Source organism: Perna viridis, chromosome 5, assembly GCF_037379345.1.
Source record: "Perna viridis isolate PV_CMFRI_1.1 ecotype Kerala chromosome 5, ASM3737934v1, whole genome shotgun sequence".
In the NCBI taxonomy this organism is placed as follows: domain Eukaryota; kingdom Metazoa; phylum Mollusca; class Bivalvia; order Mytilida; family Mytilidae; genus Perna; species Perna viridis.
This window is the reverse complement of record NC_142449.1, coordinates 5,713,336-5,767,828: the sequence shown is the minus strand read 5'-3', so window position 1 is coordinate 5,767,828 and position 54,493 is coordinate 5,713,336. Positions and strand designations below refer to the sequence as shown.

Below are 54,493 nucleotides of genomic sequence, written 5' to 3'. Positions count from 1 at the left end.
TAAATATACTTATCTCCGTGGTGTGTTTTGTACCAATATAACAGTAAGCACCGCTAAGTTACCTATTGCAATTTCAATCATGCAAATGCAATGCTTGCTCCTTCTCAGTCAAATGAACGGAAGAAAGGCACTGGTCATCCTGAGGTAGAAAATAATGTGTCCTAATTAAGTAGCAATCTCCCTGTGGATTGTAGCTGCTTCCAACTAGCTTAAGTGGCAAATTAGTATGAAGCAGTCCGTGACCTGCCATAAATGTTTGAAAATTAAACGCAAGACGAGTAAGCCTCTTTACCAACCAACTACATCTCAAAGGTTTAGAAGAAGACGCGTGTAGTTTTCCCAACCTCGACTGACGTATTGCTCTAGGGAAAAACACTTCTAAAATTACCCATTCAAATAGGAAACGATAGTATATTTAAGACTTAGATCTATTTATTTATCTGACCTAATGCAGTTGATCTACACGAGGATTGCACAATTAAGGATAGATACAGACAAATAGATCACGTTAATTGGTTAACGACCATTGTGGTCCGTGAGCAAATGTTTGTTAGTGGTATAGCTCCCATAATAATCACAGACAATAGACAATAATCACTAGCTTTACGTGATTATTGCTATAAACCATACATGGAAATTGCCATGTGGTGGGTAGATGTTTTATTCATTGAAAATAGCCTATGTTTATGTAGTTAAACATGCTACTGGTGAGTAAGGCCAATGACCATAATAACTTTACGTATCCTTTAGAAAATATTTTTTAAAAAAGTACATTTACATACAATATTAAGCCTCTTCATTTCAGGTAAAATAGAATGCAACTCTTTATCAAGAATTTTTTTGATAGAATCCAGGCGTTTCTTAAATGATCTTTCGTTATAGGAGAGTTTTTGGAAAGTTCATTTGATTAAATAACACTATAACAATAAAGTTGAAAATGATAGCACTTTGCGTATATCCGTTACATCCTTCATTTCGTGCGTTATAAAGCTAGGATATCGTAGCTTCGAGCAGATAATGGGAAAATAGTAGTATTTATTTCCCTGCATTATGTTGACCAATCGTATACCCTATTCAGATGAAAGGAAAAAGAACTTTGAAAGGACAGATTGGTGTACTGACAAAGTTTGTAATGATGATTATTCTTTCTCAGATTTTTAGAGGATTAAAGTTTTAAAAAATTGAGTTTATTTTTTTATCCTTCAAAATGCATAGTTCATAAAATTTTAAAAATACTGCATATTACAAATAAGCGCATAACCAAAAAAAATGCAAAACTTCCGTAACCTTCAAACTTTTGATGGTGGTTGAAAAAAAGATGGTCAACCTCTATTCCCACGGTGATTTTTCGATCTCTGAATGATAGTACTACAACAAAAAATGGTTTATGAGTCCTAGTTTTAATTATAAATTACTGGAAAACTTGAAAAGGTTAATACTGTCGGCTATGGGAAAATAAATACTACCGTTTTCCTTACTTTGACAGTCTTTTTTAAATATAAACCACTAAAATCCCCCAAAATCTTTCGTAACACAGTGTTAGCCAATCAATTGTACGATATGAGTGACGCTGACAATCAGCTGACTGTTCCTATACTTGGTTTAATTGTCGTTTTCGTTTGCACTTGTATGTGGCATTTGAAATGCATGACGGACTGTCATTGGCTATCATTTAGGGTCCCTCACGAACGGTGTAAAGCATCAAAGCGTTTACACAGTCCCCCGGCATAATAATACTCGTGAATATGGGTCATAGTGTATTCGGGGAAATTAGTTGTCGTGTGGTCACGTTCATTCAAAATTCATTAAAAGCATCACGCGTGATTTAATGTCGATCCGTGACCTAGTAATCCAATTCGTGTTCTGCACTCTGTACAGCCTACAGCATTTGCTGAATCTTTGACCCAGCGAAATACTATTTGGGATAAAATCAACTTTCCATTGCAAAAAATAACGTTAATTTGTTTCCGAACGCCATTCTAAAATTTTATAGAGTCGGAAGGAAGGGATTTATTTTCCTTTTTATTTAAATTTTGAAACGAAATAAGTCATACTGACACCAAATCAGAATACAATGAAAACCAAATCTGCAATGACTAAACATGTAATAGACTTAGTCCACGGCCTAATCAATCCCCTTTGGGATTTGACGTTGGATATTTTTTTTGTTTTGACGGTGTTGGTCAAACCAAAACAAAAAAAATATCTCAAGCGCCGAATCCAAAACAGGGATTATCCACGGCCAAGAGCACACTCCTGGCATGTGTGTTTACAATCAATTATAAATATAAACAACCAGTATTTCGAACTCTTTGTTTCCATCTAGGATAGAAAAAAACCTTTGACTTTATTTTCGTCTTCAAATTGCATTTTGTTAAGTTGAATATGGTCCATATTTCTTCATATTTTGCTGAGGAAAAAACTTGGATCCGAGGTTAGATAGGATTCTCCTTTCACATATCTTTTATGAGTTCACGTTCCATACATGTACGTGTATATCATGCATATGAACGTTCTGTTGCTAAACACATGGCATTGAGGAATCTGTTAAGTTGGGTAGTTCCATTAGCTGCCCATTACCGTAACGTGTAGTTTCGGGGACTCTACATTATACGTATAGAGGTTATGTACACGTAAAAGTACAGTGTACATGTATGTAGGTTACAGACCACCAATTCAACCAATGAGCATTTGGAACGTACGCAAAAATAGTCCTACGCAGAAATTACCCCTGTTCCTCATAGTGCTGTGAAAAAAGTTCTCATCTTATTTTAAAAATTGAAACAGTTTCTGAAAGGAAAAACATTTCTGTACATTTTATAGGTGCATTTTGCTTCTTGTGATGTGAAGCCTAATCTCCATAATGATTTTTAAATATACCCCTATCTTGTGAAAACACTGGGATTTCCCATGCTATTTATAGACCCTTCACTTCCGGTGACCAGTACTGCACTGCAAGTCTGCTAACCCCACATGCCACTCTGAGGATTGTGAGCTGACATATGTAGAATCATGCTGATATATAGTCATCTGCAGGTTAAAGTTAAGGTAAAGTCCAGAGAAGCCATTGAATATTGTGAAATTAGCATAGAAGCCTATGGGAAGTGGAATTAGTGGTTTTTAGCCTTAAGATGAAGCCATGGCAAAATGAAAAGTTTCTTGAAATAGCTTTAAACTACTTGAAGATCTTGTTAACTTTGCCATGAGAGGAATACACTACAACAATCCTTCAAAATATGCATTTTTTTAAGTTATAGGTCCAAATTATGGAAAATTGGTCTTTTTGGCTGATTTTTATGTCCTATCTTGTAAAAAGTGTAGAAAATTTAGTAAAAATATCAAATATTAAACTTTGAGGGCTATATTTACCTAAATATGGTAGTAATAAGCACTTGAAATCAAGTTTTGTGTAGATTTGAGCAAAAATTAGGTTGGAAATGAGGAAAAACTCACTTTCATTACTGCGGTTAAGGCCATATAAGCATTCCCCTATGGCAACATGGAAAATCCATTATTGAGCACTTTTTTTGCTTTAGGTGCCCTTTACTGGTCATGTTTTAATGTGAAAACACTGTATTTACAAATTTAAAGCCAACTATATCACCTTTTGTGAAAATTTAAAGATTTAGGATTTTTGACATGTGATCAAGAAAAAGGGGGAGGCATGTCAGAAATAAATTTTTAAAAATAGACCAATTTCTCAGAAAATGATTACTTTTAAAACTATTTCTTCATTAATATTGTTAAAAAACAAGTTGTGATTGATATTTTTTATTTGAAAAGTCAGAAAAAGTTCTTTGCAAATATTTAATGCATTTCAGTATGGTAGAATATTTTCACTTTTTTGCTCGCACAACTTGGTTACCCTATATTTAAAAATCAAATATTTAAAAAAGTGCTTGTCACATTTCACTGAAACTTTGCAAATGCATTCAGTATGTGTGTAGGAAGATACCTGTATAGTTATTTATTTTTTCTAAGACAAAAAGTGACCCTTTAGGTTACAGACCACCAATTCAACCAATGAGCATTTGGAACGTACGCAAAAATAGTCCTACGCAGAAATTACCCCTGTTCCTCATAGTGCTGTGAAAAAAGTTCTCATCTTATTTTAAAAATTGAAACAGTTTCTGAAAGGAAAAACATTTCTGTACATTTTATAGGTGCATTTTGCTTCTTGTGATGTGAAGCCTAATCTCCATAATGATTTTTAAATATACCCCTATCTTGTGAAAACACTGGGATTTCCCATGCTATTTATAGACCCTTCACTTCCGGTGACCAGTACTGCACTGCAAGTCTGCTAACCCCACATGCCACTCTGAGGATTGTGAGCTGACATATGTAGAATCATGCTGATATATAGTCATCTGCAGGTTAAAGTTAAGGTAAAGTCCAGAGAAGCCATTGAATATTGTGAAATTAGCATAGAAGCCTATGGGAAGTGGAATTAGTGGTTTTTAGCCTATGTACATTCCCGAGGAGCTCCAACGATTTTTAGTTTTGCTATATATGTACATGTCAGACTGCATGTACTGGCAACTCTTTACATGATTTTTATTTTCATTTTCTGTTTATGACTTCGTGCCAATAAAGTAAAGTTTGTACATGTACATAAAAATATAATTTAGTCTCCTTCATACTTAAATATTGTACACGTAAAAATAACTGAGTCTTGTTAAATTGTTAAGAAGATTTACAGGATTTAATGAAATGGAGATTCTAAAGAAAAGTTAATGACAGTGTTAAGTGCTGAATGAACATACGGGTTATGTTGGTTCTGAACCGAGATCAAGTACGTTGGATATTCGATGTTCGATATTCGACATTCAAACTTTTCAATATCAAACTGAATATCAAACGGTGAAATTTTACCGTTTGATATTCGTTTGATATTCATTCCTGGCTACTTTTAAGAATGTAAACTCTAAATGAATATCAAATGAATATCAAACAGGATTCTTTTTCTGTTCGATATTCGTTTGATATTCTTTTCCGGTTTATATATTGAATATAGAATGGATTTGAATATCAAAATGAATATCAAACAGGATTTTTTTTCTGTTCGATATTAATTTTACTTTCGTTTCCGGTTTATATATCAAATATAGAATGGATTAGATATCAAAATGGATATCAAACAGAATTTTTTTCTGTTAGATATTCGTTTTACATTCGTTTACGGTTTATATATTGAATATGGAACAGATTTGAATATCAAAATGAATATCAAACAGGATTTTTTTTCTGTCAATATTCGTTTGACCTTCGATTCCGGTTTATATATTGTCAGATTTCTGCCTAAACCTTGTTCATAAAGTATGTTTTTTTGTTGATTTGATGTTCCTAGTGTACAATAAACTCGAAGCTATACACTGGTCTATATTTCATACCTAGCACCCTAGCAAAATACCATAGAAACCATATTTTTTATTTAAATTTCAGAAAATGGAGAATAAAGGGCCAAAATCTTCATATTCCATGTAGATTTACTGAATTCTTGAAAATAAACATCAAATTACCCCCAGCAAACACTAGCAAATAAAATTTCTGATACCCAGACAACCCCCTTATCAGGCACGAGACCACAATTAATTTTCAAGTGCATTTCAATATGCACATTTGAACAGATTAAAAAAATTCCACTGGCGCAAACTGAATAAAACTTCTCTGGCCTAAAGATATGTACAAACAGGATTTTATACATAAATTGTTGAAAATTTTACCATCATTTTCTGAAATTAATACATATAACCCGGAGATGGGGTAAACATGACAAATGAACCGAGTTATAAGTCCTAAATCTTAACCTTCTTCCACTGAACCAAATCACAACTTTCAGAAAGAATTGATTAATGAAAGAGTAATCAAGGGAACCAAGGTTATAGCGGTAATCAAAAGAATGTAATCCAGGGACAAAGACCAGACATGGAAAACAGACATACACAACAAAGAACATAAAGTAACTAAAATCATACATACAAAGTAACAAAAGTAAATGAGCAACTCGGACTCCACTAAAAACTGGGAGCATGGACCAGGTGCACCGGTAGGGTAAGCGTCCTCTGCTTTTCTAGAAACACCCGCCGAGTTGCTCATAAAAAGTCAAGTCCGGGGTAGACAAACGAGGAAAAAAAAACTATGACCCGTTGAATAAATCAGTTTTCATGGTGCTGATGGATACATCATAACGATCCACGAGTTCATGATGACGACCATAAAACTTCTGTAGTGATGACTTCAATCTTGTAGCAACATAACCCTGTTCCAGAAGCCTATTAATTTGTAGAAGCTGAAAAAGAATGATTCAACCCAAACTTACTTCCAAAGTGCTCTAGACACATTAAATGTACTTTAAAAACAACCAGAGGTAGTCTTTTAGAGTAAACTATCAGGTAATTAAAATTAAGCCAGGACCAGGGCTGTAAAACTGGGTTTTGCTAAATATGCCATTTACACTAATATTTCACCACTACAGCCACAAAATAGTGAAAAAAATATTTTTAAAATGCATGTTTTGATGCTTATGTGGTACATATGAACTCAACTGGATGTTTCTTTATCATATCAGGTCAGGGGTTTTTTGCTTTGAGGCTAATTAGTGTATGACCGGCTCAAAAATAACTGTTTTTCATCTACTCTGCGGGGCTTTAAGTGGCATATTTATTCAAAATATATGTAAAAGAATGGGAAATCATGTTTTTTTTTTTACATTTTATTGACCTTTCTCTCTCATTGTTCAGAATTTCATACCAATGCAGTGAAAGGTAGTATTCCAAGAGATTGAGATAATTGTCTTACACCGTAATTTTGCCAAAATGACCTTTGTCGCAGGTTAAAAACAGATGAATGGTGTTTATTTGCCGTTATTATGACACTGTGTGTGCAAAAATCTCAAAACGAGACAGTAATTAGCTCATTTGCCCAATTTTACCGTGATGCTATAAGCAAAATTTTATGAGTTTTACATTGAAAATCCCATAGAAACCCATTTTTGCACTAAAATGAAAAAAAATGAGAAAAGAAATAAGTTTTTTTGCCACAGTTTATGTTTATTTTATGAACTCTGAGAAATAAACCCCCAAAACATATAAAAATAGCATGTTTTACAAAAATGTGATTTCCCTTATAGGTACAAGAACACAATTAATTTTGTAGTGCATTCCAGCAGACCCATTTTGACATAAAAAAAAATTTCAACCCCTTCAAACTCAATAAAACTTCACCAATATGGAAACATTTATAAAGCAGATATCTATAAGAGTGCCAGAAAAAATCATTTTTTTTTTATTTTTAGCACCTATGCTTTGGAGACCTTGTGGACATAAAATGTGACCACTGCCAAATGTCCTTAATTTTGACCTTCTTCCATAGAACCAAGTCACAACTTTCACATAAAATTACAGAATGAAAATTTCTACATTTCTGCAGCAAATACAAAGCAATAAAGTTTAGGACAGAAAAGAAAAAAATCAGGAAGAAACACACTAAAATTAAAGGAACTATATTCGTATACAACAAAAAGTCAAGGGGAATTAATTGTTATCTCATACCATCAGATGCCGGATTTTCAAAATACTTTATTTCGCATGAAATTTTGGAACTAGAATGAATCGAAAAGGGTCTTATTATTTTTACCTTTTTTCTACCTATTCTGTACGTGCTTTCATGCTGTGGTAGTGTCTAAGTGCCTGATATTTTATAAAACATAGTATATGGCTGTTAGTATTTGAAAGGCACCCTTGATTTATACTAAAACTCAGTAGTATTTTTTTCAATATGTTACCATGGCTACTGGATTTTATAACAATAATCACTAAAGTACTTATAAATGACTTGAACCTCCACACACCAAGGATTTTAAAAATATGCACTTTTTATGACAAAATACTAGAAATTTGTTTGCGGACTGCCTTACAACAGCTTTATTTCAACAAAATTAAACCAAATTTCAGAAAAAATGACCTAACTGTATTGCAGTACCTTATGGCAAGTTTTCAGGAACCATATGAAATAGGATTTTCACCATAGAAACCACAATTACAATTTTTTGTGTAGGTTAAGGTGCACAGAGTAAGAAAATGTAGTTTGTGTTAAGAAATTTAATAGTTTAGTGCAAATTAATCCTTAGCAACAATTTTCTGAAGTTTCATCAATTCAAATGTGACGTCATAGAAAATATTCTTGTATCTTCTTGCCATATGTGCTATTCTAACCTATTTTAAGTAAAAAAAAATGTTACTTCTTTAGCTTATAATAAGTAAAATGGATAACCAAACCAAACTTTTTCTGTGCAATTAAGTATTGCAATGCAGACACGAAAGTCAAAACAAGCCTTTTTAGTACTTAGTCCTAAATTTTGGTACAACTCTATGATTTTCTATACTTTCATCCTCATATGTTATTTTTGGGTATAAAAACCAATGATGAGATAAAAACACCAAATAAATACTGTGTGTGAAAACAATCTGTATCTAAATGTGTTTTCTAATTTTTGCCATGTTTACAGCCTTTTTCATCATATGAATGCAGAACACAAGGCAGAATTATCCCCAATCTGGGGGAGCAGACCAAGTATTAGATTTGCGATAGAATCAATATCCTATGTTCAATTTTAATGAATCTGGTATTTTTTAATTCCATACAAATAGAGCTTTCCAGAAATCACAAAACATACACTACTTAAAAAATCCCCTTCTCCTTAAGGCTAGTTTTCAGAAACCCTACACCTGAAAAAATAGAATTTTCACCATAGAAACCACAATTTCTTGTGTAGGTTAAGGTGCACAGAGTAAGAAAATGAAGTTTGTGATAAGAAATTTAATTGTTTTCTGCAAATAAGTCCTAAGCAAACAAATTTTCTGAACTTTCATCATTTCAAATGCGACGTCAAAGAAGATATTGCTGTATTAACGAATGTCAATCGAATATCGAACAGCAAAAAAATCCTGTTTGATATTCATTTTGATATTCAAATCCATTCTGTATTCAATATATAAACCGGAAACGAATGTCAAACGAATATCGAACAGAAAAACCTTCTGTTTGATATTCATTTCGATATTCAAATCCGTTCTATATCCAATATATAAACCGGAAACGAATGTCAAACGAATATCGAACAGAAAAACCTTCTGTTTGATATTCATTTCGATATTCAAATCCGTTCTATATCCAATATATAAACCGGAAACGAATGTCAAACGAATATCGAACAGAAAAAAATTCTGTTTGATATTCAATATATATTAACTGGAAACGAATGTCAAACAAACGAATATTGAACAGAAAAAACTCCTGTTTGATATTCATTTTGATATTCAAATCTATTATATATTCAATATATAAACCGGAAACGAATGTCAAACGAATATCGAACAGAATAAAATTCTGTTTGATATTCAATATATATTAACTGGAAACGAATGTCAAACGAATATCGATCAGAAAAAAATCCTGTTTGATATTCACTTTGATATTCAAATCCATTCTGTTTTCAAAATATAAACCGGAAACGAATATCGAACAGAAAAAGATAACCGTTTGATATTCATTTGATATTCATTTAGAGTTTACATTCTTAAAAGTAGCCAGAAATGAATATCAAACGATAAAATTTTACCGTTTGATATTCAGTTTGATATTGAAAGTTTGAATGTCGAATATCGAACATCGAATATCCAACGTACTTGATCTCGGTTTGTTCTGAAACCAAATAATACTGGCAGTGCTAGCTCTGAATATATTGTACACAGCTGCAAAACAACTGAAATATACAGTTTTTGTCCAAGGAAACATTTTTCAGGCTACAAATGTATGTAACTATTTAGAAGTTGATGAAATTGTTTTATACAAGATTTTTTTAAATATTGATTTTGAAGTGTTAGCTGTGAGCTAGTATGGATGGATTTAGCCTTAAAGTCATTCGTATACCGGTATTGTAATTTTGTTTCATAAGAATTTCGAATGTTTTCTGTTGAGTACATGATTATAACTGAGAAATTTTTCCATTATGCAGTTTTATTCTCTTTTGCTATAGAACTGTTTAACTAGGACGAATGTAAAAACAAAGACCTTATAGATGTAAATTCTTAGCAAACCACACGCTACTAGTTTGGTGCTAAGGAAGAGTAATTGACAGGCTTTTTAGGGAATTGGAAATGGAGCATGTCCAGACACGAAATCTGCCGATATATATGTATATATTTAATATAATAGTGTCACCGCAAAATATTGCGATCGTTCATGCATATTGGTTTGGTGCTGACAGCGATGTCCGTGTCGTCGTCGTCGTCCATATTCACTTGGTTTTCTTGCGATGACTTTAGTTATGGTTGATCAATTGTTATGAAATTTATATTATGACTACTAAAGGAAGGCTCATATTTAATTTGGAGTCATGGCCCCAACCATTTTGAAAATAGGGCCATCCACGTAACTGAGAGATACCGCACTGTTTGTTTCTGTTAATCTAAAAAATGAGAGTCCAGTATTAGAGCAACAAATTTTACCAAGCTAACATACATAAAGTGAAATGGGCAAGTTCAACACATGCAAGAAAAAAACATTGTAATATGTATATGACGTGTGTTATGGTTATGGTAAGCCATGATGGAGTTTATTCCCCATTTATTGATATCAGTAGATATTTATAGTAACATATGTTAATGGATATTTATCAACATGTGTATACTTCAATTACTGATAACAAAAAATGGAGGAGTTTTCTAGACAATGCAAACACGTCCAAGACAAAACGTATGTATGTTCAAATCTGCTCTTTGGGCAATACCAGTCTGTGTCCATACTTGTCCCTCGGGCAATACTAGTCTGTATCCACACTTGTATGTGTACACAGTTTTATCCCGGATGTAGAAATCTCTTATCAATCTTATGTTTCCAAATCAATATTTCTTTCCCATAAAAAGGTGGTAGGCTTATTTGCATAGATTTTAAAGCATTTTTTTACATACAGCCGAATTTTTATTCAATAAGTTAACCAAGTCCAACCGACAACTTAATTTATTTGAGATACCAATAAATCTGAACGTGGGAAAACTGAGTTTTATTAACATATTCAGACATTTGGAAAAGAAAGTTCCAGATACGTTATCTATAAGTCCATCTGTCCAAATTTAAGACAAAATTTACAAAAATTTCCAACAAACGAGAGGGTTCACATCCGAACACCCTACCAAAGTATCAGCGCCTGTTGTATGCTGGGGGTTGAAACCTAATGCATGATTTTTGCGCGGACGCCCTCTTAATAAAAAGCATATACTTTAGATAATTTTTTTTCAACAGAATAGAAAAGAATAGAATAGAAAATTTCATTTTCCAAATTACAAAGCCCATAAAGAGGATATAAATCAAATACAACGATTGAAGTAATTAAGTAAACAATAACACATTACACAGTAGTATTCATGTATCATTATATCATCATAAGCCTCAGTCAGAATCAGAGCCATAACATACAACATAGATATCAAATAATAACAGTATCAAGGCCTATTCTTCTTAGGTCAAAGGAGCTACTAATACATTCCCCAATTTTCTCCACAATAGACAATTTCTCTTGTGTTAATAGACATAAAAAATGAATATTCATCTACATGTAGGTTATCAAAGTTCTGACAAGTGGTAGAAATATACTGAAAGAGTTCATCCCTCAAATTATTATGGAAGGAAGCATTCAATTATAAAATGACGCTCATCTTCAATTTTATTTGTGCAGTTTAAACAGTAACGATCAGATCTATCAATAAGAGTTTTTGTATATCTGACAGCTTCTTAATGAGTGAGCACTGATCCTTAATTTATATAATGACTGTCCTTTTTTAAATCAATGATACCAAAATATTTTTTTCTTTTTCAAAACAATTTTTAAATGAAAAATATGTGTCAAGTTTGCTTCGTCACTATTCATTGCTTGATACTTGAGATGACTCCAGTATTTAAGAAAAATGTAACATAATTTATTTTTTTTATGAACTTTGATCAGATAAATTGTTTATTGCAAAATCATATGAACATAATAATGTCATTAAACAGCAATAATATAACGATGAGACACAGCAAACACTATCACATCAAATGATAAGTAAGTAGTTTGTATATAACACATTACATGCTCAAATCTCTCATAGTATAAAGTTCCTTAGTTTCCAAATTCTTTCAGAAAATAAACCATATTGAAAACTACTGATTTCTTTGTACATTTTAACAGTAAGACAAATTTATTCATATTTGGCCATGAACAATAGTACTTAGGTAGATATTTTAATATAAGTTGTCTATAGGCTGAACAAATCATTGTAAAATGGTATTCATCTTCTATACCTTGCATACTACAACAATAACATATTCTTTCTTCTCTTGGTTGGTTTATCTAACAACATTGAGTTTTAAAACAAAAAACCTAATATACATGACTTTATTTTAACGTTAATGTTTTTCATTAAATATTCTTCCAGTACATAATCTGCTTTAATAAACTCATACATAGTTAACTTATCTGAATTCACCAAAGAAGTAGGCCAGCTGTTAAAACTGATCAAGGAGACGTTCGTTCAAAAAGAATTCGAAATTAATATTAGCTTGAGCAATCCAAATATATTATTGATTCAAAGTTCAAAAAGTAAATTACGAACATATGTGGCCCAAATTACCTTGCCATTTTAACAGTCAGTATGAAGAATCTTCAAAATATCATACACCATATTTGTAACATACATACTTACATAAAGAGTTTTAATATATATTTAACTCCTTGCTTACATAAACGTACATAGTTGCATAAAGTACCAAGTTTTTGATTAGTAAATTAGGTTTATTATCTTTATTTCTAATCAAAAGATTGGATTTCCTCTGGATCTTGCAACCCTCAAACTGAATTATTTTTTCTAAAAAAAAGGTGAAGATTGTAAGATCGTGAGAAATTCGGACTAAAATAATTAAGACCAAGTTAAATTCTTTTTTTTAATTTTTCTTCTAATGGGATAAGGGAGATAAGACATTGAAGGGCGAGGAATTTTGCATTGGTGTATGAGACATAAGCATGATCGTGAACATAAGCGACATGCGTTGATAGCAACAGAAATGGCAGTGACGATTGATTTGACACAAGGAGAATACACAGAATTTAGTGGATCCACCGAAGAAGACATAAGCTTTGCAAAGACATTTTGGCAGTCGGTTCATCTTCAACCGCCAGTAGAATCTAGACTCGTGTCGAGCGACATTAAGCAAAGATTAAGAATTGCCCCGTCGGGTTCACAGAGTAAGATATTATGATTTTAAAACAATGTCTTCGGGCAAAAACCAAGATAAAAAGTATTGGCAGGAAGTAGGACAAAATGTAATAGAGTTAATTAATATTTAACAATTAATAAGAGAATCAATGTTAGAACCAATAAAACATAATTCAAAGATTTAACAATGGTATGGTGAAGATAACTTACCCTAACAGGTAGTTTATTCAAATTTTTTTTTCCAGACTAAAAGGATTTTGTTTAAACTTTCGAGCTTTTTTATTACATTACCATAAAAACTAGGATGTGAAATCACATTTTCGATTGAGTTTGGACAAGTACAGCAAAATTTCAGCATCAAATCTTTATATTTATGGAAGAACTTAGTAAAGCTCTTAACTACATTTAATTTATGGTAACGAAAACTTTGATTGAACCAGTAATACAGAGATTATAAAACATCGCTACAAAGACAGGCACATCGAACAAGTTGAGAAATATATACACCTTTTGAAGGCAAAAGAAACATCCCTGTCAAACATGGCATATTAACAATTGGAAACAAAAATCATTTGTTTTGAGTTTACCTTGTGAAATGAAAACATCCAAATCCAGTAATGGGCAATTAAAACTGTCCTCCTTAGCTTAATTTAAAGTCAATTCATTGGGGTAAATTTCAGCAGTGTATTGGAAAAAGTCGGGATTATTCACTGCAAAAATATCAAGGTAACGACACATATTGTGGTCTTTTAATCAGATTTGGAAGGTTGGCCATTGTGATTCATAACAGTACATGAATAAATCTGCAATTAAAGGAGCACACGTTCACTTGCATATCCGTGCAAATTGCACAATAAAATTCTATTTTTTTTTCAGAATCAACAGCAGTTCATATGTGGAAAGATGAATCTAAAGGTAAAGTAGTAAAAAGAAATTCAGCAATTTTTTGTTTTGTTTTTAAAGCTTAAAAATGAGGTCTGATCAGTCATTTTTACTACATTTTGTATTGCCTGAGTTTTTTCTTATCCCGTTGTAAGCTAAATCCACAAAATTTGTCTTTTTAGCCGATCTAGGGTAAACACTATTTGGACCCTGTCAGAACTTTTGTAAAGTTTCTTTCCATCTGTTATGGTTATCAAGTTAAAAGCTAATGAAATGCTTCACAGAGCACAGCTGGTAACGACTGTAGAGGTCCAATCCTAAATAGATGGGATAAGTACGAACACACCATTCAAGCTTATTACAGATAAGATATTAATTGATTAAATATTTAATACCGGATAAGAATTTGTCCAAAATCAAAGGGAGTTGTCTTATCAAGGTCAATGAGTTTTAGTTGGAAAAGTTCGGTTTTTTTTTTTAAAAACATTGTTAGAGAAAGAAATTGGACATAATAACTAAATAGATCAGTACATAAACCATGCTGCTGATTGAAATAAAACTCAATGCTTTCTCACAAAAGATGAAAAAGATGCAAGTTTAGAGTATGTTTCAAGGAAAAGTATGACATTTTTCCTTTCTTATGAAAACTGAAAACTAATACAAAAATAATCCATAATGATGTGTCTCACATAAGATGAAATACATACCAGTAATTTTGAGGCCTGTATCAATGAACTTTTTCAGAGGAGAGAGCAACAAGAGAATTCCTAATGAGAGCTAAAACAATGGAAAAACTAGATGAGTATGGTAGAATGCAGAAATTTGCCCAAGCTATGGAACAAGATAAAGAATTAGTTAAAAAATTGAGGGATGAAAGAATTAAGGTAGGTATTACGTTAACATAACAATTTGTTTTCTTTCATGAAGCCTATAAAATGATTACACATTGGTAAGATTTCAAATTTGTATACCAGGGATAAATTCTATAATATCTTTATGGTCTGGAAAGGTTTATTGGACTAAGAAAACTATTATCAGTTGTGAGACTCTGGTATCACAAAGAACATATATGGTTTATGTTGTTTTACTTTTTTTTTTGTACATTAGAATTTAGAAGTTTTAAGGCTAAATCCATTCATTAATTCAATGTGAAGTATAACACATTTTCCCGTTCTTTTCAACCAAGAATTATTATTTTACACCAGCAAAATTTATCAAGAATACTGTCAGTTGAGTTAATAATTTCAAGAAATTGTTATTATTTAAAATATTTCTGGTACCTTTTCAGCTTACCTGGCCAAAGGCCAAGTGAGCTTATGCCATCACTTGGCGTCTGTCGTCATCATTGTTGTCATGGACAAATTTTAAAAAATCTTATCCTCTGAAACTACTAGACCAACAGTATGTAAACTTGGCATGATTGTTTCTTAGGGTGTTCTGCACAAAATGACTCTTGGGATTTTTTATCCTTGAAAAAATGTGGCCACCATTACTAAAAATATAATATGGAGGCAAAAGACAGTTTTTTGCAAATAACTCAAAACCCTTTGCAAATTTCTGGCGGAGGTAATATTGTTCAGCATTATGAGATGAATTTAGGCCAAAATTTTATAAACAATTCATTGACTGATGTAGGAGTTGCGGCCTCTGAAACAGTTTTTTTAGCATTTTCGCATTTGCAACTTTGAAAATCTTCTGCTCTAAAACCATTTAAGATCATTTAATGAAAAAAAGCATAATAATTCTTTAGTGTATTGTGCTCAAAATTACTGTTGTGATTTTTAATCCATGAATAGATATGGCTGCCTATACTAAAAACGGAACATAGGGGTCACAAGAGGTTTTTTTTTCAATAATTCAAAAAATGTTGCCTTTGGCAAAATTCTGGTTCAGGTCATAAAATTGCTATTAAAAGCATTTCCTGCATTTGACAATGCAGTTGATTTTAAGTTAGCTTATCTCATTCCTCCAGTTTTTCAAATAAGCAAATGGTTAACCAGTTGAGCGATTCAGGCTCTCTTGATCCTCTAGTTTTTATAGTAATAACATCAGCTTTCTTTTTAGTTACATCAGTTTAAGTTTAGTAAAGGCATATTGTAAAACTAGAGCTCCTCTTGATTTTTTGGTAATTGTGGCCTTGATCTAGACCTACTGACCTCAAAATCAACTTGCATTCTGAGAGTATTGCAGGGCAATACAAATTCCCCTACTGAAAGAGAACAGAATTCAAACTTCATGCAAAATTTGTTAATAAAAAAAATGTGGAAAGTCTGCATTAGTTGTCCAAGTCCAAGGACCATAACAGCAAAAAATCAACAGACTGAACAATTTTCAAAACTTGATATATATAACTTGCCATGGTAAAGCAATGCACCAAATATCTGCTAGCATGACGGAAAACTTAAGTTTATTGCATGATTTTTTTAAGTCCAAGGGCCATAACTCAGCAAAAAATTGACAGACTTGAACAATATTGAACTGGGTATGTAACTTGCCATAGTAAAGCAATGTACCAGATATCAATTTTTGCAAATTTTTGATAAAAAATCTGTTTGTAAAAGCTTATTTAAAACAATCAAGGCTAACTAAAGTTGTGTTGAAAACCACACTTTGTAAACCCATTACTGCAGAAGGTGGCAACAAAATTACACTATTATTTTGCTAAATGTAAGTTACCCACTATTATATATTACTTATCACCATTATAAATACTTCTATTCACAGAAAGAAGAGATTTCACGAGGTAAAGGTGTAGGAAAGAGACCAATAAAAGAAGCTTTTGTAGAGAATGATATAGACAACCCACAGGAAGAGACATCTGAAGATGCTCTAAGACAGTTAGATCAATTTGATAAAGATAAATATGGTGATGAATCAGATTCAGACTAGAATTTGCTAATTTTTTTTATGTTTATGTACCAGTCATCCAAGCCATTCATTAGTTTTTTTGAAAGATCCAGGAGTTGTTTCTGTGGAATATTTTACATGATTGACAAGCCCTGTATGTGCTGATAAACATACTAATATTAACTACTTGGATAGTAGCCATAAACAATATAATGCACAAAGGGGGTATGGTCTGGAAATATGTTTGATGAATAATTACATGCAATAAGTCAGAAATGTATGTTTGTTTTCAGTGTTGCAATGCTGACCTTTATATGATGCTTCCTTAACCATTACTCTATATGTTCCACTATATTTCATTTCTAATACAAAGGTTATTAAGTAATAAGCTTGGATACACACTTTGTTTTGGCCCACATGAATACATGACATGATATACCATAACCACAGGATCAGGACAAAAGCCCCCCATGAAAATTATTTTATCAATTATGAATAATATTTCTATTAATACTGAAAGTGTAAAATTTGAAATTTAATTTCTTTGCAACTCAAACTACGAGGACTGATATCATCAAAGACTGAAATCTTCAGTCGCCAATCGTCAAATATTCACTGTCACTGATTTTGGCATACTTTAAACATCCGAAATGGTACAAATGTGATATGCTCTAAATTGGGGGACTTCTGCAAAAATCTTGGTTCCCTTGATATAATTGAGTACTCTTTCATAACCGCTATGATCCCAATGGCAACATATAGATATGGGTGTACTGATAATATATATGACCTTTATATAATCAATTGTAACAAACGCCTGTGTTTAAATCGGAAACTGGGTAATATTACATAAATTCAATGCTAACCGATCATTTTGTCTTTTCATGTAAACTTCCTGTCCTAAAACAAGCAAAAACACTCATAGACATGTGTATGTTTTTAAAAAGGTACGTTGTAGTGATCTTTGGGTCGCTCATGATATTGACAGGGAACCAGTATATGAACCAGATTAAGCAGCTGGCAATGAATATTCATAAATATCAGGGTGTGCTAATGCATATGACCTATAAAGTCTTGCAACTAGCCTCAGTGCCTGAATCGGAAACTGGGTAATGTACAAGGCTAACTGGTCATTTCATGTAAACTTCCCATCTCATTCAAGTAAGAAATACACATAGAACACACATGTATGATATTTAACAGGTACATTTTTATCTTGTATAAATCAGGAACTATAATGCTGTGACAGTGAAAACAGCAAAGATCTGCTGGATCATGTGGCATATAACTACACATTAATGCAAATCATATGCGATTATTAAATACAGAAATTACGAGTGCAAGAAGTCGCTAACACTATTAGCGACTTAAAAATGTATAAATACTGGAATTACCATCTGGGAACATTTATTATCCATTGTAATATACTTGGCCCAAACCTGTCCAAACCTTCAGAAAAGCACCGATATATTACTATGTAGTTACATATGAATCTGTGTAAACCCAATCCTTAACTGAAAAGATCTTTGATCAAGGCAGGTTTCACTTCATCATAGATAGAATGTGAACATGTAATACAGTTTCCTTGTTTTATTGAGTATTGAATTTTGAGGATTCAGTTGGTTAAAATGGCCACTGCAAACTGATACCCCTTCAACACTACCTTATTAGTGCTCTTATGTGTTTCATTTGGTTGGACTGCCCATATGGCCAATGATATATATACAAGTTTATCATTCATTTGGTTCAGTTGTCTACAATATACCTCAAGTTTTTAATGTTATTAATATATGAGGGAATAAAATACCAAAAAAAACATGCATTTCTGAAATAAATTGTTTTATTAAATTGTGTTTGATAACATAACCTTCTATTTGTTACTCTTGTGTAGATAAATACATCACATTCTTTTCAACATTTAAAGCTGACAAAAGTTAAGTGAATAAAATGTTCTGAAGAAATGCAATGTCACAGAACGTGACAGTAAGTCAGACATTGCATAGATTAAAGTTTACTCTAGAAGAAAATAGACATTTGGCATATATAAAGTTATTGCAAGTCACTAAAAAGTAAAGCACAATTTCGCATTACAATTAAAGTAAGTTTTCTATTCTACACTCCTATTAAACATGAGAACTTTAAATAGAATGATGCTTATTTATCATTACCAGATGGCTAGACTGTAAGTATGTTATTACAACATATTGACCATAACTTCACAAAAAGTAAACATTTTTGAATGATCATTAACAAGAGGCTCTTGAAGAGCCTGAATCACTCACCTGACAATCCATGCCCTATTAACTAATAAAGTAAAGGTATCATGCTTTGGTACCATGTTTGACAAAAAATTGCTGAAAAAGAGCATATATTGATGAATGCTGCGAGTTCAAAAGAGTACCTAAGGCACTGTAAAATGTTGGAAATGCCTTCGAAGTGTTTTTAGAACCTCTGAAAAAAATTTGGCAGGGTCCCCCAATGCCCTATTATTCCACCAGATCTGAGGGGGCATTAGCCCGGTATACATTTGCTGAAAAAGAACATAAAATGAAACCATAAACCATGGCTATCCAACATTTTCATCATCACCATTCTTATTAGGAGAGAAATCAAAGCAAGTATAAAAATACGAGGGAAAATCGACTCCCAGAACAATCTTTCGTCATCACCATTCAACTTATAACACCTAGTTTCCAAAAAAAAAAAAAAAAAAATCATAGTAATCAGAGAATCTGGGGAAAATGGTCACAAAATGGCAGCCATTTTGAAAATTGCCGCCTCAAATATAATTTCAATACTGCCAGTCAACTTAGAATTTCATGTTTATGTTATGAGTAGCTTTCATTTTCATTATTCTTTTGTACATATAGTTGTGGAAAAAATAATCAAAAAAGCCTTTTGACCCCTATGTTCTATTTTTAGTAACGACTGCCATGTTTTTTTACCAACGAAAAATTTTAAATGATCAGTTTGTGCAGGAAATCTAAAAAAAGTATGCCATATTTTATTTAATTCTGTTGCAATTGGTTTCAGAGAGTTGTACACATGAAAAATGACCAAAAAAATCAGTTTCAGGAGCCATAACTCCTACAACAGGAAACAAATCATTTTTTAAATTTTGGTGAAAATTTCTGCAATAATCCTTGCCATCAGAATTTTGCTGAACTCAATGGTTTTTGAGTTATTTGCAAAAAAACTGTACTTTGACCCCTATATTCTATTTTTAGTAACAGCAGCCATGTTTTTCACCATTCAGAAATCCAAACAGTTATTTTGTGCAGGATACCCTATAATACAGCAACACCAACTTTCATTAAATTCTGTACAGTAGGTTCTGAGGAGGAGAACATTTTTGAAAGTAATAACATCAAAAACAGCAAAACACATCCAAAAAAGGGCAATAACACAACATGGGTCAACAGAATTTCACTAAAATTTGACCTTAGATAGATCTCATCATGCTGAACACTTTTATTCATGTCAAAATTTGGTTATAAAACCTAAAGGGTTTGGAGATATATGCCGAAAAATGCTGTCTGACCTCTAAGTTCTATGTTCAGTATCTTCTGCCATGTTTTTAACCAATTAAAAATCAAAAAAATCATTTTGTGCGGGGATACTCTAAGGAACAATCATATTAAGTTTCATCCATATCCATTCAGTAGTTGTAGAGAAGATGTTTGAAGAATTGTTAATGACCACAATGACAACAACAAACAGCAAGTAATGGCAATAGCTCAAGGAAAGCTAAATATAGAATGAGATTGGTATAGACTATTAGTGGCAGATCAAACTACCAAACCAACATTTGGAAATTTTTTTTCTTCAAAATTTGCAGGGAAAATTGAGCAAACAATAGCCTGGAATACCCTTTTCAAAATCTATGGATTCGTGCCTGGACTTTCTCAGAATATATTGTACCTGCAAGTACAACAAAGAAACAATGGAAGGCAAACTTTATAAGACTGCTATAATATTGTAAGCAAAGCTGTTACTAAAATCTAGCCAACTTCATAGTCAGTTTTAACTAGAGCATTTGGGAAGGTTTTCTAGCACCATACAAATACAAAAAGCTTTGAAATAAAGGTACTACAAAACTATTAATCTGAGATTATGTATAATGGGCTATTCCAGGATGCCATCAATTATTGAAATTATTTGATTTTTTTTTTTTTGAGGGGGGGAGGGTGGATGTCTGATATGATAATCATTAATCATATGGTGCTCGATTCATATGATAATCATATGATATTGAACATATGATAGTCATATGATTATCATATGATTATCATATGGTAAGTTTGGCTTAATAACATATGACAATCATATGTTTGTGAAAGACATGATTATCATATGATAATCATATGTATACTAAAACATATGATTATCATATGGTGCTTGATTTATATGATAATCATATGTTGCAAACCATATGATTCTCATGTGTGGCACATTTGCCTGTGTATTTAAAATAGGAAATCGTTGGTTGGGGGTTAAATTTTAATTGAAATCTATTGGTGGTTCTAAAGTTCATAGGCATTCTGCCCCCTGGGACATTTATTCATGAAATCTCCAAAGTATATATTGATGTATTGTAGTATGAACATAAAAAAGGTTTCTTGAAAAGAAAAGAATAAATGATACTGAAAATACACACCAACTTTTTCTATTGAAAATTCCCACTAAATAAACAATGATATGTAAACATATAATTAATAACCAAATGATAACAAATGACTAATATATTTAAAAGTACATTCATTCAGCTTTAAACTACATTTGATAATCATACACATGAGTTATGCATTTACAATACCAAAGCAGGTTCAAGGTCTTTTAAGGTGCTACAAAGATGACCAACTGGTGGTGAAGTGAGACCAAATAAAAAAATATACAATAAATCTCCACAATAAAATCTACATACATTTTTTCCACACAAAACCCTACATAAAAACTGGCAAACATGCTTAGATCTCAGTGGTATAACAGATAGGTCTGTAAATGGAAATGATTTAGAGGTAGGATTTTCATCGGTGAGGTTATTTCAAATATTTTGACCAGAGAACTAATAGTTTGGAACATGGTTGCCCCGCAGATCTTCAAATGATTTGAGACCTTACTTTGTTTATAACCATCATCTTTTACAATACTGTATAGTCCTATCAAATTCCATACAAAAAATCTGATGTGGTAATAAAATCCACAAATACAAAAAAGATTGAAATAACAAATTTTGGAGAGAAAAAAACTAATACAAGAAATCCCCATAATATCAAGTCAACAGTTTCTTGGAACTTGTCAAATAATAGCATTATCACTGATTTGACTCCAATGTATTAAGTGTACCCTTTTTATTACAGTAAACTGACCACTGTGCCTATAGTCCCAATATTTTAGCTAAAACACTTTCAGTAATTTTCATATCTCACAGTCTATGAAGTTCTCTATAAAATCACCTGAATGCAATTAAAGATAAAATAATCAACTCATACAATAACATTAAACTGATGAAACTTTAAGCAATTTTCCATAGTATTAATAACTTATTTTTAAACATTCAATTAAAAATATGACTTCCACTAAAAGTCCTCAAACATCAAAATTGTAACACTTTAGATTTTATTTAATTGCTGTTTTGTTTCCTCAACCATTTAATGCATTACTTGTCAAACATTCCTATCTAACAACCCATAATCCCAATTTAACAATCATCAAAAAGAAATGCCAGCATTTGATCTTACAAAACCATACAAAAAATGCTGGAATGTGTTGCTATGTAACAGTTGTTCTTTACATTCAAGGTACATATAGATAATCATCATTATACATGTAGGTGGAGATCTAATTATCCTATCTGTGAGGGAACAAGAGGCCATGCTGGGGGGATCTTGCTTATAACTGTCTTCATTTGATTCTTGATCCTTATAAAATGTCTCTTGAACTCTATGCCATCACCCTGCAAATAACAACAGAACATTTAATTAACTGATTTAAATATTAAATTTTGTATAATTTTATTATTTTTTGAAAGACATAAAAATGTTATGTAAATATTGTAAGTGATCAAATGTTAAACTGTTAAATTTTTCATTTTTACCTTTGACCATACAGACTAAAAATATCCTTTCTAAAAGCAGTAAAAGGAGAATGGGAAATTATCCCTAAAAGTAAGTAAACTGCTATTGTAGCTAAAAACAATGTGACATCAAATGATTACATACAAATTTAGCATATTTACTGGTATATAAACATCGCATTAATTTGCATATAAGTAATCCTTAAAATGATATATACGCAGCGTCACATAAATAACATATTGTTAAAATTTGAATAAAAATATTTTCTAGGACTTTATTGACACCTACTGTCGTTTAAATTGTCTTAAATGACTTGCTCATTCGTTTAGTGCATACACACTCTCAGTCACTGAGTGAAATTTTCAGAATTTTATCTTAACAGACCTACTACGAAATTAGGCTTAATGCTACTGTTACTTTTATTTGAATGCTTGAACAAATACTTGAATATCTGATGTACAAATAAACTAAAGTTCATGTAGTCCAACCTTTGTTACTTCAAGTAATTAGAATATACATAGATGTCAATACACAATTAGATGTTTGACATATTTAAATGTACAAGTCAGCAGGTGTCACTTAGTTATGTACCTCAAAATTCAAATAGCTGTTCTATTACTTACACATATAATATAAACGTAAAATTAAAATAAGATTGAGCCTACATAGAAATGTTTTTGTGTGCTTAGATAAAATTCTAAAAATATTTGCCTGAGTTAGTATATATTATAGATATGATCTGCAGTAGAAAAATACAAATATTATAAAAAATGAATTTTCAAGATTTTGTTTTTAAGATTTAAAAAACTCAAGACTGTTATTAATTCTATTCAAAGATGCTTCTGAATGCAACTATAGTAGATTAGTGTTAACTGTCACAGAAAGGCAAATTTTGATTTTATCTAACACAACAGATTTACTCTTTTTTCAAACTGTCTTGTGGAAGTGATAAAAAACATAATAAATATAAAATACCTTTGACAGTCTAAAATCCAACAATAGATTTTCTCCCATCTCCAATATACATGCCTTAAACACTAATGATACATTCCTTTTGTCCATTGTAGAAACTGTTACCTGAAAAAAAAATACAACCATTGATTAAGAAATAGAAATATTATCAGATTGGTAACAGAACAACAGGCACCCAGGAGCCTGAATTGCTCACCCAGTGAATTTTGTTTACTTTCAAGGGCAATAACTTTAACAAGTTTGACTCAAAGAAAACTTTGGCAAGACTTATCATAAGGATCATTTCAGCAATTGAAAGTGTCTTTTCTGTCTATTATAGTTTTCAAGATATTTGCTGAAAACTGCTAAAAACACCACTTTTTGCCTTTCAAGGGCAATTACTCTAACAAGGAGTTGTCCAACATCTTTTGATCTAATGCAGAATTTTATACGCCTTATAATAAAGAACATTTCAGTAACTGAAGAATTTTGCTAATCCTTACAGTTTTGGAGATGAATATGGAAAAAACTTCTGTCTGGCCCTTATTTTCTATTTTAAGTAATGGTAGCCATGTTGTTTGATGGACCAAAAATCACAGCAATAGTTCTATGCAGAATACATTCATACCAAGTTTGGTTCAAATTGGTCCAGTAATTTCAGAGAATATTTTTAAAAGTAATAACGCTAAAAATAGACAAAAAACATTGAAAAAGGGCAATAACTCCAACATGGCTTAGGTCTCACTAACCACTTCCAGGTCAAATGGCCACCCCCCTATGTAGTACCAAAAACACACTGAACCTAGACATATGCATTGTAAGTGCATTATTTGTGTGTATTATGATTAAAAGTAGTCAAAATAAAGCTGAGAATGTGTACTTTAAAATCATATATGTAATTAACTACAAAAGTGTATGAATATTGTTTACATGTGTGTGAGTAATTTGCCTCCATGCTGTCAGTTAGCAGACAGGTAAAAATGTGGATTTTCAGTATTATTTATTCAAGTAAATTTTGTGAAGAAGTTCTACTATGATCGTACCATTAGCATAATGATTTTGGAAGCCTTATTTTCCAAGCTTCGAAACGGTATGCAGCTTTAAGATGTCATTTGTCCTGGGAATTCACAGTGAGACTTTGAAAATTACTTTTTTAACATGTAAAGTAATGGAAACGTTAGAAGTGGTTAGTGAGACCTTAACAAATTTACACCAAATTCTGACCACAGACAGACCTCATCATTCTGAACACTTTTATCTTGTTAGAATTCTGATAATAAGGATCATTTCAGCAATTGAAAGAGTTTGGCTAAACTTTAACTGTTTTAAGATAAATGGGAAAAACTTCTGTCTGACCACTATGTTCTATTTTTAGTAATGGCTGCCATGTTTTCGACGGATCAAAATCCCCACAACAATTCTATGCAGGATTCCCTAAGGTACATTCATGCCAAGTTTGGTTCTAATTGGTGAAGTACATGTAGTTTCAGAAGAGAAGAGCTTTGAATGACAATGGATGACGATGACAGACGCCAAGTGATGGCAATAGCTTACAAGGCCTTAGGCCAGGTGAGCTAATAAAGGATAGATAAGGGGCCAAAAAATAAGAAGAAGCGTACATACATATTACTAGGTCTTGGAAAATGTAACTGATACACTAGATTTAAAACCTCTAAAAATACACAACAAAAGTGCCTAAATAGTAAAATCGTAAACAAGAAAACAGAATTTTGCTTTATACATGCCTCATGTACTGGCCAGTTCATACTTGAATGATAAACAGAACCACTAATATGCCTTAGATCTTTAACTGGTGCATAAACTAGAAATACTGTGAACGAGATCACAAGGAGAATATCCCCAAAATTTATAACCCACAAGTTCAATTATCTCCTTTTTAGAGTCATCCAACAGTAATTATGTTCCATTTGATGCCCATCCTTTTAATAATATTTCATCTAAATTGTGGTTAACTGTTTACATAAGATTTAACCATATACAGTATTTAAATCAGATTATTCTTCATGACCATCTACATATGTATCCCAACCTTCATATAAAGTATCATATAAAGTCCCTTGAGTGGTTATAAGGTTTCAACATATAAAACCCTTAAGTTGGATAATTAGCCTTTGTAATCCTCCAACAGTACATATATTCCTTCATGAACATCTACAAGTGAGGCCCAACTTTCCTTTAAAATTTCAACAAAATCCCTCAATCAGTTAAGGTGGAGTTGTCTTAACTAGATTTGAACAATTGAAACCCTTTAGTTTGATTATCTACCTTTGGAATCCTACATATATTTTCAGTGGATATTAAATACATCAAGTTCCAGTGTCACAGCTAGTACTTTACCAGTGACCCTACTATTCCTGGTGACCCTACCATTCCTGGTGTAATTTACTAGTGACCCAACCATTCCTGGTGTATTTTACTAGTGACCCTACCATTCCTGGTGTATTTTTTTTCCAGTTATATCCAAGCTTCAGTATAACTTTATTTAACTCTTTGTAGGTTTCATCTCTGTCAGTCTTCACAAAAAATCGGGTCATTCTTCTTACCAGTTTCTGCATTGGAGTCTAAAATTAAGAACAATTTATGTTACTGTAACAAAATAATCCATAATTTATTACTCTTATTCACAAAATGTGTCATTTTCATGTACTAAACATGTAAACTTTACTAAAGCATTAAATACTGTGTGGTCTATGAAAATTGTTGATAGGATATAATTCCAAACCTACAAAAACAACTTAAAATCAAGGTAAGGGACCTACAAAATATAGGCCCAGGACCTAAGACCTAACTAATTTGAACCTCTGAACATATAATATATTGATTAATACAAAAACTTATGAAGAGAGCTATCTTTATTAGGCAAAAAAATGTGTGTTTCCCATTACATCTTTGAAAAAAATTGGGTAGTTATAATATTAAATCCATGGAATAGTTTACAATAATATGGTCCTGTATATATGTGCATAGTTTACAACATAAAGAATAAAATGTAACTAAAAGTAACACAATAAAATAATAAATGACATAATATTAGCAGTAACATTTCTACAATAATTTTCTTCATATGATTTTTTGAAACTCTCAGTTGTACAATTTCTAATATTTGTTTGTATTTTATTCTATAAGCTACTTGATATAATGAATGATTGTTTGAAATATACCGTTTAAGGCTCAAATAACATATTTATTTCACTATGTCCAGTATTTCTAGAACTTATTTGATGAACAAATTTAAAAACATGTAAGTACTCAGGTGTCCATTACTTCTATGACTTAAATAGTATAGCTTCTCTAGGTATAAAATAATCAGACATTGCCATCCACCTCGATTTGTCAAACAATATATGTGATGGTGTCATACATGTAACATTATGCACATTTAATATGATACATGCAGCCGTTTTTGAATTGAACCATACAGTACAACAATAATTAAAGTATGGAGAAATAACAGAGTTATTTGCTTTTAAGTAAAGCTTCAGTAGACAAACTTCTAACACACTTTAATAAACAAATTTTCTTTGAAATTTTAATAGTCAAAATATCAATATGGTAAGATAATGATATTAAAAATCAATATTAACACCTAGAAGAATCATCAATCATCCATGTAAATAGATATTTTTCTACATATTCTTCTTAGTGCCAAAAAGCATGCACTGAGGTAGGGATTTTCTTTTTACCTTTTTTTACATTGCGTCTATGGGAGAAACATTCTGACTTTAACAGTGCTTATTGAAAAGTGAAAAAAAAAAATTAAGGTATACTATATTTAGCTGATAAAAATAGGGTGGGTAAAATAATAGGAAACACACATGTTTTTTATGTGGCCTAAGAAACTACACAGATTTTGAGTGTAGCCTAACTACCTATTGCAGATATTTTATTCATTTTTGGATAAGAACTGACAGATCAAACAAACTTTGCTTTCTATTTGACCAATACATTCAGCCAGATTTTTTTATAAGCAATCAGAAGAAACAGTCCACATGAAAGCATGTCACTCCACTAAAACAAACTTTCTCCAATGCCCCATGTGCTTAGTACTAGCAGAGAAATTGACTACCAATTTTCAGGTCTTTGGTTTGACCTGGACAATGATCAACCCACAACATCCTCTACAACTAAAACACCAAGGTAGTGCTTGTTTCAATGTTTCATGGAATATAAAGCAATCTAGTGAAATAGTAAGAACTGTATTGATAGAAGAATATAATCAGGATGTAGTTTAGGCTAAAAAAATATGCTGGGTTCTCAGGCCCCGCTACATCCCTAAAAACCCACCTGCATCTGCGATATTTATTACAGTAAAATTGGGAAATTTTCATATCAGTTTCAGAAATTTTCATAACCAAAAAAAAAGAAAAAAAAGCCTCCCTCCCTCATAATTTTTTCAAAAAGTGTCCTGAGAACCTAGGCATTTTTTTGTGTATGGCCTTAAAATAGTTTTATAAATTTTTAACTAAATTTCACATTTCTAGTCCATTTTGAGAAATCTATTTTTTTGTCTCAAGAGAGATTCAAGTTCTCAGGTGCTGATTGGGCAAAAATAGAACATCGAATGTTATGTGTTGCATCACATAACTTGTCTATAAAATCTCATTGGTCAAAAGTGACCTCGTGACATTCAAGTCATTGTTTCCTTATTATAACTATTGACGTTATAGACAGACATACCTAGAATTTTCACATGACATAGATACCAAATGATGCCTAAGTTTTCATTGTGAAAAATTAAAAGAAACAGAAACTACAACTTTAGCTCAATGATTAAGTAATTTCTCAAATCTTGAGAAATAACTTTCAGTTTTATTATCATGGTAAGCCTCAATATCAAAACTATTAAACTTGATTTCTCTCGATGTGAGAAAATCCATAATCAACTCGCTATTGCTGTAGATGCTACATGTAATTACCTGTGATGATCCAGGAGTTCCCTGAAACTGTGATGATAGGAGCATATGATCAGGGTGTACAGGTTGGGAGAAACTGAATATGTGTTCAGATTCTTCTGGTGTTGCATGATTTGTCTCCCCATTGTATCCATGCTGATTGTATTCTGGCTGTGAGCAGGAAATGCGAGACATATCACTGAAAAAAAACAAAGAAAAATGTACATGTACATAGATTTAGTTACAGATATTTGAAAATAGCACATTCTGACATGTGCAAGTCAAAACAATTGGGGAAGTTCTAGGAAAACATGCATGGGACTTAGGGAAGGCAAAGTAATAAAATATACATTTTATTGTGGATTGGTGGTAAATGCATTTGTGGTACACTGCTAGGCTTTAAACATTGTAATTTGCTTCTGTGGGTCAATATTCTTTAACAGAAGGTCATTTTTTAAAGGAGGATTTTCTTTAAAATTTTGGAATATGTTAAAATTCCATTTTTCAAATAATTTGATTTATTTCTATGACTGTCGATGCCTCAATGGTTGGGTAGAGGTGTACCAAAGTGGTTACCATCCAACATTACTGCAAACTTTATACTTACATACTGCCTTTCTCAATAAGTTATTTGTATTTTTTTCTATTTCAATTTATAGCAAATTTCTTGTACCATTATTTTTAGTTTATTAAATACATTTTGTTTCTAGTGTTTAAAAAAAAACAGAAATAAAATGATTTTTGTTTTGAAAGCATCAACATTATCAAACCAAAATTAACCATGCATAATCACCAAATATCCAAACTACTGAATATTTTATTTAAACAAAGATGCTTACCTTTCATTTGCCTTTGGTGATAGTTCATTCTTTGAGCAAATTTTCTTAAAGGGTCCAGTACCACATGGGGATCCCGAAGGAGAGCTAGATGGCATTCTACCAAAAGGACCTATAAAAGTAGAAAAATACATTCTTCTGTGAATAAAGTTAGTCAGGTAACACAATTTTTCAATCATTCACTTACATTCAATATAACGAGAATAGGTATGGTGAATATGTCAAAGAAACAACAACCCTACCTGGAAGAAAATGTCAGCCAAGATACCTTACAAAAGTATGCTCCTTCTATATGAAGCCACACACTAATTTGAAATCAATTCATCCATTGGGAGCATAGATAGTTGTGAAAAAATTCTGACCGATAGACAGTGATTCCAATATACCACCTACTTGTAAAGTGGGATATAATTTTACAGCATTTGGTTGAGAAATCATTGCTTGTTGGTTTTTGTAAAACAAACTTCTTTTATATTATGTCAGTCACTTTGTTTATTCCTCTATGACACCATACTGACATTTATATTATGTCAGTCACATTGTTTATTCCTCTGACAAGTGCACAATACTGACATTTATATTAGGTCAGTCACTTTGTTTATTCCTCTATGACACCATACTGACATTTATATTATGTCAGTCACTTTGGTTATTCCACAAGTGCACTATACTGACATTTATATTATGTCAGTCACTTTGTTTATTCCTCTATGACACCATACTGACATTTATATTATGTCAGTCACGTTGTTTATTCCACAAGTGCACAATACTGACATTTATATTAGGTCAGTCACTTTGTTTATTCCTCTATGACACCATACTGACATTTATATTATGTCAGTCACGTTGTTTATTCCACAAGTGCACTATACTGACATTTATATTATGTCAGTCACATTGTTTATTCCACAAGTGCACTATACTGACATTTATATTATGTCAGTCACTTTGTTTATTCCTCTATGACACCATACTGACATTTATATTATGTCAGTCACTTTGTTTATTCCACAAGTGCACTATACTGACATTTATATTATGTCAGTCACTTTGTTTATTCCTCTATGACACCATACTGACATTTATTATTCTAAAGCTTTCTACCATAGTTACTTTCTTATCAGCAAAGAAAATTGTTTGTTGGGTTTCTTGAGTTTGATTTGCCATCCCCAATTGTTTAACACATGGATGGCTTGTTTTCAAAATTAAAAACTTCCAAGGCGGACATCAATGAAGAGGGTAATAGCACAACTTAAGATCAAAATGACAACTACTGCTAAAATTAGGGCATTAATGGAACATTAAATGATACCCCACCACATAATGGAGAAAATGGGGGATGACTAAATGTTCAAAATGGCCTGACTCGAAAACTACATTTTGGATTTTGCTGAAAATTCAACTTAAACTGTATTATGTGGTACTCAGCAATTGTGCAATTTTTTTTTTATATTCATTGTTCTGTTCCAAGTTGTCATCTGGATGGACTGAGGGACTAATGCCGCAAGCAAGGTATTACATAATACTTGTACACTTCATGTGGTGGGGCATAAAAATGAAGGTTAAATCATCCAATTTATAATGATTTGATACAAACATGTGATTCAAGTTAGCTTGACCAAAATCAAGTAAATTTATGAAAAAAGTGAGAGGGTTTAGGACAGAGATCAGCTATTTCTTTGCCTCCCTATTAACCCAACACAGTGGGAAACAATCATGTATTTTGAATGATATATTTACTTTTAGGTTGTTTGTTGAAACTTTTATTGAACCACTGGTGTGACTTGATTTGTTGAACTGTGTACCTTTTCTTGGAATTTTCAACCAATAACTTTCTTAACAAAGCTGCAAATATTAATTTCATGATACATGTATAAACAAAGCTTAGTTCAAAAATACTTTTCCTTCTAATATTCAACATATTAACATGCTTTTTCTCGATTATGAAAATATATATACATTTTAGTGTCATTAACAACAGAGCAGGAATTTTCAAATATGCTTGAAGAAACACAATGAACAGTATTAAATTGTGTGGATTTTTCAGTCTCTTCTGACAAGTTTTTAGGATTGTAGAAGTTGCATACATGTACCTAAATTCACTTCTTTCATTTGATGTTCTATTCAACTAATATTCATATTTAATTTTCACTGTTCTGAGGATTTCATTCATGTTACATCACCAAATTATATGGATATATATATCGAACTGGGTTTAAGGCTCAATGACAGTATTATTATTGTTGCCATTCGTCAGATATAAATAATAAAAATTCTTTCCCGAAAAGCATTAACATTATCAATGTCCTTACATAATGCAAGGTTATCAACTTTATTCCATGGTGACACTGTAATTTTACAATCTTTCCAGTCACTATACTCAGGACAGCCATAGTTAGGCTCATCCCACGGCAGCTCTGAAAATAGATTTTGATTAAACAAAAATGATCATGAATGAGCTAATCAAAGAGCAGTTTACCAATGGTCTTAGAAACAGTTATCAGCATGTACTCTTTAAGTTCTTTTATGCTGTAGGATATGCCCATGCCTATTGCCCTTTAGATGTTCCCATTGGTATGTCCTTTAGGAATTCCCAGAGATATGTCCGTGCCTATTGTCCTTTAGGAATTCCCAGAGATATGTCCTTGCCTATTGTCCTTTTGGTATTCCCAGTGATATGTCCTTGCCTATTGTCCTTTTGGTGTTTCCAGTAATAAGTCCTTGCCTTCTGTCCTCTTGGTGTTCCCAGTGATATGCTCCTGCCTATTGACCTTTTGGTCTTCCCAGTGGTTTGTCCTTGCCTATTGCCCTTTAGATGTTCCCAGTGATATGCCCCTGCCTATTGACTTTTTGGTCTTCCCAGTGATTTGTCCTTGCCTATTGCCCTTTAGATGTTCCCAGTGATATGCCCCTGCCTATTGACCGTTTGGTCTTCCCAGTGATTTGTCCTTGCCTATTGCCCTTTAGATGTTCCCAGTGATATGTCCCTGCCTATTGACCTTTTGGTGTTCACAGTGGTTTGTCCTTTCCTATTGCCCTTTAGATGTTCCCATTGATATGCCCTTCCCTCTTGTCCTTTAAGTGTTCCCAGTTATATGCCCTTGTCTATCAACATTTTGATGTTTCCAGTGATATATCCTTGCCTAATGTCCTTTTGTTGTTCCAAGTGTTGTTATGTCAAAGACTTCCCCACTTAAACCCACCTGACACATAATTCTAACTGTTGGTCAAATAACTATTAGTCATACCATCTCAATATAATGTGCACATGACAAAGAAGGGATGCTCATTAATTTGATACCCCCACTCCCTAATCTGTTAACATGCACCTTTTGACCTCCTCAATAACTCAAAAATAAAATATTGATTCATCACCAAAAAGAATACAGATCTTTAAACCAATATAATTAACATGTATAAAATTTAAAGCAATAATTATAAATCATTTTGGGAAAACAGGGAAACATGTGAAAAGAAAACACACCCCTATTTTAGTTACAAAGTCCTGTATCTTGAAAAGTTTTCGCACGATTTTCACCAAAAAGTATACGGACCATTTGACCATCATAAGAAACTACTATTTTAAGTTTCAAGAAATTTGGATAAATTGCCCTCAAGTTACGGTGTGACATGTCTATGATGGACAGACAGAAGGACAAACATACGCTGGACATTTGTATACCATAATAAGACCTGTCAAAATTTTGACAGGCATATAAAAAATGAATTGAACAGTTAAACTCTACTTCATAGATTCACTTCTGCTCTAAACCAAGAAGGGTCCTAACCTCCTGCTAGCATGGCCACCAATATAATAGCACAAGACCAAATATCAGCTGGCTCTGCATGATATGGTTGCCGTGACAACACTTCAGGTGCCACATATGGAACTGTTCCACAGCATTTCTCTAACATCCTTTCTCTACCCTGGTATCTGAACACTGTGGCTAGACCAAAATCTGTTATCTTTAAGTTATCTGCAATGAAATTCACAATCCACCTAAAAATTTATGAGTTGCAAATAATGTTAAAATGTTGATTTTAAGGTTCTTATGATGTCAACTTCTAAAATGCACATATGCACACATAAATGTCAATATATTCATTAATGCAATACATTATAAACGGACACCTTCTGGAAAGTTTCATACTTTGTACTTCATAATGCTTTTCTTTACTTTCTCAAATGAGTAAAAATGTGATTTTTGCATAGAATTTTTTTTGTCATCCTAGATTTTTTTCTAAAATACATAGGGAATTTCATACCAATATTTGTTAACTGTTCCTTTGACATCTTGTCAAGGTCCTGTCAATCTTGGTTTTATGAGGAAATACATTTAAAGTGAAAGATGCATTAGATGCCAAATTTTTTAAGTTTTGATTCTACTGAATTTTGCTGATTCAATGAAATAAGTTTGTAGCAATGCAATTGAAGCAATTAATGTCCATAATACCTACAGAATATTGTGAAAACAACATTTTTTTAATCAGAGAAGATCGATAGCTCTGATCTAATTATTTTTCGCCATTTCTTCTGAAGATTGCCGACACGACATTTACCAGGGTTAAAAATACTTTAACCTTGGTAGAAAATAACAATAATGGATACACAGGTAAGCATGTGTTTTGTTTTCATTTCATTTCATCTATTTCTTGATTGGTTTTCGATGTAAAGGGAGAAATTTACGTTTAAATATATTTTGCAGTGAAATACGCATTTGTCTTGCCAGTGCATTTTTTTTTTAAATTCCAAATCACATAGAAAAATGTACCTCAAAAACCATATTATCATACATTTAGGTTGAAAAGAAAAAAACATAGTGAAGAGTATGTATTGTGTATGACCAGTCCTTTCCTTCAAAAATTCTCAATGACTGGCCTGAATAATAGAGGACTGTAAAGGATTCCATTAGCACAAATACAAGATAAGTACATACCATTGCATTAGTCCAAAACAATTTTTTCTAGCCCTGGCCTTCAGGCTAGTGACTAAGGACAAACACTGTGTGTTTCTAACTTTCATGAGACTGATAACAAAGTCAACCATGTAGTTTTACTTGTAATTCTAATTCTAAGACATCACTGTCTTGCTAGCTTACCATTACAATATGTTACTATGACATGATTGTGTTGTGTTTTCCACAGTATACTCAACAGTATAAAAGCATCGTGAAACCTTTTGTCCATTATTCATCAAAATAATGAAAATATCAATAATTTTGTGTATATATGAGGGAGAACCTTAAACCCAAATATAGTGCTCAAGGCTACAGAAATCTTTCCTTTTTTTGTGACCCTGATCTCAATATATATATGTAGGATTTAAAAAGAGTAGAAATGGTAAATGTCAAAGAAACTACACAACCTGAATGACAAATATCAGCCAAAGGCAGAAAAGTATTTTTTTTATTTAACTGAAAATTTAATTTTACCAGTATTCCATAGTACTAAACAACTATGCAAAGTTTCAAAGCAATTCGTTATCCTTGCTCAAGTTATCATCTAGAAACATGTATTGGTAAAAAAGAGGGATGATAAAAATGACATAACTCAGAAAATAATATGTTAATTTACAAGAAAATTGATCTTAATCTGTATTTTATAGTACTTAACAACTGTGCAAAAATTCAAATAAATTCACTGATTCTTTCTCAATTAATCATCTGGAAATGTGTATCAGTAAAAAAGGGGGATGGTAAAGAGAGAAAAATGGCATAACTCAGAAAGTATTTTTTAGATTTAGATGAAAATTAAACTTAAGTAAAGTATAGCTTTAGAAAGAAAATGGCAATAAAATTTCCTTCTGTGCTTAAAACTACTTACCAAAATCATCCAATAGTAAGTTCTCTGGTTTTAAGTCTCTATGAGTAACACCCTTGGTGTGTAAATATTCCTGTAATACAAGCATGATCTTGTGAAAATTCTGTTTAATATCTTCAATATTATTTTTCTTCACATCTTGACTGAGTGTTAAATGGGAGATGTACAACAAACGAATTTCAAAACAATTTCTTTTTTAAGTGCTTTTGATGCCTAGAACATAGAGATATTAAGAATTTAACACTTGTACGAGTGCAAGATAGGAAAATCTCAGACACCCAAGGGTAAGATTTACAACAAGGCTCTGCTAAGTTACAGAACTATTATATCTTACCCAAAAGTGTCTGAGATTTCCAAATCTTGCATGATAAAAGCTGGTGTTTGAATCTTTTTCTCGTGTAGAATTTGTCTTCCAATTACTTATTTTGAATTAAAATAACAAATATCTAACTACTGATCATAACTTATCTATGTGACCAGTGATACATCATTACCAGGTGTAAATTATAGGTCACTTCAAAACAGTCAATGAATAAACAAACTGTCACTGAGTAAACAAACTGCATGAAATAATCAATCAACAGTTATTCTCATTAAAACTAATTACTCAAATGAATTTTCAAACACATTACAAAGATCTGATCGTTCATAAACTCTTTAATTACAATAGGGCCATTTTTACAGGAAAGCACACATTCTGTCTCAATAATTCGAACGAATTTTCAAACACATATTTTCAAGGTATGATTGTTCACCATCTGCTCATCTAATTGTGCAAATTTTTTACAGGAAAGCACACGTGTTCTGTCTCAATTGTGGGTGAGATAAGGAAATCCCACATCTTGTCTCCTCAGTGAGAAATGTTTGTGATATTACCTATTATTATCATAATATACATGTAATAGTATAAACAATAAGCATTCTTAAGAGAAATAACTATAAATTCTTACCACTCCTGCCATTAATTGTTTAAAAAACTTATTAGCCTCATTCTGTGACATACCAACATCCGGTTCTGTAAATAAAAAAACATTACAAAATTAGCTGATCATATACCATCCTCACAATTATCAATGTTCATTGATACATACATATATATACTGTAAACATATTAATTTTTCACGGTTGCTAATTTTTGTAAATTCTGTCAAAAGAACATATTCGTTGGTATCAATTTTCCCGGTTTCAAAAATATGATTAGCGTTAAAAAATGTAAAAAATAAATTGTGTGTACTATTTTTCAGGTTTTCTGTCCATCACCAAAATAGTAAAAATTAGTATGTTAACATTATATTATCAGGAGGCTGTTTTGGACTTGATGCAGGCAGTGTTGCCATAGGTGTCGGAGAAGGGAAGGGGTCCCGGCTAAGGGAAAGACCAAATTTGCAACCTCCCATTGATTTCAGAGTTGGGATATATCTTTGTTGATCCCCAGCATGTGTGCTGTTTCTACATAGTAATGCACTAGCAAGTACAATTGTAGAGTTCCGACATCCTATTCGACTTCTTATATATATATATATATATATTATATACTTGGTGTAGCTGTATTCATATACCATTGCAGATCCTCCACTGTCTTACTTGATACCATCAGAGGTTGTCCCATTTAGTCAAATCATGTGCTACTGCTTGTACTCTAGATTTACTTACAAGGAAGAATCACTCGGTTAACAAAAGCTATATTTTTATATAGCCTAGGTGGCCAAGTGGTCTAGAGCGTTGGAATTAGTGCAGGCTGTGTTTCCATAGATGTCAGAGAAGAGAAGGGTTTGAATCTCGCTAAGGGAGCGACCAAAACTGCATCCCAAATTTGCAACCTTACATAGATATCAGTGTTGGGGTTGATTTTATATATATCAAGTCTTTATATATATTCAATTATTCAAGTAAATCATACATATTGCACAAAGCATCCTTTTCTGTCATCTTGCAATATTATACAGAAGTCTGCTTGTTCAATGAGCAAATAATGTTTGAATTTATGTAGAAAAATCAACATTACATGACCTAAAAATAACTATTAACATAAAACTACATGTATGTATGGTAAAATTACAAACATCCATTTGTAAAAACCTCTTTCCTGGGTGAAATAACTGACAGGACATTTTCTACAGATTTTAGTTTTTTTTTAACACTACAAGAAAAAACTTCTGCTACCCTTAATTTTTTTTTAAATAAGAAACAAACCAGATTTTTAATATTTGGCAAGGTCATCTTTGCAAAAAAACTAGAAATCAATGATAAAGAACATGTAATGATAACATTGGTGTTTACACTGATAGCATGACATGTATTTTCTACATACATAAGTTCTGAAAAAATATTGTGTGTTTCCTGTAACCCAACGGCCATATTTATTCCCTGCCAACCCTCATTTTTTTCTGATGTCCAAAAAAAGCGTTTCCACCATCAATTCTTTGATAGAATCGCCTTGTTCTCCAATTTGGAGGTTCAAAATTCATTAAAAAAGGTGAAACAACATAGCTGTGGTTATGACAAGTTCTGTATTCAGTAGGTCTTCCATGTCCTGCAAATTTAACTAACTAACGCCCCTAATTTTGAAGGAGATTTACTGGAAACAAGTTACTTTTATTATAGGCCTAAGACTTCACTGTTCTTTCTCTTTAACCAGTTGATGTATAACTGTTATGTATCATTATCTGTTCTTATATAATAGTAGGTCATGGACATGACATTTCAAATTTTCTGTAATTATAGTAGCCATTCAATTTTATCATCTAAACTTTAAGAACTAAATATTCATACCAGGAATATGAATACCGCATCATGCAAGTACATACCGATTCGATCAAATAGTTCTCCACCGCTGGCATACTCCAAAAACAAATACTGAATTTTACCATCTTTACGAGAACCATAATATTTGATAACTCTCTCATGGTTCAGCATGTTATGTACACAAACCTGAAATCAATAAATTTGTACATTAGGTGTATCCAATAAGGATATAGACAATTCCCACAAATAAAAATGAAACCCTAAATTAAAAAAAAATTTCTCATTCTAAATTTTTGTTGAGATTGAGGAACAAGTCAGATAATACATTATAGTCAATTTTTTGTGCCAAGAATGCAGTGTAATGAAAACAGTACGGTAATAAAATGATGCTAAGTAATTAATACTAAACATGATTGACCTAGTATATGTGGTTCATATTAAACTAATCTAGTCATTAGACAGTGAATGTGTGGGCATATGCATTAAACAGGTATAATATTGTCGTATAGTGATGGCAACTGTATACCAAATATAATTGACTTAGCGTAAGTGTTAAATACTGAAGACAAAAACCAAATCAAACAACCATGACATGTCAAGCTCAGAGTTTACTATGAAGTTTCTATGATGAAATAGCTTCCAATAATTTCAAATGAACTGATTCACCTCTTTCCTGACATTTTCAGCAGCAGCTGGTGTTTTCTCTAAATTGATGATTTTGACAGCAACAGCTTCTTGTGTGTCTGTGTTCACAGCAAGCTTTACCCTGAAATAAAAAAATATTCATAAACAAAGCTCTTTTATACATGAACAAATGAAGTAAAAACATAAGACTGTTTTGCCAGAATTGTTTTGGAATTAATGATGATTTGGCTTGTAACACTTAGTCTTTGAAAATACAGTTGTCCCATTCAAACATCAATTAATCTGTCATTTCTGGGGGAAAAATTAAGGGATAACAGGTTACATGTACATGCATGTAAAAGATTTTGTTATCCTTTTTTTCTTTAAGCCTCCCCCTAAAGCCATTTTTACACTTTGCAATTGTCAGCCCAAAGAGAAAATCATACTCATTCACCTTATTTTTATACTAAATTCTTCAAGAGACAATTTTGGAGACATTAGGAGACAATGTCATGTGAATTGTTACATTACAGTACAGGTTTAAGGAAGGAGCTAAAAAGACCCTACAATAGTAAAATACATGTAATTGAGTAGACAGAACAACTCATGGTATCTTATTTAGTTTAAATATTGTTTTTTTTTTTTGTTCTTCTTTCTTTGCAGGAGTACTTCTCACTAAACTATACATACTCTCCATAAGCCCCCTCTCCAAGTGTTTGGACAAAGTCCCAGCCTTCAACAAATGCAGTTACACCAGTCATCTGTTTGAACCTACAGGTTTCATCTGTTCATGTCATTATCACCTGGAAAACACTATGGCATTTACCCTTCTGATCATAAACCAGTTTTTGCCAGTCTTTTTGAAGATAAGATTTCTTGACAAATGCAGAATAATCCCTTTTCTATACATCCATGCACTTCAAGATGTATGAGGTGGAACAAGTTGATTTCAAATGACTTAGGTAGAATCCCAAAAACGTATTCAAAATTCATTGCAGCTACCTTTTTATTTATATAAAATCTTCCTTTAAATGATCTTAAATGAGTCACAATGTAATCCATGGCAATTTAATTACATTTTTACCAAGACAAATATACTTACAGCTACTGGTCAATTTAAATTAATTCTATTAATCAATCAACTTAAATGTTAATGTAATGAAAATGTTAGGGTTAGCACCAAATGTTAGGGTTAGCACAAAAAATATGTTAAGTATTGTAACCCCATGGTCACACAATGCTTTTAGGGTCTGAATCATGTTTATATATTAAAATGTTTTATCATATAGAGGTGACTTAATCAACTGCCAATTTGAACTATATTCCTAATTCTCAATCATTGAACATGTGCCTTACCAAAAAAACAAAAAACAAAAACAAAAAAAAACTTCCAATACTCAACTCTTTGCATTGCTCAAATTAATACTTGCATATAATCAGACTCAAAATAACTTCTTCAGTTCTTGTTTACTTGCAGAGGTGTGCAGATAATTTCTAGACAGTGAGTGAATAAGATAAACAGTCACCAATGCGAGTGAAAATTATTACTGGGTGACAATACATGTAAATCATTAAACTTCTTGCCGAGGTGACAAATGTAATTGTTTGGAGACCATTGAAAAATCTCCTGATATGTTATTCCATTTCACAGAATTCACCATTTCCTTGTAATATTATTGCCTCATTTTCAAAGTTGTAGGGTATATTTATGATCCTATTATATTTTCTGCATCACACAAATGTGGAACTTCATAAAAGGGGTTGAAGACCCTATAAAAAATGCAAATTGAAAAGTACTATAGAAAAGCTCAGCTATTGTAAGGACTATGACAAAAAGCCCCAACTCCAATATTGTCCCAAATGGGCACATTATTACAATTGGCTGCAAGACAAGACTATAATGGTTTAATCTCCTTCTGGTATATACCTCATTTCAGTGCAATCACAACTTCTGATTTTTTGTAATGAAGAACAGGGGCCTCATGTAGATCATACAATTTACACAATCAAGGTCAGATCAAGAGATGTTTACTAACATATTCAATTCAGCTTGTATATGGTATGATGTTTTTGTTATCAGTTTGTTATTGTGATTTACTGTACACCTTTACATTCCTATTAATGCAATCCAGATTTAATACATATTTCAATATTGATTTTCAACCTACAATAAAGAAAGAAAAGTTTTTCGTCACTTTTCCAAAATTTGTGAAAAACAGGTGTTTTTGAGTGACAAATAATTAAGAGAAATTTGGGTACACCAATATATAATCTTATGAACTTATCTAAAGAATAATAAAATGGTACCAGGTTACTGTTGTATCATTTACATTTGTATTGTACTAAAAAATAAAACAGTCATTGTTCAGTTCCAATGTATAAATAGTTCTACTATTCACTAATGGTTTGAAATCATCACGTGAAATAATCTCATGTCCCCAGGTTTGCAATGCGGCAGGTTAGGAACCTGTTCTATGATTAAATAACATTATAACAATAAAGTTGAAAATGATAGCACTTTCCGTATATCTGTTGCATCCTTTATTTCGTGCATTATAGCTAGAACATTGTTGCTTCTAGGAGATAATTTGACTGTCTTTGTGGATATAAATCACTAAAATCCCCAAAAATCTTTCAGAACACTGTGTAAGCCAATCATTTGCATGATATGAGTGGCGCTGACGATCAGCTTAATGTTCCTATACTTGGTTTAATTTTCTTTTTCGTGCTAACATATAAACTCAATACTGATAGACCTGGTTTGCACTCATATGTGTAAAGCATTAATTAAAAGCGTTTACACAGTCCCCAGGCATAGTTAAACAAGTGAATTTGGGTAATTGTGTATTCGGGGAAATTTGTTGTTATGTGACCACGTTCACTCATTAAATTCATTAAAATTAATGCATCATCACATGATTTAATTACGATCAGTGACTTAGTGATTCAATTTGTAATATGCACGCTATATACAAAGTTGTATAGTCTACAGTAGCATTTGCTGAATCTTTGACCCAGCATAAATACTTTTTGGGATAAAATCAACACTTTTCAGTGTATGGAAGACAGATATTGGTGCAGGATAAGGCTGTGGACTAAGTCTATTACATGTTTAGTCTTTGCATATTTGGTTTCCATTGCATCTTTATGACTTATTTTATTTCAGAAATGTCTAATGAGAATAAAAATCCCTACCTACCGATCCTACAAAATTTTAGAATAGTGCTCGGAAACTTAACATTATTTTTTTTTCGGCCTTGAAAATTTCTCATCAATATTTTTTAAATGAAATAATTCATATAGATACAATGAAAACCAAATATGCAAAGACAAAACATGTAATAGACTTAGTCCACAGCCTAATCCCTTTTGGAATTCGGCACACAAGTATTTTTTTTGGTTTTGACGGAGGTGGTAAAAACAAAAAATATCTCAAGTGCCTAATTCCAAAAAGGGATTATCCATGACCAAGAGCACACTTACGGCATGTGTGTTTTCAATTTTCTTCTTTTTTTTCTGCAAGACAATCGGCAGAATTGTTACGTCATTTTTTTTTCTTCAAAATTTATAGATTTGCAGGACATCCAAGCCTACTAGTTTTGCTGCCTCTATTAAGAGACCACGTGTATCCACTGCCATATTGTTTCATTTTTTTAATGAGAGCAAGGCCATTCTAGTAAAAAATCGATGTTGGAAACACCGTAAATCTGTATTTTTTTTTTGCCACCATAAAAATTATGGTCAGTCCATGTAACTGGAAACTCAGAATTTTTTTTAGGACTAAATGTCGAAAAAATTGTTATGATTGTAAATGCTAACTAACTAAAGGAATGGATGAATGACAAGGGCCATTGGCTGCCATTAATATTTTGGTTTAATCTAATTCCAATGCAAGGGTGAAATTCTTGGTCATGCATCTAATAATGATTTTATTCATCATCTGATTTTAGTGATGAATGTCTCCTACATAGCAGACCATTAATCATCTGATTTTAGCCAGGAATGTCTCCTACAAAGAAGACCATTAATCATCTGATTTTAGCCAGGAATGTCTCCTACATAGCAGACCATTACTCATCTGATTTTAGCCAGGAATGTCTCCTACATAGCAGACCATTACTCATCTGATTTTAGCCAGGAATGTCTCCTACATAGCAGACCATTAATCATCTGATTTTAGCCAGGAATGTCTCCTACAAAGCAGACCATTAATCATCTGATTTTAACCAGGAATGTCTCTACATAGCAGACCATTAATCATTTGAATTTAGTGGTGGATGTCTCCTACATAGCAGACCATTAATCATCTGAATTTAGTGATGGATGTCTCCTACATAGCAGACCATTAATCATCTGATTTTAGTGATGGATGTCTCCTACATAGCAGACCATTAATCATCTGATTTTAGCAAGGAATGTCTCCTACACAGCAGACCATTAATCATCTGATTTTAGCCAGGAACGTCTCCTACATAGCAGACCATTAATCATCTGGTTTTAGTGAGGAATGTCTCCTACATAGCAGACCATTAATCATTTGAATTTAGTGGTGGATGTCTCCTGCATAGCAGACCATTAATCATCTGAATTTGTGATGGATGTCTCCTACATAGCAGATCTGTCCTGCCCCGTGCAGGTCCGGGTGTTAGAAGAATAGGCCTGCAGCAGCGCTAAGCTTGTCGTATAAGGCAACTAAATAGTGCTCAGAAACCTAGCCGGGGGCTAGGCACTCTGCACACAGAGCAACTGGGATGTGTGCCCCAGGTGGTGGAATGGGGTACCCCTGGCGTGTTACATGCTGGGGTTGTCAGGCTATAATACGGAAAACCTGACCGCAAACCATAGTGGTGCACCGTGTTGGGAAAGATGCCATGTTCCTTGCACGTTAAAGAACCCGGCTGTGGTATTCGATAGGAGTAGGAACCTGTGCGCTCTGCCACAGGAGGCTAAATTGCCCGACCTTACCCATCCCCCCTTTTTCCAGTGGCAATCAAAATTTGTCGACCCTATTATCCTTGTGACCCATCCTTTTTTTTTCATTTCATGTTCATTTTATCATCCATTTCATTTTCATTGTCTGAATATAGCTGAAATATTGCTGCTCGGACGTTAAACCCCAACAAACAAACAAACAATTGACCTGTCCTTGATGTCCGCAGGCCCCTGTTTTCAGTTACCAAAAAAAATCAAATGACCTCTAAGATTATCTTAAATACAGCAAACTATGATTATTTGCTGATGACAGTATCATATCAGGGTTTGACACTAACTTTTTCAGCTAGGTAGCCCAAAGGACTTTCTGATCAATAAATTAGGTAGTCCTCAAAAGTATCTTGCGGCCCTGTCATATGGTGAAGCAAGATTTTAAGAATAAATTTAGGTAGCCCAAAGGACTACCCATTAAAATTTCTAGGTAGTCCTCTCTCAAATTAGGGTGGCACAGGACTATCGGACTACTATTACTGTCGAACCCTGCATATACATGTACATGCCTATTTCATCACAGAGTGACTGCATTAAACTACAAAGTGATCTTAATGCAGCAGAAAAATGGGAACAAGACTGTTCTCTCTCTCTCCAGTAAACGAAAACCAATGCAACACACTTATTCTCCATAACCATCCTGGAAGATGTCACATCAGCTAAATACCTAGGGGTCACTCTTTAATCTAACTTAAAATGGGACAAGCACACTGATGACACAATTTCAAAAGCTAACTAGACAAAAGGATGCCCCTGCATTCCATTTTAACATAGCTACTGCATAAAGTTTGGTTGTCAAAATTCATTGATGAGAAGATTGTTGTGTCTGAGAGACACATATGATGCCTCGCATGTATTTTCTGATATATAAACATATGTATATATAAAAGTCAATTTATACTTACATGTACAAGCTTTAATTCTTTAGAATGGCGACAATTTTATGATCAGACAAAAGGACTAAGTCCAACTAACCAAGAAAATGTTAAATATTGATAGAAATCAAAACCCTGATATGCTCATCTTCAATCCATATACATAACATGTACATGTATAATCATTCTGCAAAGTATTGACTTCCTAACCAAACATTGTAAATACTGTAGGAGGAGTCATACAGAATAGACATGTACCCTATTTGATCAAAATGGTCACCATGATAATTCCAACTAATTCCAAGAAAGAAATCAATACCATGATAATTTGCACATCTTCAATCCATATACAATGTTCATTCCAGACCGTGCCCTTGCTCCACTGGTGCAGATACTTGATGTATGAGGCACAAGAAATATGATATGTGGGGCCTAAGGGCTCACAATATTCCGTTGCCCGATCTCTGAATTTGTTTTTTCCTCAGTTCCAAGTCCGTCCACTTTTTTGTTATTTAAACCACCAATGGCATTGACCGTTTCGTAGAATCTTTTTCAAGTCAAAACTACTTAAGGAGCACAAAGGTGGCTGAATTGCCCGACCCTACCTATCCCTTCCTTTTTCTAGTGGCATCCTTAAATTTTGTCGACCCTGTGGCCCTTGTGTCCCATCCATTTTTCATTTCATCATCATCATCATTTCATGTTCATTTTATTATCAATTTCATATTCATCGCCTGAATATAGCTGAAATATTGCTCCACGGGCCTTAAACAACCAACAATCAATCAATCTACTGAGGTAGAATGGGCAACTGCAATAGGTACATTGTAGTAGGCTCCACTGAGTGATAGTGTATGGGAAAAATGAAAGCCTAAAGAGTAGACACCTTCAGAGAACAGCTTTCACATGCTGTTCTCTTCTCCCTCATTTGATTATTCTTTATCACCTATCAGTTCTACTTAAATACGCTTGCAGATGACTGCCGGTTAAAAATATGTCTGTAGAAGAAATGTACATGTATATGCGTACTGGTTTGAATAGTTGAATTCAGAAATACAATCAAAAAATATGAATACATGTGAAATGAATACATTATCTACTTTTTGTGTAGTTATAGTTTATCTGGGGATCAAAAATATATTCAGAGTCCTGGTTCAGAGTCTGTTTTATCTACCGAAACATTAGACAATTAACCCTTAAACTGCTATGCTATTTTCAATGGTTTATTGTGTAATTCTGAATGAAAAATTGAAAAATGACTAATTGTGCTTACTACATGTACATGTATGTTTAAATGAGCATATCTTTGTTATCATTGATCTTAATCCCATAAAGTTATATGTATAAGTATTGTTGGATTCTAGAGTGTCATTTTCACATTAGTTTGATTCCATCAGCAATTTTTACCTGTCCAGGTGAAAATAAAAGTGAGATCATGTAATATAAGTTTTGATGATTTAATATTTGGAACAATTCCATAAACAATGAACTTCATAATAATTAAACACTTATAAACATAAAATTTCTGAAAACATTTCATACATTTTGTATTAAAAACTTATAAAGTCCCAGGTAAATAATATACATGTATAACATCCTTGTTCAATTCAGTTTTTGCCGTAAACGTCACTGCCATTTCGTACACATCCACTGCAGAGATTGTTAGGGAAATCCCTATCAGAATTCGGAGAAAAATCACTTAGGGACAAAGTGCAAAGTATATTTCAATTGAGATTTATCTTTTCAGGTCCAAAATGTTCGAACTTGGCATTATTGTCATCGTCATCACTATCATTGAAAGAAAAATTGGCAACTTCATCATCGTCACTCCCAATCAGCATCCACCATTTTGAGACATTTTCCATCAAAGGTATTTACATTGTACTTCAGATTTTATCCGTGTTATTGATAGAAACATCCAAGAATCTCGAAATTACGCCAGATGTAGTCTACATAGTAGACAAATCAAAACATCTAAAGGAACTTATTTCCTTTATTACCGCTTCCAGTTTTCCCTCCTTCATTTACAAATGACCATTAACAACTGATTTCCGAAAACAACAATAGTCGTACATAGCAAACGTGAATAAAAATATCGATATGACAATAGTTGCGTGTAGCAGCTTGAGCCCTTGAACTTGAGGGTTAAAATGTTAGGGCAAAACAGATACTATGAATGAAGCAAAAACAGAAAATAAAATACAAATAGACTTAAATTTTGATTTCTGTGTCTTTCTGAAAGGTCGGGCTAAAGACCCTGGTTCTTAAAAATCTGTATAATAACCGTTAATTGTTAATGTTAAAGTGGTCCTGGCCAGGCCCAGAGTATTATAAGCAGTACTTGGGCAAGTGGTAAAAGTGTTGTGACTTTTGATTTGGTTCAATCTTACCCTTCTCATATAAATTATCCGCAAGCACATCAATATACTGATATTCTATCAACAGACAAGTTATTACTGAATAAAATCACATCTTGATTTTGTTTTTGCCGCCAATTTCGCCATTAAAAGCTAGAATTTTATCGGGACCAACTTTTCCGGACAAAATATTTAGTCTGAAAACCAAAAGTCCATTGCAAAATATGTAGATCGTTACGAACCATATTATATAAGTTATGGGCGGTGGAATGTTTCCGTAGAACAAAATTGCTATCAACTGACTTAGACGGTCTCATTATGTGATGAATGGAGAAGAATATCCAAGCATAACAAAAATACATGTAAATAAACAAGATATTGAACCTTTAAAATTTAGGGAAATTGAGTGTAGTTTTGTAGAAAAACAAATAGATAGAGTTAACATGAAGAAAGCAATATGCATTGATGGTATATCCCCAAAATTACTTAAACTAGCTAAACCAGCCATTGCTCAAACAATCACAAATTTGATAAACAAAAATTTAACTACTTCTAAACTTCCAGAAAATCGAAAAGAGGCCCAAGTTGTGCCGTGTTATAAGAAAAAAATGCTCTAGATAAGTCTATAAATATTCTTTCCTATATTTCTATTTTTAAAATGCCATTGAAGTGTAATTGACTGATTTTTTTTAATCATATTTTTTCCATGCCTATCTTACAGTATTTCAGGATGGCTATCGTTGTCAAATGCATATTTGAAAAAGTGGAAGACTTAAAAAAAGTAGAAAACGTGGAAAAAAACATTGGACGGTAACAAATTTATATCCGTAATTTTGATGGATTTAAGTAAAGCATTTGATTGCCTTCACATAATCTTCTGCTAGATGAAATAAAATCATATGGTGTTTCAGATGCACTCTTAATCTTCTCCGAGATTACATGTGTATCTGTCAAACAGAAAGCAGTGTGTCAAACAAGGATCATCATTTGGTAAGTGGGAGAAAATTTATAACGGGGTACCACAAAGGTTTATTCTGGGACCGGTATAATACAATATTTTTCTAAATGATATTTTCCGTTTCATTCATGATTCTTCTCTCTACAACTACGCTGACGACAATACTCTTTCTTATGCTGGACACAGTCTCAATGAAGTCAAAACAAAATTGGAGTTGTATAGCTTAAAATTGACAGATTGGTTTGCAGTGAATCAGATGAAAGCCAACCCTGATAAATTTCAGGAACTTGCCGTAGACCGAAAAACTTATGATTAAAAACATTTCTTTCAGTCTTGGTGATAATATTATAAAATGTGAGGATAAAGTAAAACGTTTTGGAGTAACAATAGATTACATGTACCAGTTAAAATTTGATACTTATATTACCAACATTTGCAAAAAGGCCTCTGAACAGTTAAGTGTTTTAAAAAGGATAGGGAAACACTCAAATTGGGAAGGTTAACAATTTACCACTCTTATTTTGTCCAACTTTAATTATTGTCCTGTCACTTGGCACTTTTGTTATGAGGTTAATACTAATAAAATGGGAAAAAAATCAAGAAAGGCCCGGCCCTTAAATTCATCTATAACAAATATACTACTAGCATTTATGAGGAGCTTTGTTAAAATCGAAAATGCCATTACTGAAAGTAAGAAGAATGAGAAATATATCACCTGAAACTTTCAACATAATAAATACGCATAGCTCAGTATATCTACATGACCTAACTGAAATAAAGGAAAATAAATATAATTTCAGATACCAGAACACAGCAAAACTACTAAACGTCAGAACATCAAGGTATGGGTTTAATTCCTTTAAATATTTTGCAGCAAAAACATGGAATTACCTGCCAGACCATTTTTGTAGAGCATCCTCTTTTACTCGATTTAAGAATCTTCTAAACTCATGGAACGGAAGGCCGTGCCGTTGGTCTGCTTGCTATTCGTAACAGCTCTGCTTTATATGCTCTTACATTGTTGACTTTGTATAGGGCTGCTCTTCCATTTTATTCTTATTTGCATTTGCTACTATTTTTGCCTTATGTTGATGATTTATGTCTGCAGGTAAAGGACTAAATAGATGCCATATATTGTACTTGTGACGTAAATAGGTTTTTTTATTTATTGTAGTCATGTATGTCGATTTTAAAAGCTCACATGAGCTTATGTTATATTGTTTTATTATATCGATGTTAAATAAAGCATTTGTATTGTATTGTATGTATGAATCAGGACGGCAAAGGGGGAATTGAGCGGGACATAGTTTGTATGTACATGCATAATATGAAATCACTAGCTAACTTATATTATTTGTCTAGATATTGATCTCAGTTATTTTTTTTTCTCAGACACGATTTTGGATGTCAGTTTAACATAACTAAAGGCAAAGGTCATCCATCATGACTTACAAAGATTAACTGCAGGTCTCAATGCTGAGTAATTATATATTTTATTTTAGGGGCACATTCAAATTCCTGAAGCAACATTTTAAAATAGTCTATAGTTTTAGATCAAACTGTGCAACCCAAGAATGCCTCCGTGATTCACGAAGCTCAAGTTGTCTCCTTTTTCCTTTTTCAACATTCGAATACAAAATTGGAAATTATCATAGGGAACATCTCATAGGGTTTTTGTTCACAAACGACAATTTTTGTGATCAATTGTAACGAATGCCTGTGTGGTTATCGTTCGGGAATTAACACCACCAAATTCCCGAAAGTTTATCGACACTTTAATCAACAAGATCATTCAATCATCTCCATGAAAGTACGTATTTTAGAAAAAATTTACCATCCTGCGAACAGTCCCTATCTAAGTAAAAACTATCGTAGGGAAAGAGAGGAGTACTGGATACGCAGACTAGGTACTGCAATACCTTACGGATGCAATCAAAAGTATAGGAAACTTTTCAAGCCAATATAACAATAGCATGAATGTGATGAATTTATTTAGCAAAAATCCAAGACGGGAAAGGAGTCATGGCCATCGCCACTATACGTCACCTAAGTTACATGATGTCTCCATAGATGGTCTCCTTCCTTTCATACAAAAACCTCTTGGACTTCATCACATTAGAACCAAGCTTTCTTCTATACCTCTCACTCTACTACACTCCCTTTACAAAACAAGTCTTGACACTCCTGTTTCTGACCCCACCTCATCATTATACAAACTTGTTGCCATCATTTTGGATATTGGTTTCCACAGACTCTTTAGACCAGTTTGTGTGAAAAGTCAAGATGAAGAAAAACGATCATTTCTTCCACTACCGTTTGTCAACAAAGGTATAGATGCAATTAATTTGGCTAACATCCTCCATCACAAAAACGTTACCAACAAAATTCCCCCATATTTCAAAGACAAATCCATACCAATAATTTCATATTCCTATACTTCACCCATTGCATCCAAAATTTTCAATTATAAAAGGCTATTGCAGAACCTCGAGATTGAGGACTTCAAGGCTAAACCACCTGACTGTTCTTGCAAAACCTCTCCATTCAAGTATGGTCCTTCTGGTCACGTCGTTACGGAAGATTTAACCATTATCGAAAACGAATCTCTACGTAATATCCTTTCTATAGGTCCCAAGTACCGTGAACCACGCTCCATAAATTGGAATTATAACTTTAAAGTTCTTGTGGATGCCGTCGAGGACTATGCAAGAAAATGGATAGAACGAGAACAAGAAGACATTGATTCTCTGTCAGAGTGGTTAAAGACCGTGAGGTCTTTAATTTTGAAACGAATGAAAGTTTTAAGTAGGTCAATGAGTGCCAAGGCTACACCAGTTTTCAAAGACCCCGATGTGGCAAAAACATTGTCTACTATACATGACAAATATGTTGTCGTACCAGCAGACAAAGCCCAAAACAACATTGTTTTTGTCTGCAAAACGTTTTATATCCAATGTTTATTATCAGATGTAGACGTAGAAAATAATAGCAGTGATACGACCTATACTGCTACCACTCTCTCCAAAGAAGAGATTGTGGAAAACCATAAATCTGTGCTATCCTCTTTTGGTCTCTCTACCAAGGACGATGATTGTAATTTACCGTCTATGTACTGGATTCCTAAACTTCACAAGAATCCATACAAACAACGTTTCATAGCTGGATCTGCAAAATGTACCACCAAACCTCTTTCAAAACTTTTAACTTCTATACTCACAACTGTCAAAGAGGGTCTGCAGTCCTACCACAACACTTATTACTCCCGTAGTGGTATTAATTCAATGTGGATCCTGAAAAATTCGAAAGATCTTTTGGAGACAATCAGTTCAAGACTATTATTTGAATATAATAGCATTAAAACCTATGATTTTTCAACACTGTATACTTCTATTCCCCATACTCAGTTAAAATCCGACTTAAAAACATTATTCATCGTTGTTTTTTCCAAAAAAGATGGTACACCTAGATACAAATATATAGTTCTTGGTAGAGATTCCTCATACTTTGTAAGAAATAATTCAAAATCATCTTCCAAATATACAGAGGAAGATGTTTACAAAATGCTGGAATTTTTAATCGACAACATATTTGTCCAGTGTGGTGGACGTGTTTTTCAACAAACGGTCGGCATTCCAATGGGAACAAATTGTGCTCCTTTACTTGCTGACCTATTTCTTCACTCTTATGAGGCTGACTTTATAGCTGATTTGATCAGAAAGAAAGAATATCGTTTGGCTAGATCCTTCAATCTCAGTTTCCGCTATATAGATGACATATTATCTTTAAACAATCCTAATTTCGGGGATTTGATACATCGCATCTACCCAAAAGAACTTGAGATAAAGGATACTACAGACACTGTGAGGTCAGCCTCATATCTTGACCTACAATTAGAAATCGATGGTAAGGGAAAACTATTGACCAAACTTTACGACAAACGTGACGACTTTTCATTCAGAATTGTAAACTTTCCTTTCATTTTTGGCAACATCCCTTCGGCTCCTGCGTATGGAGTGTTCATATCACAAATCATACGTTATGCCAGAGCTTGCCGAAACTACGCAGACTTTTTGTATCGCGCTAGAACTCTTAACAAATAGGCTTCTGGAACAGGATTATGTTGCTACAAGATTGAAGTCATCACTACAGAAGTTTTATGGTCGTCATCATGAACTCGTGGATCGTTATGATGTATCCATCAGCACCATGAAAACTGTTTTATTCAACGGGTCATATTTTACCTTTCCTCGTTTGTCAACCCGGACTTGACTTTTTATGAGCAACTCGGCGGGTGTTTCTAGAAAAGCAGAGGACGCTTACCCTATCGGTGCACCTCGTCCATGTTCCCAGTTTTTAGTGGAGTCCGAGTTGCTCATTTACTTTTGTTACTTTGTATGTATGATTTTAGTTACTTAATGTTCATTGTTGTGTATGTCTGTTTTCCATGTCTGGTCTTTGTCCCTGGATTACATTCTTTTGATTACCGCTATAACCTTGGTTCCCTTGATTACTCTTTGAATCGGAAATGGGTAATATTACATAAATGCAAAGCTAACCGATCATTTTATCATTTAATGTAGTAAACTTCCCGTTCTAATACAAGCAAAAAATACACATAGACGTTTTACGATACGTTTTTAAAAAGGCACGTTAGCGACCTTTGGGTTGCTTATGATATTGACAGGGAACCCAGATTAAGCAGCTGGCAATGAACATTCATAAATATCGGGGCGTACAAATGTATATATATGTCTTTATATTGTGTAACAAAAAAGCCAAAAAACTTTACTTATGCCGCAGGAAAGAAAAACTATTTAGAATTTAAGTTAAGTTATGAAATAATGAAAATACTACAACTTCTTGCTCACACAATAAAAAACATTAAAACAAGAATCAGTCGGAATAAATTTAAATAATGGGAGTAATTACAGCAGCTGCGGTTCAACGTATTGTACATTTTACTATTAAATACGGAAACATGCTGGAAAGGTAAAAATAATTTCTCTGCTTTAAAATTAACAATAAAAATCATATATTAAAATCAACTTCGTCCCTAAAGTTTTACAATTTTCATAGTTGATATATTTAAAATCAAAGTACTTGTGTACTGAATCAATTCATATCGATTGTTGCAATGAGTAATCAAGGGAACCAAAGTTATAGCGGCAATCAAAAGAACGCAATCCAGGGACTAAGACCAGACACGGAAAACAGACACATACAACAAAGAACATAAAGCAACTAAAACCATACATACAAAGTGAAAAAAAGCAAATGAGCAACTCGGACTCCACTACACAGAAATTCCCCCCAGTTACTCATAGCGCCATGAAAAAAGTTCTCATTTTATTTCAAAAATTAAAACTGTTTCTGAAAGGAAAAACATTTCTGTACATTTTATAAGTGCATTTTTCTTCTGTGCTGTAAAGCCTAATCTCCATAATGATTTCTAAATATACCCCTATCTTGTGAAAATATTTGTAGACCCTTCACTTCAAGTGACCAGTACTGCACTGCAAGTCTGTTAATCCCGCATGCCATTCGGAGGATTGTGAGCTGACATATGTAGAATCATGCTGATATATAGTCCTCTGCAGGTTAAAGTTAAGGTAAAGTCTAGAGAAGCCACTGAAGGTTGTGAAATTAGCATTGAAGCTTATGGGAAGTGGAATTAGTAGTTTCTAGCCTTAAATTGCAAAATTATCGATAAGATAAAAGGTATCAAACGTATATAAACTCAAGCTTGTTATTGTAAATTGTTAACATTAAACTCTTTAATTCAAATTTACCATTCTGATGACATTCAATTTATCTTCAAAATATCACACAAAAATGCACATGGTGTTGTAGCTGTGCGCAATTTGCGTAATAGTCAGGTTCTTTAACGAACAATTAAACTTCTACAGGTCACCATACGGTCTTCAATGGTGGACAAAACCCATAACATAAAGCACGGTTTAAAAGGTCCCAAAATAAAGGAAGTGAGAAACTATTCATAAAAGACGAAAAACGACTTAATTTATAGAAAAAAAACGTAAAACGAATAACAATTAACATAAAACATAATGACAACTGCTGAGATACAGGTTCCTGGTTTGACAAGAACATAAAGAACGTGGCGGGGTAACTCAAATCAAATAAGCTTTAATTTAAAAAAAAATTACTCGTTTTTTTCAAAATCAAAAAGCAACTAATATGCACACCTTGTTTATACAAACAAAAAAATATCAATAAAATACACGTCCAACTGGATTTAGTGAAAACGTATCGTAAAATGAAATAAAACAAGGTCTTCGTGCAACTACTATGATAAAAAGAAATGACGTTCAGATAATAATATGACGTGGTTCCTGTAAAGGTTTGCATTCC

At 32.8% G+C, this 54,493-nt stretch overlaps 2 protein-coding genes across 2 annotated transcripts; one reads left to right on the top strand and one right to left on the bottom strand.

Annotated features, from left to right (window-relative positions):
* Positions 1–12,264: 12,264 nt before the first annotated feature.
* Positions 12,265–17,258, top strand: LOC148615731 (cilia- and flagella-associated protein HOATZ-like). Its single transcript, XM_088582266.1, has 4 exons — positions 12,265–13,282; positions 14,130–14,168; positions 14,880–15,019; positions 16,860–17,258. Exons 1-4 carry the CDS (start codon positions 13,048–13,050, stop codon positions 17,022–17,024), a joined length of 579 nt encoding a protein of 192 aa, XP_088438392.1. The 5' UTR covers positions 12,265–13,047; the 3' UTR covers positions 17,025–17,258.
* Positions 17,259–18,804: 1,546 nt separating this feature from the next.
* Positions 18,805–47,337, bottom strand: LOC148615730 (serine/threonine-protein kinase Chk1-like). The gene is made up of 14 exons (XM_088582265.1): positions 47,200–47,337; positions 39,642–39,754; positions 38,994–39,093; positions 38,390–38,513; positions 36,533–36,597; positions 35,586–35,655; positions 33,551–33,739; positions 32,075–32,179; positions 31,503–31,607; positions 29,763–29,871; positions 28,948–29,122; positions 26,461–26,592; positions 24,035–24,136; positions 18,805–22,938 (listed from the first exon to the last, which is right to left on the bottom strand). Exons 2-14 carry the CDS (start codon positions 39,710–39,712, stop codon positions 22,828–22,830), a joined length of 1,458 nt encoding a protein of 485 aa, XP_088438391.1. The 5' UTR covers positions 39,713–39,754; positions 47,200–47,337; the 3' UTR covers positions 18,805–22,827.
* Positions 47,338–54,493: the final 7,156 nt, after the last annotated feature.

Coding starts and splice junctions, on each gene's coding strand:
- LOC148615731 (XM_088582266.1), top strand. CDS start 13,048: ATGAGACATAAGCATGATCGTGAACATAAGCGACATGCGTTGATAGCA. Junction 13,283..14,129: donor TGCCCCGTCGGGTTCACAGA/GTAAGATATTAT, acceptor TTTTTTTTTCAG/AATCAACAGCAGTTCATATG. Junction 14,169..14,879: donor GTGGAAAGATGAATCTAAAG/GTAAAGTAGTAA, acceptor GAACTTTTTCAG/AGGAGAGAGCAACAAGAGAA.
- LOC148615730 (XM_088582265.1), bottom strand. CDS start 39,712: ATGACTGGTGTAACTGCATTTGTTGAAGGCTGGGACTTTGTCCAAACA. Junction 38,514..38,993: donor CTGAAAATGTCAGGAAAGAG/GTGAATCAGTTC, acceptor TATTGATTTCAG/GTTTGTGTACATAACATGCT. Junction 31,608..32,074: donor AGTTGATAACCTTGCATTAT/GTAAGGACATTG, acceptor TAATATTTGCAG/CTTTGTTAAGAAAGTTATTG.